We start from the raw sequence: 72,089 nt of genomic DNA on the forward strand, positions 1-72,089 counted from the left end.
GCCTCGACGCTGCTTCTCTAGGGTTTGGGGTGGCCTAGACAACGCTTCAAGGGTTTGGGGTGGCCTCGACACAACGCTTCAAGGGTTTGGGGTGGCCTCGACGACAACACTCTTTTAACTTGGTAAATTTGGGTGGCCTCGAGAGAGTTTTTCGGGTAGGGGCGCGGCAGGAGGGGCGGTCGATATAACATCGTCCTGGTATGAGAGGGCCGAGGGGGGGGGTGCTCCTGTGGTATAAGTTATCACGGTCGAGAGTGGGTATATATATCGACCGCCCCTCATGTCGAAGTTATCCGGGAGGGGGTTATATCGACAACGACGCGACATACATATACATGGGAAAATAATGTTATCGGGGAGTGGGTATATCGGTACCCCCCCCCTCGTGTTGAAGTTCGATCTGGAGGGGGTATATCGACAACAACATCCCCGATAAAAAATAAGAAGACAAAAGAAGAAATAAAAAGACGAGAAGAAGAAAGGAATAGAAGAGAAGCAATCGAAGAAAAAAAAGAAGAAAAAAAAGGAGAAGAAGAAAGGAATAGAGGAGAAAGATGAAAAAAATAGAAAATTTCTATTTTTTTCATCTTTCTCCTCTATTCCTTTCTTCTTCTCCTCTTCTTTTTCTTCTTTTTTCCTCTTCTTATTTATTACTCCTCTTCTTCCTCTCCTCTTCTTCTCCTTTCTTCCTCTTCTTATTTTCCTTTTTCTCCTCTCATTCTTTTTCTTCTTCTTCGTTATCTTCCTAGCTATATATAATACTTTTCTAAAAATGTAACTTTTGCATATATAAAACTTTTTCTTCTTCTTCCTTCTTCCTTCTTCCTTCTCTTCCTTATTTTCCTAAATATATAAAACTTTTCTAAAAATGAAACTAACCTAAAATGTACTAAATCAGAGAACATATATAGATAAAACTAACCTAAAATGTACCCAAATGTACTAAAAATCTAACTTTTATATGCACAGAGAACATACATACATATATACATGTTTATAAAAATGCAAAAAACAAATCATCATTTATATGAACAAAGGAGAGGACAGGGTGGGCAGCGCCGGCCTGACCAAGGAGAGGCACGGCGTTGGCGTCGGTGTAGAGGGCGGCGACGGCGGCGTGGTCGGGGCAGGGGCGACGACGGCGTTGTCGGGGCAGGGGCGTGCCACTAACCGGGACCAAAGGTCACTTTTCAGCAGCCCAAAGGGCGGGAAGCGGCGGCCTTTCGTCCCGGTTGGTGGCACCAACCGGGACTAAAGGGTGAGCATTGGTACCGGTTGGTGCCACGAACCGGTACCAAAGGCCCCTGTGCTGCCCGCGTCGCGGCCAAAGTTTAGTCCCACCTCGCTAGTTGAGAGAGGCGTGCAGTGGTTTATAAACCCCACTGTCGCACCCCTCTCGAGCTCCTCTCCACAGCAGGCTTACGGACCTACTTGCTAATGCTTTGCCTGATGGGCCTTCTGGGCCTACTGCGGGCCTGAATCCTGGCCCATGGATGGGTTTCTAGTCGTATTCAGGCCGTGGTGGCCAAGTTGGTGGCAATTTTTTTTATTTTTTTCCAGTTTTTTTTCTTTTTTTGCATTGGTACCAGTTGCCTGCCACACCCGTGGTGCGGTTGAATGTTTAGTCCCACCTCGCCAAGCGAAGGGCTTCCAAGCCTGTTTATAAGCTCCGCCGCGGCTGCAACGTGGAGAGGAACATCTATTTTTTAATTTTTTTTCCATTATTTTTGTTTTCTTTTTTTGCTTTATTTTTGTTTTGTTTATTTTTTTAGTTAGCTTATTTTGTTTTGTTTCTCCTTACAACAAAATACTTATTTTTTTATTTTTTTGTTTCTAATTACTTATTTATTTTATTTTATGATAATTCTTTTTGCCATTAAAGTTTCTAACAAAAAAAGTTCTTTATGAAAATTCTTTTTTCTTTTAATGATTTTTAACAGAAAATACTTTGATACTTTTAGTTGCATTTACTCATTATTTTTTATTTTATTTTTGGTTTTGTTTATTTTGTTTTGTTTCTACTTGAATTCAAAGTGCTAGTTAGCTTATTTGTTTTGTTTCTACTTACAACAAAATACATATTTATTTTATTTTGTTTATAATTACTTATTAATTTTATTTTATGATAATTCTTTTTGCTATTAAAGTTTCTCTCATATATGGTGAACACTCCCTCAGCTGATTTTTCGATCGTCGATGATGGCCGCTATTCCTTTTTTCCCTAATGTATAACAAATATCTAGCACAAGGAGAAGAAGGAAGAGCGACCCCCATAACAACAGCCGACATTCTTCTTCTCTCATATGCATGAGCTAGAGTGGCAAGAGCATGGCATGCATGCTTACACCTCAATGCCCAAAAACACAGGAGAGGGGTGGGAGGGGGGAGGGTTTATATAGGCAATCCTTTAGACCCGGTTCATCTCTAAAACCAGGACAAATAACATATGCGACATGCCACGTGTTTGCGCGGCACGCCACGTGGTTTCGCTGGATCTTTAGTCCCGGTTTTTGTCCAGAACCGGGACTAATAACACATGCGGCACGCCACGTGTTTGCCCGTCACGCCACGTGGTTTCGCAGGATCATTAGTCCCAGAAACTCGTGTTTTACAAAGGGATTTCATTTTTTTGAACTTATTTGAACTCCATAGTTTTTCTGTGTTCAAAATGCACCATTCAAAGCCACATCATCAATTTACAACCCTTTCTGACTTCATTTGTTATTTTTCATGCATTTGATGATTATTTTGAGCTATAAGACCATGAAATTGAAAAGCATTTGAAATGAACTCTCAAAAGGTTCCAAGTTGGCATGGTATCATCATTTCACCCACATAGCATGTGCAAGAAAGTTGAGAGGGTTACGGCAAAAACTGGATGCACTTCGTGTACAAAACGGACAATCTCTTTCGAAGTACCAAGGTTTCATACGGAAACTCGTCTGTTACAAAAGGATTTCATTTTTTCAATTTATTTGAACTCCATAGTTTTCTGTGTTCAAAATGGACCATTCAAAGCCACATCATCAATTTACAACCCTTTCTAACTTCATTTGTTATTTTTCATGCATTTACTGATTATTTTGAGCTATAAGACCATGAAATTGAAAAACATTTGAAATGAACTCGGAAAAGGTTCTAAGTTGGCATGGTATCATCATTTCACCCACATAGCATGTGCGAGAAAGTTGAGAGGGTTACGGCAAAAACTGGATGCACTTCATGTACAAAACGGACAATCTCTTTCGAAGTATGAGGGTTTCATACGGAAACTCGTCTGTTACAAAGGGATTTCATTTTTTTAACTTATTTGAACTCCATAGTTTTTCTGTGTTCAAAATGCACCATTCAAAGCCACATCATCAATTTACAACCCTTTCTGACTTCATTTGTTATTTTTCATGCATTTATTGATTATTTTGAGCTATAAGACCGTGAAATTGAAAAGCATTTGAAATGAACTCTGAAAAGGTTCCAAGTTGGCATGGTATCATCATTTCACCCACATAGCATGTGCGAGAAAGTTGAGAGGGTTACGGCAAAAACTGGATGCACTTCGTGTACAAAACGGACAATATCTTTCGAAGTATCAAGGTTTCATACGAAAACTCGTCTGTTACAAAGGGATTTCATTTTTATGAACTTATTTGAACTCCATAGTTTTTCTGTGTTCAAAATGCACCATTCAAAGCCACATCATCAATTTACAACCCTTTCTGACTTCATTTGTTATTTTTCATGCATTTACTGATTATTTTGAGCTATAAGACCATGAAATTGAAAAGCATTTGAAATGAACTCTGTAAAGGTTCCAAGTTGGCATGGTATCATCATTTCACCCACATAGCATGTGCGAGAAAGTTGAGAGGGTTACGGCAAAAACTGGATGCACTTCGTGTACAAAACGGACAATCTCTTTCGAAGTATTAGGGTTCCATACGGAAACTCGTCTGTTACAAACGGATTTCATTTTTTAAACTTATTTGAACTCCATAGTTTTTCTGTTTTCAAAATGCACCATTCAAAGCCACATCATCAATTTACAACCCTTTCTAACTTCATTTGTTATTTTTCATGCATTTACTGATTACTTTGAGCTATAAGACCATGAAATTGAAAAGCATTTGAAATGACCTCTGAAAAGGTTCTAAGTTGGCATGGTATCATCATTTCACCCACATAGCATGTGTGAGAAACTTGAGAGGGATACGACAAAAACTGGATGCACTTCGTGTACAAAACGGACAATCTCTTTCGAAGTATCAGGGTTTCATACGGAAACTCGTCTGTTACAAAGGGATTTCATTTTTTTGAACTTATTTGAACTCCATTGTTTTTCTGTGTTCAAAATGCACCATTCAAAGCCACATCATCAATTTACAACCCTTTCTGACTTCATTTGTTATTTTTCATGCATTTGATGATTATTTTGAGCTATAAGACCATGAAATTGGAAAGCATTTGAAATGAACTCTCAAAAGGTTCCAAGTTGGCATGGAATCATCATTTCACCCACATAGCATGTGCGAGAAAGTTGAGAGGGTTACGGCAAAAACTGGATGCACTTCGTGTACAAAACGGACAATCTCTTTCGAAGTATTTGGGTTCCATACGGAAACTCGTCTGTTACAAACGGATTTCATTTTTTAAACTTATTTGAACTCCATAGTTTTTCTGTTTTCAAAATGCACCATTCAAAGCCACATCATCAATTTACAACCCTTTCTAACTTCATTTGTTATTTTTCATGCATTTACTGATTACTTTGAGCTATAAGACCATGAAATTGAAAAGCATTTGAAATGACCTCTGAAAAGGTTCTAAGTTGGCATGGTATCATCATTTCACCCACATAGCATGTGTGAGAAACTTGAGAGGGATACGACAAAAACTGGATGCACTTCGTGTACAAAACGGACAATCTCTTTCGAAGTATCAGGGTTTCATACGGAAACTCGTCTGTTACAAAGGGATTTCATTTTTTTGAACTTATTTGAACTCCATTGTTTTTCTGTGTTCAAAATGCACCATTCAAAGCCACATCATCAATTTACAACCCTTTCTGACTTCATTTGTTATTTTTCATGCATTTACTTATTATTTTGAGCTATAAGACCATGAAATTGAAAAGCATTTGAAATGAACTCTGAAAAGGTTCCAAGTTGGTATGGTATCATCATTTCACCCACATAGCATGTGCGAGAAAGTTGAGAGGGTTAGGGCAAAAACTGGATGCACTTCGTGTACAAAACGGACAATCTCTTTCGAAGTATCAGGGTTTCATACGGAAACTCGTTTGTTACAAAGGGATTTCATTTTTTGAACTTATTTGAATTCCATAGTTTTTTTGTGTTCAAAATGCACCATTCAAAGCCACATCATCAATTTACAACCCTTTTCGACTCGGGCATTAGTCCCGGTTCGTAATGTACTCCAAAGTGCGTCGGTCACCGTACATCCATTGGCGGTTCATCTCTATTATGAAATTAAGTATATATCAAAAAAACCATTGCAGAACAAACTGAATAGAGAAATGACCAAATTAATACAAGTTCATCATTACATTAAAACCAAAGCACAATAGTGATCAAATTTTATGATAATTCTTTTTGCCATTAAAGTTTCTAGCAAAAAAAGTTCTTTATGAAAATTCTTTTTTCTTTTAATGATTTTTAACAGAAAATACTTTGATACATTTAGTTGCATTTACTGATTATTTTTTATTTTATTTTTGGTTTTGTTTATTTTGTTTTGTTTCTACTTAAATTCGAAGTGCTAGTTAGCTTATTTTGTTTTGTTTCTACTTACAACAAAATACATATTTATTTTATTTTGTTTATAATTACTTATTAATTTTATTTTATGATAATTCTTTTTGCTATTAAAGTTTCTCTCATATATGGTGAACACTCCCTCAGCTGATTTTTCGACCGTCGATGATGGCCGCTATTCCTTCTTTCCCTAATGCATAACAAATATCTAGCACAAGGAGAAGAAGGAAGAGCGACCCCCATAACAACAGCCGGCATTCTTCTTCTCTCATATGCATGAGCTAGAGTGGCAAGAGCATGGCATGCATGCTCACACCTCAATGCCCAAACACACAGGAGAGGGGTGGGAGGGGGGAGGGTTTATATAAGCAATCCTTTAGTCCCGGTTCGTCTCTAAAACCGGGACAAATAACATATGCGGCATGCCACGTGTTTGCGCGGCACGCCACGTGGTTTCGCTGGATCTTTAGTCCCGGTTTTTGTCCAGAACCGGGACTAATAACACATGCGGCACGCCACGTGTTTGCGCGTCACGCCACGTGGTTTCGCTGGATCATTAGTCCCGGAAACTCGTGTGTTACAAAGGGATTTCATTTTTTTGAACTTATTTGAACTCCATAGTTTTTCTGTGTTCAAAATGCACCATTCAAAGCCACATCATCAATTTACAACCCTTTCTGACTTCATTTGTTATTTTTCATGCATTTGATGATTATTTTGAGCTATAAGACCATGAAATTGGAAAGCATTTGAAATGAACTCTCAAAAGGTTCCAAGTTGGCATGGTATCATCATTTCACCCACATAGCATGTGCGAGAAAGTTGAGAGGGTTACGGCAAAAACTGGATGCACTTCGTGTACAAAACGGACAATCTCTTTCGAAGTACCAAGGTTTCATACGGAAACTCGTCTGTTACAAAGGGATTTCATTTTTTAAACTTATTTGAACTCCATAGTTTTTCTGTTTTCAAAATGCACCATTCAAAGCCACATCATCAATTTACAACCCTTTCTAACTTCACTTGTTATTTTTCATGCATTTACTGATTATTTTGAGTTATAAGACCATGAAATTGAAAAGCATTTGAAATGACCTCGGAAAAGGTTCTAAGTTGGCATGGTATCATCATTTCGCCCACATAGCATGTGCGAGAAAGTTGAGAGGGTTACGGCAAAAACTGGATGCACTTCATGTACAAAACGGACAATCTCTTTAGAAGTATGAGGGTTTGATACGGAAACTCGTCTGTTACAAAGGGATTTCATTTTTTTTAACTTATTTGAACTCCATAGTTTTTCTGTGTTCAAAATGCACCATTCAAAGCCACATCATCAATTTACAACCCTTTCTAACTTCTTTTGTTATTTTTCATGCATTTACTGATTACTTTGAGCTATAAGACCATGAAATTGAAAAGCATTTGAAATAACCTCTGAAAAGGTTCTAAGTTGGCATGGTATCATCATTTCACCCACATAGCATGTGTGACAAACTTGAGAGGGATACGACAAAAACTGGATGCACTTCGTGTACAAAACGGACAATCTCTTTCGAAGTATCAGGGTTTCATACGGAAACTCGGTTGTTACAAAATGATTTAATTTTTTGAACTTATTTGAACTCCATAGTTTTTCTGTGTTCAAAATGCACCATTCAAAGCCACATCATCAATTTACAACCCTTTCTGACTTCATTTGTTATTTTTCATGCATTTACTGATTATTTTGAGCTATAAGACCATGAAATTGAAAAGCATTTGAAATGAACTCTGAAAAGGTTCCAAGTTGGTATGGTATCATCATTTCACCCACATAGCATGTGCGAGAAAGTTGAGAGGGTTAGGGCAAAAACTGGATGCACTTCGTGTACAAAACGGACAATCTCTTTCGAAGTATCGAGGTTTCATACGGAAACTCGTCTGTTACAAAGGGATTTCATTTTTTTGAACTTATTTGAACTGTATAGTTTTTCTGTGTTCAAAATGCACCATTCAAAGCCACATCATCAATTTACAACGCTTTCTGACTTCATTTGTTATTTTTCATGCATTTACTGATTATTATGAGCTATAAGACCATGAAATTGAAAAGCATTTGAAATGAACTCTGAAAAGGTTCCAAGTTGGCATGGTATCATCATTTCACCCACATAGCATGCGCGAGAAAGTTGAGAGGGTTACGGCAAAAACTGGATGCACTTTGTGTACAAAACGGACAATCTCTTTCGAAGTATCAGGGTTTCATACGGAAACTCGTTTGTTACAAAGGGATTTCATTTTTTGAACTTATTTGAATTCCATAGTTTTTCTGTGTTCAAAATGCACCATTCAAAGCCACATCATCAATTTACAACCCTTTTCGACTCGGGCATTAGTCCCGGTTCGTAATGTACTCCAAAGTGCGTCGGTCACCGTACATCCATTGGCGGTTCATCTCTATTATGAAATTAAGTATATATCAAAAAACCATTGCAGAACAAAATGAATAGAGAAATGACCAAATTAATACAAGTTCATCATTACATTAAAACCAAAGCACAATAGTGATCAAATGTTATTATTGAAAAATAAATACATAAAGTTCTCTCATAAAAGAACATACAACTATGTAAACATTTAAATGCAACAACAAACGCGATCAAAATCGCAAGTAAGGTAACAATTGACCCAGCAGCATAATGATACCAAGCCTCTTTATCAATGGCATATTTTCTAATATTCCTAATCTTCAAGCGCATTTAATCCATCTTCAATCGCATTGCATCCATCTTCAACCGCATCGCATCGATATTCATCTTGTTTTCAATTTTTCCTTCAAGTATTTGTTTTCTTTTTCAACCAAAGTTAACTTCTCGAGAAGCATTCCTAGGTGGGTTGGAATTTCCGGTTCACATACCTCCTAGATTAAAAATATATGTCACGTTGGTCATCATAATTGTCTCAAACAATAAATGAACCAAATATTTATGAAAAGCTAATATATACCACATCTGAATCATAGGCAGGACGAGGGCCGACGGGGGCGGATACCAAAACCATCGCACTATATAGTAACAAGGAATAATAAAAGTAAGAAAATTAGACAAGTATCTATCTGAAGTCAGAATTGTTTTCTTACAGAAAGAAGATAAGAACAAGAGGCTCACCACGGTGGTGAGGGCGATGAAATCGGCGCGGGCGATCGACGGCGGTGAAGACGGGGCGTGACGGACTGCTAAATCTAGACAAGTCTCGTTGAAAATGGAGCTCGGAGGTCGAGTTTCGAGAGGAGAAAGCTTAACTAGTGTGGCTCGGGCATTTCATCGAACACCTCATGTGCATAGGAGGTGAACTAGAGCATCCAAATGCCCTTCCCTGGCCGGCTCGACAAAAACAGAGCACAGTGGAGTGCTCTGCCGCGACGGTGGGTATATATGTAGGCAAGTTATTTGTCCCGGTTCGTGGCATGAACCGGGACTATAGGTTGTGGGCCAGCAGCGAGGACTATAGGTTGTGGCATGAATAGGGGTATAGGTCCCGGTTCGTGGCTCGAACTGGGACAAATGGTTCCACACGAACCGGGACCAATGCCCACGAGGCCCCGGCCGGCCCCCTGGGCTCACGAACCGGGTCTAATACCCCCATTGGTAACGGTTCTTGAAGAACCGGGACTAATGGGCTGGCCAGGGCCGAACGGTAGCCCTGTTATACCTAATAATAATAAAGGAAGATGCGTTTCTTCATTTTTTGTCCATCTACCACCTTGAGATTTTTTATTGTTATCCGAGGTGGACTATATCCCATATTTTGGTCCACCCAGGCTGTGTATATAAAGTATTGGCAAATACACGCCTTTCGATCCGGGCGCCCTGTGGGCAAGCCTAGAATCGTTGTGGTAATGTACCCATTTTAACTGTATCAATAAAACTGCCAAAAATAGAAGTAGGTTTAGGAAACGTTTTCCCTCAAGTTAGGGTTTTAGGCTCTTCCGGAGGCCATCTGTCTCCATAGTCGAGGTTTATCTCACCTAGACCATGGAAGACCAGATGATTGATGCCAACAGGAAGAGACATGAAAAGGAAGATGGGGGGTGGGGGTATGGGTGTAATACCATGGTGACTGCTACTCATGATGAAGTTGTTTGATTTATTCGAAAAGGAAGGGTGAAACAGTATAGTCGAAGATAGTACCTCAACATAGGCACAACAAAATTTTGCACCCAACAAAGTCAAGGGGGTCGTCACTCCTGTTCTTGCCAGTTTCAGGATGAAAACTGACAGTGATAGGCAAATCAGCAAAAAGTTGAAACAAAATTAAGAGAGCAAATAAAGTAATTGTAGGATTATTGGTATTGATGAAGAATGGATCCTGAGGGCATCTCGAAAGCATAAGAATGGTGAGTAAAAATATTATTGTTGGGCAACTCATACAATCGAGCATGGTTATGATTATCATCCATGGGATAATCATTACATGTGCTTTACGTCTATGACGGGTAGACCATTAATCCAACAACATCTACTACTATTACTCCATCCAAGACTGTTATCCAACATGCATCTTAAAGTATTAAGTTTAACAAAGTAATGCTTTAAGCAAGATGTCTTAGTGTATACAACATAATATAAATTAATATGACCAAACCGTGTCATTTTATCGCTAGTAGCAACAATACAATACATAATGTAGACAAAATAATATCAATCAATATGGACAAAGTAGACAGATAGACTAGGGAGAAATACTAATCTCAAGAGACTCATATATATTTAATTAATACTTTGATGATAAACTGACAGCTCATCAAATCATAACAAACACATTGCAGAATATTACATTGGATGGATCTTAGGGAAGATCATTGTATTCAAGAGTGATAGATACATGGATAGATAGATAGATAGATAGAGAAAGATGGAGGGAGGGAGGTAGGGAGATGGAGAGGGAGAGAGAGAAAAGAAAGAGGGTGAGAGCCATATCACTACTACTATGGACTCATACGTCATGAAGGAACTACTCACACATCATCATGGAGATATCAAGGTTGATGAAGATGGCCTTTTCGATGATTTCCTCTCCGGCGGAGTACCGAAACATGGCTATTGATATGATTGCTTCAGAACAGAGGATTTCGGCGGTGATAAAATTGTGTGTTTACTTCGAGGGTTTCTGAATATACGGAAATTTATAGGTCAGGATCAAGGCAAACAGAGCTACAAGGGGTCCACAAGTCAGGGTGGCGTGTCCCCTGGCTTGTGGGGCCCTATTGGGTCTTCTCATCCTCTCCTGAAGCTTCTAGGATCTCTTTTAATCCATTAAAAATCATCCAAAAGTTACATCGTGTTTGTACTTCTGTAGGTATGGTGTTTTTGTAAAACTAAAAACATGAACTGGCACTGGACACTAAATTAATAGGTTAACACTAAAAAATAATATAATTTACATATAAAGCCTATAAAAGTGATAATATAATAGCATGAAATAATGAAAAATTATAGATACAGTAAAGACGTATCAATGATCAATACCAACCAGTCGGTTCAGCTTTCGATAGAGCCTAATGAGAATCAGACGAGCTTCAATTTTTGTTGGAGTCGATATGTGTGTCCGGAAAACCCTCTACATAGACATAGCCCACCTTATCACCGCATACTTCAATTTTTTTTCTTTGTGTCAAACATAGCCCCGATTTGGACTTGGTTCAGATTATATTGCCATGGAGTCTCATGGCCATCGTTGACAGTAATGCCATCGGGCATGTCCTTATCCAATCCAGAAGGAATCGGTACATCCACTTCATCCTCGGAATTTTCAGAATCCAGATCCTCCGCAAACCCATCCTTGTTCTCTTCCTCCATCACCCTCTGCATTTCATCGCCTTCCTCATCCCCATCAGCAACACCAGAGCCAGCTAATAGTATCGACTGAATACTCTGCCCAGTCTCATTGTGTGGCACATAATTCGACTCTTTCTCGGCTTGGCTAGCATCCACGCCCGGTGGCTGTGACCCGGATACATGACTACCTTGTCCTGGTTCATACCTAACGTTGACTTGTATGAAATTCTCCTCCTTCGCCATTGGTTGCACTAGGACATATGGGTGGATTCTTCGGTCTCTAAAACGACTTAACAAGGACAACCAATGCTGGCTCCTATCTATCGGCATCAACCCTCACTTGACATTTTTACAGGATTTGGTCCATAATGCATGAATACTGACAAAACAGACTTCAGGATCCAGCCCAAAACTAGTAGTCAACCAGTGCTTCAACTACCTAATGTCCAGTCTGTCTGTGTCTGAAAGTGTCAGCATGCCTTTCTTAAACACGCTAAGATGTACCCCCAACTCATTATACAGAACATTACTAGGGCCGTAATAAATAGTCTAACTTACAGATTCACACACTTTCACCTGTCAGACATTGCGAGCTTGTCATTATTCACAACGAACAAATTTATACAAACATAAACCTACGTACACTTAATAAACCAACACTAAAAAGAACCTACAGTAAAAAATTGTATACCTTCCAAGCGTGTGTCCCCTTCTTCTTCCTCTCCACCTTCTTCTTCCTGTGCACCACACCACCTCCTCACCTCACCATCCACAACTCCACCATCCACAACTACCACATCACATAAAATGAGACCGTAGGCCGGTGAAGATGGGTATGATCTATTGATTCCATGGATTGAATAGGAAAATGGGCGGAGGATGGAGGAGATCGGAGGGGGGCAAAATGAGGGGAAACGAGAGAGAAAAGAGAAACCAGGAAATGAGGAGGAAGGCGGAGGAAGAAGGGGTCAGCAAGGGCTATCCAAGGGCTCTTCGGCCTCCTGGAGGCCGACGGCCCCTCTTCGGCCACCCCCACGCCGACAGGTGGCACTTCGGCCACCTGCAGGCCGACATGCCCCATCGGCCACCCAAAGGCCGACAAGTCCCCCATCGGCCACCCACAGACCGACGGGGTGCTACTTTTGACATTTTTAATAATGCATACATTCTTATTAAATTTGTTATAAATTTCAAATTAGTTTTGAAAAAAATCCTTATATTATGCAACGAAGGGAGTATATTCTTATTATTACACTAGTGGAAAACGGGCCTTTGGCCTGGACCCTTTAGTCCCGGCCTGCCTCTCGGCCGGGACTAAAGGCCCGACCACGTCGCCCCAAATCGCAATGCCGCCCACGAGGCTTTGGTCCCGGCCCATAAGGAGCCTTTAGTCCCGGTTTGTGTCTCAAACCGGGACTAAAGGGCTATGCGGTGTGCACCTCGCATGTGCGCCACCTTTAGTCCCGATTTATGTCTCAAACCGGGACTAAAGTCCTCTGCCTATATATAGCACAACCCCCCTCTCCCCTCTTCCTTGCATTTTTCTTGGATGGAAGAGTGTGGGTGTGTGCTAGCTCTCCATTTTTTATGCACTAGAGGTGTTTGTTGAAATGTGTGTAAGAGCGATGTCGCTTCAGTTCACCGAACACAACTACGATATGAGATGCCTGAGCCACGCTTAAACCTCTTCCTCTTTATTTCTACTTATTCTAAAAGGTTAGCAACTATATTTCCTCGTTTAGACCGTGCGGTACTAATTTTTAGGATCGTGATTGTATTTGATATACTGTCGTATAACGCAGATGAGATATCCATGGATGTACGGTGATCGACGCACAGCCGCTTACAGAGAAGGCGTGCATTCTTTTCGAGATGCAGCCGATGCGAACAAGCATGGTGGTGGCTTTATGTTTTGTCCATGTGTTGAATGTCGGAATGAGAAGGATTACACTTCCTCAAGAGTCATTCAGAGCCACCTGCTTCGGTCCAGTTTTATGTCGAGCTATAATGTTTGGACCAAGCACGTAGAAAGAGGGGTTATGATGGAAGACGACAATGAAGAAGAAGAGAAAGATGATGACAACTACCGATCTATGTTCCCTGAGTATGCTGATACCGCAATGGAAGACAATGAAAAAGAAGATCAGGATGAAGAACGGGAACCAGATGAGCCCGCTGATGATCTTGGCCGGGTCATTTCTGATGCACGGCGAGGTTGCGACACAGAAAAGGAGAGGTTGCAGTATGAGCAGATGTTACAGGACCACAACAAATTGTTGTACCCAACTTGTGAAGATGGCCAGAAGAAGCTGGGTAGCACACTGGAATTTCTGAAGTGGAAGGCAGAGACCGGTGTGACTGATTCTTCATTCGAAAAGTTGCTGGTACTGTTGAAGAAGATGCTTCCAAGAAAGAACGAATTGCCCGTCAGCACGTACGAAGCAAAGAAGCTTGTCTGCCCTCTAGGATTAGACGTGCAGAAGATACATGCATGCCCTAATGACTGGATCCTCTAGCGCGGTGAGAAGTACGAGAATATGGATAAATGCCCGGTATGCAGTGCATTGCGGTATAAGATCAGAAAAGATGAACCTGGTGATATTGAGGGCGAGCCACCCACGAAGAGGGTTCCTGCCAAGGTGATGTGGTATGCTCCTATAATACCACGGTTGAAACGTCTGTTCAGAAATAAAGATCATGCGAAGTTGTTGCGATGGCACATGGAAGATCGTATGAAAGACGATAAGTTGAGGCACACCGCTGATGGTCGGCAGTGGAGAAAAATCGAGAGAGAGTTCCCGAGATTTGCAGCAGAGGCAAGGAACTTATGGTTAGGTCTGAGTACACATGGCATGAATCCTTTTGGGGAGCAGAGTTGCAGTCACAGCACCTGGCCCGTTACTCTATGTATCTACAACCTTCCTCCTTGGTTGTGCATGAAGCGGAAGTTCATTATGATGACAGTGCTTATCCAAGGTCCAAAGCAACCCGGCAACGATATTGATGTGTACCTAAGGCCATTAGTTGATGAACTTTTACAGTTGTGGGCCGAACCAGGTGTACGTGTGTGGGACGAGCACAAACAAGAGGAATTTGACGACACCGTTGGAGATCAGCTGTACTGTTTGGCCAGGCTACCATCTTCGACTATATGTACTTTCCAACGGTATGAGATAAATGGGAATACATTTTACACGGTTGCCCAAGATAAAAAGAGCACCAACCAAAATAGTGGTGTCCGCTTTGATGCAACAGACGAGAATGGGCACTGTTTGGAAACATATTACGGGTACATAGAGGAGATATGGGAACTTGACTATGGACCTACTTTTATGATCCCTTTGTTTCGGTGCAAATGGGTGAAGCTGACAGGAGGCGGGGTAGTTGTAGACCAAAAGTACGACATGACAACAGTGGATCTCAACAATCTTGCGTACATGGATGAACCATTTGTCCTAGCCAATGATGTCGCTCAGGTTTTCTATGTGAAGGACATGTCTACATAAACGAGAAAAATAAATCAGCAAAAGAAGATATCGTCCGATGAGCCAAAACGCCACATAGTTCTTTCAGGGAAAAGAAACATCGTGGGAGTAGATGACAAGACAGACATGTCAGTAGATTATAATAAGTTTCATGAAATTCCGCCCTTCAAAGTGAAAACTCACCCAATCATCCTACTGAATGATGAAGATTCTCCATGGCTACGACCCAGAAGAAAACAGAAATAATAGATAGGAATATTGGTGCAATAATGTAATAATGTATTAAACCTTTTGTGTAATGCATGTATGGAATGTACTAAACCTTTTAGTTTTGAATTATTTATTCTATTTCAAACACTTTTCGTTTTCATAGTTTTTTCAAATTCTCAAATATGCAAAAAGAATTTTAATAAACCTTCGTAAGAGAAGAGTTCTCGTTCGAAACGCTGATACTTCGAGAGAGATTGTCCGTTTTGTACACGAAATGCATCCATTTTTTGTCGTAGCCCTCTCAACTTTTTAACACATGCTATGTGGGTGAAATGATGATAGCATGCCAACTTTCAACATTTTCAGAGTTCATTTGTAGTGCTTTTCAATTTCAGGGTCAACTAGCTCAAAAAAAGTAAATGCACGAAGAATACCAAATGAAGTCAGAAATTGTTGAAATTTTGTGATGTGCCTTTGAATGGTGCATTTTGAACACACAAAAAGTATGGAGTTCAAATAAGTTCAAAAAAATAAAATCCCTTTGTAAGAGATGAGTTCTCGTTTGAAACGCTGATACTTCGAGAGAGATTGTCTGTTTTGTACATGAAGTGCATCCAGTTTTTGTCGTAGCCTTCTCAACTTTTTAACACATGCTATGTGGGTGAAATTATGATAGCATGTCAACTTTCAACATTTTCAGAGTTCATTTGTAGTGCTTTTCAATTTCAGGGTCAACTAGATCAAAAAAAAAAGTAAATGCACGAAGAATACAAAATGAAGTCAGAAATTGTTGAAATTTTGTGATGTGCCTTTGAATGGTGCATTTTGAACACACAAAAAGTATGGAGTTCAAATAAGTTCAAAAAAATGAAATCCCTTTGTAAGAGATGAGTTCTCATTCGAAACCCTGATACTTCGGGAGAGATTGTCCGTTTTGTACACGAAGTGCATCCAGTTTTTGTCGTAGCCCTCTCAACTTTTTAACATATGCTATGTGGGTGAAATGATGATAGCATGCCAACTTTCAACATTTTCAGAGTTCATTTGTAGTGCTTTTCAATTTCAGGGTCAACTAGCTCAAAAAAATAGTTTTTAATTGAAAATAACAAAATAGTTAATAGTTTGGATAGTCAAAATAATTATTTTTGAAAATAGAAAATAGTTTTGAATTATTTATTCAATTTCAAACACTTTTCATTATCATAGTTTTGTCAAGTTCTCAAATATGCAAAAAGAATTTTAATAAACATAGTTTTTAATTGAAAATAACAAAATAGTTAATTTTGAAAATAGAAAAAATTGAAACTATATGAGAATTTATAGAGAAACTTAAACCTAAGTTCAAAGTGACCTCAAATATAGTTTCAATTTTTAAATTTATAGTCAGTTTAGGCCCGTAAGCCTGCTTTAGAGAGGAGCTCGATGGAGATGCTGCGACGGGGCTTATAAACAAGTGTTAGTCCCCCTCGCTGGGCGAGGTGGGACTAAACTTATCGTGCAGCCGAGGAGGGGCTTTAGTCCCGGGTCGTGGCTCCACCCAGGACTAAAGGGTGTCTTTAGTCCCGGTTCGAGCCCCTATCCGGGACTAAAGGCCCCTGCTTCCCGCCTTTTGGTCTGCCGAAAAAGGGCCTTTAGTCCCGGGTCGTGGCTCCATCCGGGACTAAAGGGTGTCTTTAGTCCCGGTTCGAGCCCCGAACCGGGACTAAAGATCCACCTATATAAGCGGGAGTTAGAAAATTTCCAACCCAAATCGCATTTCGTTCTCTCCTTCTTCCTCGTTCTCCTACCCGGCGCGGCACACCGACGAACTCGACGACGCTGTCAGGCGGCCCGCCGTCCTCCTTGCCGTCGCCTGCCGTCCTTCTCGTCGTCGCCGTCGTCCTCCTCGTCGTCGCCGTCCTCCTCGCCGCCGCCTTCCGTCCTCCTCGCCGTCGTCGACGCCTCCGGCCGGTAAGCCCCCCGCCCCCTCCTCCCCAACACTCCGGCCGTTAGAAGAAAAGAAGAAAAAGGAGAAGAAAAGTAGAAAAAGGAGAAGAAAAGAAGAAAAAGGAGAAGAAAGGAAGAAAAAGGAGAAGAAAGGAAGAAAAAGGAGAAGAAAGGAAGAAAAAGGAGAAGAAAGGAAGAAAAAGGAGAAGAAAGAAGAAAAAGGAGAAGAAAAGAATAAAAAGGAGAAGAAAAGAAGAAAAAGGGAAGAAAAGAAGAAAAAGGAGAAGAAAGGAAGAAAAAGGAGAAGAAAGGAAGAAAAGATTTTTTTTGTCATTTAATTCCTATTGTTATTAGGTTTGTGCTAGATTATTAGGGTTAGTAATATTTAGAATTAGGTTAGGGTTACCAGAAGAAGAAAGATGAACAAAAATAGGAAAATAAGATTAGGAAAAAGGAAAATAAGAAGAGGAGGAGAAGAAAAGAAGAAAAAGGAGAATAAGAAGAGGAGGAGAGGAGAAGAAGAGGAAAAATAGAAGAAGAGGAGAAGTAGAAGAAGAGAAGTTGAAGAAGAAGCGGAGAAGAAAATAAGAAAGAAGAAGAAGAAGAAGAAGAAGAAGAAGACATTTCTACGTATATAGATACTTAATTAGTGCTTCTTAGATTATTGCTTAATTTTGCTATTGTATATGCTTAAATGTTAATAGTTTAATTTTTCTATTTTTATGCTTAAGTGTTAATAGTTTATTTTTAGCAAGAAAACTAATAGAACTAGTTTATTTTTTTAGTTCATTTTACGATACCTATCCCGCATCCTTGTCGTCGGCTCGGCGGAGGACACCTACTTGATCAGAGGGGCCATGTCCGGGAGTGGGCTCCGGCCGGCTGGTATTGGGAGGTGCTACCTTCCGGGGGGCGTAGGTTGGTGAGGAGCCAGCCCATTGTTGACCCGATCCTTGTTTGGTGGTGGTCGCGTGGGCGAGTGACGGTGCAGAGGCTTCCGGACACCGCGGAGGTGGTACGTCACCGTGTCAGCGAGGAGGATGAGCACGTCCGTCGCTACATGGTTGCGCTGGAGGGTAGGTTCGAGCATACTTGGCAGGTTCTTCGGGGATCTCACTGGAGCTATGATCTTGTGATGGTTCCTTCTCTTTGGGTGTCCACCGCCCGCGACGATACCCGTCCGGCGCTACGGTTCTAGCTGTATCAGTGATGCTATATGTATGATAGTATTCGAGGAGTATTAGTGATAATATTCGACGATGTACGGACAAAAGATATGATGTAGTTTTGCTTATAATTGAATGCATGCTAATTTGAATGCTACTTTATTTTACGATTTGGTTTTGCTTATTGAATGCTCAAATTGGAAAAGTACTCCTACTTTGAATACTATGCAGAAATCTAGGAGTCCCGGGTGAAGCCACGACCTCGGACTAAAGTTGTTTTGGAACGGAGTTCCTGATAGAATAATTCTTTTTTGGTACAAAGTTCAACAAAGTCCTTTGACACTAGACAATGTGACATATAGAAGGGTAGATGAGATCAGGAAAAATAGGATCATTTTCTACACATCTAGAATGTCGCCATTTTGTTAAATCCTTAAAGGTTAAGAGAATCCGTTAGACATATTTTAGAGTTTAGGTTCTAGCCAAGACCCGGGACTAAAGGTCCTCCTATATAAAACGACACTTCGAAGTTTCCAACCCCTCTTATATAGTTTGTTAGTTTATTAGTTAATCAAATGTCCGTTTTTTGCAGAACTATGGATCCACATATCAGGAACCTCGAAGAGGAAGAACTTCTCGAAGATATAATCAAATACGGCCCCGACGTTGAACCAGCTGAATCTCCGTCGTCATATGTAAACCCCTCTGGATATGGAATGGAGGTTGACCGACACGAAGATGAAGCCGATGGGGAAGGAGATAGGTACAATGACGGAGAAGGTGATAGCTCCACTGATGGAGAAGCCGGTGGAGAAGCCGATGGAGAAATAATAAAGTCCGGCGAGGTATACATATGAAGTTCGACAATCACTTGTAATATGTGAAAAATATTGGAGATAGCTCTATATTGTATACATATACATTCATTTGACGAATGTTTCTCCCTCTTAGGCCTCCACATCAAGAAAAGCTACGAAACGAGGCCCGACTAGAAAGTTGGATGCACGGACGCATTACACCTTTGAGGTGATATTGCCTACGGGCGAACCCAAGCTTCCTAAGAATGCTGCTGACACCTTCAAGAAGCAATCCGGAGTTCTCGTTAGGGATCACGTCCCGATCAACGTTCGGGAGTGGAACAAGCGCAAAGGGGCAGCCGATAGTGACTATGTCGCCGAAAGGTACAAATATAATCTTTGGAATGATCTCATGTCACATTTCAACCTGCCAGAATGTGAGAATGAAGACGCCGCAGACAAACTGAGGGCCAAAGTCAAGCAGTGGACTCTAAAGAAGATGGTCGAACTGTTCCGTAGCTGGAATAAGAAGCTATGGAAAAACTATCTGAAGGCAAAGAAAGTGCCAGTATTCGAGGGGTATCTAGCCAAGCAGGCGAATCACTGGAAGGCATTTCAAGAGTACAAGGAGTCAGAAGATGCCCAGACATTATCAGAAAAGAACAAGAAAATGCCGACAAGAAGAAATATCACCACAAGCTGGGGCCAGGGGCTATGAGACTGCCATCCCAAAGTGGGAAAAGAAAGAGCAAGATCTGCTAGCTAAAGGCATCATACCTGAACCACTCCGTGATGAGTGGGAATTGAGAGCAAGAAATTGGTTCCTTGCGCATGGTGGTTCGTACGACGAAGAAACAGGGGACCTCATCTGCAGTGACGGTCTTAGGATACCCAGGGAGAATTGGAAAAAGATAGTGAAAGAAATTAAGGAGGGAAAAAGAAAGTTCACTGCAAATAGAGAGAAATATTTGCTCACACTGGTCCTCGGCAATGACGAACATGGAGGACGAACGCGAGGCTTCGGTCCTTCTTACCCGTGGTGGTTTGGGTTTGCCAGAGACCAAGACACTTACAGAAGCCGAGCGAGAGCAAAGAAGCGGCAGCAGGATGAGGAGAATGACAAGTTCAACCAGTTGCTTGCCAGGATTAACGAGCAACAGAAGCAGATTGATGAGCTTAGAGGAGTAGCGCGCCAGGAAGATCCTGCACTCGATATTACCGGCGCCCCATCTAAGCGGAAAAGCAGCGTGGCTGAATCTGAGGCCCCGCCCGACGATGCACGAAGAATGATAGAGGGCGGTCCCGGCTACCCCGTGGACGGAATCAAGGAGTCATCATGTGAACTCCATCAGAAATTCAAAAACATATCCATGAAGGTGGCCGTCGGACAAGCTTTACCTTCTGGCCCTGATGCACGCTGGCATGGCCATGAGATTCCAGCTGTCTTTGATAAAGTCGGGGTGGATGAAATCATGACGGGGTTTCATGATATGGAGCTCGACATAGCTGGACCCGAAGATGAGAGGACACTCGGAGAAGTACTGGGTGGAGTCATCCTATGGGACAAGAACTACATCAAGCTTCCAGGCTCGGCCCCAAGGACAACACTGCCTCCGAGTCGTTGCAGGTCACCTACACCTCCATCACCTCCAAGCCCTCCACATGACGTCGGCCAACACAACACGAGTCCATCTCGATCACCGCCGCCGGACTTGGGTCGTCCGTCTCCGCCGCCGCCCGCTCCGAATACTAAGCGGAAGCATGCCAGCAAGAACGCTCCGCTGATGATTTCTAAGCGACAGAGCCCCCCCAAAGCGCAAACTTTCGCCCCTCCCAAAGGTACCTCATGCTAATCTTCCTATCAGACCTTATGATCGTACCCCCGAGGAAAACGTTAGGATAGCAAAGGAACATCATGATGCGCAGATGAAAAAGAAGGAACCCGAGCCCCGCCCGGAATACACCGAGAAGCAAATAACATTTGCAAAATACTTCACGAACCTTCCATCACGGTATGACTTACACCATAAGTCTGATGACTATACACGCACATTGCAGAAGGAAGTGAAAAAGAGCAGATCACGTGCAAGTGCAAGTGAGAGCAAATCAAGTTCAACTACAAGCAAAAAAAGATCAGACGTTCCTCAGCTTGGACAACAGGCCAAACAGTCGATCCCACCCCTCAGGGTGTTACCCGAGAATGTCCCCCCTCTGGTGCAGGGGCAAGATTTGGAATCAGCAAAGAAGTGGGCGAATGAATGGGGTATCCCGGTTGAAGACATTCTGGCTTCCCAAGACGACAGGTTACCCAAGGCTGTGGTAGCCCCTAAGCCACAGTTTGTCATGGGAGCGCCTTTGGTCAGCAAAGATGATCTCCCAACAAATATGCGTTACTTGCATACATGGTACTTAAGTGAATCAAAGAATGGGAGAACGATGATCGTGGTGAGTGTCCCACGGGAGTACTACGGCCGCCCCGAAGAAATCCATATCGACTTTGATGAATTCTTCCAGATGTACAATGCCGACGCCCTCGAAAAATCGCTTATGAGTTGCTATTGTCTGTAAGTTTTTCAATTCGTTGTCTACATATAACTTGTTTAGTTATTTCAATTCATTGTCTATATATAACTTGTACTCTATTATGCAGAATGAAGATTCTGGATTATAAAAATAGGAACATCCTAAATATTGGGTTTATTGACCCAGATAAAATACATATAGCGACGCTAACTGATAAACCCAAGGAGACGGAGGAAAACCTTCTAAGGTTTCTAACAGATCAAAATTTCTGTGACTACATAATGTTTCCATACAACTTCAGGTGAGGGTCTTTACTCTGTTGTGTCCATTCACTTATAAGTGTAATTGATAAGTTACTGACACACACACACACACATATATATATATATATACATGTGCAGCTTCCATTGAATTCTGTTGGACATTCAAATTGATAAGGGAAGAGTTGATGTCTTCGACCCATTATCGAGACCCTTGAAACAGTTCCAAAGCCTACAGGACATGCTCCAAGGGTAATTTCAATCATTCTTGCGCTCTATCGGTCTCTTTCGATGATTTTCTGATATATCAATTAATGAAAAACTTAGCAAATCATTATCCTTGTCGGGCAGGGTTTGGAAGCGGTTCAAGTGCGTGACTCCCGGTATCGAGCCTGAGAAGCTGACCTTTAGAGCGGCTCATGTAAGTAGTAGTATGATATACTTCTATTTTCAATACATTTATGATGCTAGATTATTATTTTGATTATATATATTCTATTCTCGTAAAGTGCGACCAGCAGCCACGGGGACGCATCTATGCGGATACTATGTTTGCGAGACCATTCACACGTTTACCTCTGAGCACAAGGATCACAGATTCGACGTAAGCAATGAACATTCACACCTCTATTTTTACCCGTCATTCTTTGTTATCATGATTGATATTCATATTCATCTCCTCTTCTTATATAGTACACGGCCATGAGGGAGAAGTCCCTACCAGAGCAACGCGCGATTGCTGTTGCAGAGGAGCTTGCGACCTTTCTGAGGACGGAAGCTATAGATGACAAAGGACGATTTAGTGTAGCTAGAGGCCATTACTGATGTTGGTCCATGTAATCAAACAGACGGGCTCTAGTCCCGATAATTCAGATCTCCATATAATTGTATATATATGCTCGCTTGTAAGATAAGTTAATCTTATATATATATATATGCATAATTATTTCTATTTAGAATTATATGAAAACTAATTCCCGAACACCAAACGAGGCATCACGTTAATCTCCCGAACACCTAAACCCTAAAACCCTAAAATCCAAAAATAAACAAAATCTGAAACTCTTTAGTCCCGGTCCGTGTAAAGACCCGGGACTAAAGGGCCTGCCTCTGAGGGCGCTCCGAGGCGCCCACGTGGAACATCTTTGGTTCCGGCTTAGAACAGGGTCGGAACTAAAGGTTAGGCCTTTAGTCCCGCCCTTTTGGTCCCGGTTGTTGAACCGGAACTAAAGCCTCTTACGGGCCGGGACTATAGGCCATGTCCCACTAGTGTTAGGAGCTCGTAGCAAATGCAACAATTAACTCTACATACGATTGACGTACCTATACGGAACCATTAACTAATACTGACAGTTAATACACTGTAGCAATGTCCCTTGACAGTGGTCGTGATGCATGCATTTTTCTATTGTTTTATCTTATCCACGAGCTAAGCTGCCATGTACTGTCAAGATACTATATACAAGACTGTTTTACCTAAAATAAACTTCTGTCCGGATTTATAAATAAAGCAACCAATATTGATCATTCTATACAAACTTATGTCACCACAACACACGCACACATCTAAGGCAGGATACATAGACGCTGAGCGCAACAACACTACCCCTAGTACTACAAGAGCAACCGAAGTTTTGAACCGTGAACACGCCACCGTGAAGAGATGAAGCTGCCTATGGCGAACCATGTGCTTCAAGGCAGTGCCTTCACAAAGGTTACGACATCCGAATGTCGCCATCACCCGACCCGAGGATCAGAGTGTCCCTTGTAGCAACACGACGGGTAATGAAAGCCGCGACGATGCCTTCAAGAAGGGAACGAGCTACGGCGCCGCCGGTCCGTTCAAAGATGGATCAGGTTTTCACCCCGGCCAACACTCACCACCACCGGACGCCAGACCCGGCTACCACGCCGCCCACACGGCCATGGCCACCAGGCAGCACCAAGCTATGACTCTGCCCAAGAGCACCGTGCTACCACCACCAGAACCGCCGCTACGACATCCAAGACCTTGCCCCCACCTCCAACGCAACCTGACGCACCGCACCAAAGAGACAGGCAAAAAGGTCCCACCTTTCGCACCCCTGGGAGAGCCCAGCGCTGAGACCCGATAGGCCAGCCACCGCTGGCCTCCATCGACCCATCCTGCAGCATCGAGCGCGAGACGAGGTCGGTCCTGCTGCACCGTGCACGAGACAAGGTCAGTCCTGCTACACCGTGTGCGAGACAAGCTCGGTCCTGGTGCACGTGCGTGAGACGAGCTCGATCCTGCTACACGGGGCGCTAGGCGAGCGATGAATCGCTGCTGGGAGAGAGCCAGCCTTTGATGGAAGTAGCGCCCTGGGGGCGCAGAAATGGGACGAAGGTCAAAACGGTCTACACGCAGACGAGCCGACGTCAGAGAAGTCGGCCGCCACTGTAGGCAGATCCGTCGAGTCATCGCTAAGCCTCCACGACATCGGGAGGGACCATGACGGACCTCCCCGCGCCGCCGCCCACGACCGGAGCAATGGCCACTCCCGACCACTGCCCTTCCCACGTGCCTGACGAGCTCCAAGCGCCAGAGCCGCTGGGCACACCCCACCTATGCCAGGAGCCGCCGACCGACCCCAACGCTAGATCCAGCCGGATCCAACAAATACCGGCCGTGCGCCACCTCCAAGATGGGAGCACCGCAGCCGCCCCGTCGCGCTCGAGGCCCAGGACGCCGGCCACCCGGCCGCCCCGCCAGCCAGTCGCCGCGCCACTGCGCCTCACGGCCGCACAACGCCGCCACCCGAGGAGTCTGCCCCGTGCCGGAGTCCCACAAGAAGAGGGGAAAGAAGGTCCCCGCCGCCGATGAGCCCACCGGGCTTTGCTCAAGAGCGCGCGCCTGACGGCGGCGGGGAGGAAAGGAGGGAGGCGGGGCCGAAGGGAGAGGCGGCTAGTGTTTCGCATCGGTGCGCGCGGGCGTGTCGCGGGAAGGGAGGGAGGAGGATCTCCACAAGACTGTTTTCGAAGATCACGTTTTATTATTATTTTTCAGAACTATATGTGCATCTCCAATTACCGACCCACAATCTTTCCGTAACCGTTTAGATCATGTTGTCCGGGCCGTGAAAGTCATCGGTCCGCGGCGGTGTTCGGACGCGTTTTTTCTCATAAACCAAAGACAAATGTGGGGAAGGTTTGCGGGAGTATGGACCAATCCCAAACTTGATTCTGACCGTCTTGACCCATCAAAACACCCCAACACCACCTACCCACATTTATGTTGATGTAGATCGTGCTGCTCCCCATTGAAGGCGGGTCAGGGCGCACACAACCTCTCACTGCCTCCGTTATTGAAGCGGCCCGTCGGCCGACGCCGCCGCCCGCTGCACGCTCGGTTGAACATGCCTTCTCGACATGTTCAAATGTATTAATTAAAATCGCATGGAAGCCTAGAAACCTACTCCGTCACATGTGCGCTCATGACCGGGCCGATATTAAACGCAACGCCGCTGAGCTCCTCCCGTCCGTCCTCTATTTAAATGAGGCCACCGTCGTTCCATGTCCCAAAAACAAGCACGAACCTGCGCTTTACGGAAGCGGATGCAACCCTTTCACTCGGCTGAAGCATCCTCTTTGCCACTCCGGCGATCAACGTAACCGGAGATAGAAAAAGAGGGAGGAATATACCTCGGTGCTCCTGGTAGTCTATTGAGCATACTATGAGACATGAGGAAGACAAAGGGATCCGTCACGGCGGGTCATAGACTAGTTTAATGTATCTGTGTCATAGGATTGGAGCTTTGTATCGTACATGCACATAGTTTTAACTTTTTAGTTAAAACATGTTTAAAATATAAACGTTTTTGTCTAATTTGTATGAAATTCGTCATGTTCATATGAAATCCGGCGGTGTATGCATGGATTTCGTTCGGTTGATTCGAATTTTTGTTAAAATATATGCGCCTAACATTGGATGTCGTCCTTTCGCATCCGTGTGTGTAGACTGGTCCCGTCTACGGGAGGAAATTTGAGGGCTCCGTTTGAAGATGTCCTAAAATCACGTTTGGTTTGGTCCGTGCATCTGCATGAGAACCATTGCTCTAGGTCCAACAAATTCCATTCAGAGCCCAAACCAAAGGCGTGAGCTAGTTTTTTTGTTGGACGCGTCTAGCGGGCGGCCCACCCGTTTAGGAAAGTTTCTGTCCCCTTCATCCCGATTAGGAAACCCATAGCGCGTTGTTACTTTGTCGTTCCCGTGGCATTATTTCTTACCTGGCGAGCGAGCTTGCTGGTTCTACGTGCATGCATGTGCATCTACTCCTAGCACCGTATACTCATCATTCTTTGGTGAACATGTGTGAACAGAAACGTGCACCGTGCACGTGCATGCATGCATGCATGCTTTGCTCTGCTCATATTAGAAAAAGTGAATACGTGTGAACACAAAATCACCCATAGGGTGAATGCACTTAATTAATCAGTTATAGTCTTGGTAATGCTTCTGTTTATTAGGATTGAACAACTGGATACATGGTTTTAGAAAACTGTATGGTTTGGCCAACTAGATACATGGTTTTAGACAACTGTACGGTTGAATTGGGGCAAAGTGGATACATGATTTTAGACAACATTATGGTTGATTGTAGGCAATAATGACAACTAAAAAAAAGGAATAAGAATATACACATGTTTATTTTTGAAGGGGGTGACAAATAAACTTAATCCAGTAAAAACACTTAGTGGTTTTAGTTATGTCCCCATGACCAGCTCCACACCGCTCCCCCCATTATGATCATTTGCCTACAGTGGCGAAGCCAGGAATAATTCTAAGGTGTGGCAGAATGTATGAATGAAAAAACCATGTACAACTCACCTATCGAAGTGTTCAATAAAATACTAGATATATATTAATTGGTGTTCAACAAATACAACCAAAATTAAAACATAAGTATTGTCTTTCTAAATACCTCATTTGATGAAGATTACATGGATGATTGATTGCCAATGTATCATCTATATTACCTAGACGAGCATAAATATGACCTAAAAACATAAAAACCATAGATAAATCATAAATTAGTAACTAGTAGGATATAATGAGATAAACCACATTATTGTGAACATAGTTAGAAAGAATACATACCCATAATGAAGATTTATTTTCCTTAAATAGAACGTGGCAATGGCATTCTTCTACCTTTATGTTGAAATTCCTTCTTAATTTCAGCAAGATCAATTCCTTTAAATATCTCTCTCTCGATGTAGCACACCATTAAGTCATCAAGCCAACCATTGGACATCTTGCTGCGCAAATCGGTCTTGATGATCTTCATTGCTGAGAAGGCCCTTTCAACCGATGTCGTTACCACCGGTAGAAGCAACCCTAACTCAATAAGGCGATAAACCATAGGGAACATAATATTTTTTCAAGTTCAAACTTTTTTTGGCTAGGGTTGCAAGATCATGGCAAACTCTAAAGTCATCATGTCTTTTCATATGGTTGATGAACAGCTCGAGTTCAATTTTTATACGCTTACGATCATCATTGGAGAAATCTGCATCATAGATGTCTATTAGCTTAGCAACTTGAACACTACTCACACAATTTGTGTTGTATATATCAAGGTGCTGCTACTTGAACACTACTCAGACAATTTGTACTGTATACAGAAAAACATGAGCGAGAAAGATTGTATTTCAAGTCTAGCGTCATCAGCGAGAAAGACTGTATTCCAAGTCTTCTCTAGCACCTTCAGTATTTCAGTTTGCTGCAACTGCGTGCTAGTCAGTACTGGTTGGGAGTCTACCTGAAAGTAGTTAATCTGCATACTTGGAACTCGCCGAGTCGTGGGCTCGTCGCCGCCGGCCGCCGCCTCGCGGATCGCAGACTCGCGGAGTCCCTTCGCCGCCTTGCCGGTCGCCAGCTTCGCGCCCACAGCCTTCGGTGGCTGATTTGCCGGATGCCCAGCTGCTCGTGCAGGCTATGTCCCTTCCGTGCGGCGTGCCCTAGCTAGCAGAACGTGTGATCTGATCAATCGTGTCCTGTACTCGTCTGTGGGGCTGTGGGCTTCAGCGATTCAGCCAGGGATGGGCTTCTGCTGTAATTAGCACGTCCACAGCCCAATAGCATGATTCAGTATTACTATTATAGTATATATATACGAGTATTTGTACAGCTGGTTAGGTATGACGATGGCCAAACCACGCCATATAGGTAGCTTCGCCCCTGTTTGCCTAGTATTTACGATCATACCAAGGGATCCAACTCCGAGGAGATGAAATTCTTGATGCATCTCCATGACACAATCTTAATTGAAAGCTATCTAAAACTTTGACATATTAGCCAAATTATGGTCTTGGTAAAGTTTCTGTTTACGAGGATTGGGCAACTGGATACATGGTTTTAGACAACTGTATGGTTGATTGTGGGCAACTGGATACATGATTTTAGACAACTTTACGCTTGATTGTGGGCAACTGAATACATGGTTTTAGACAACTGTATGGTTGATTGTGGGCAACTGGATACATGATTTTAGACAACTTTATGCTTGATTGTGGGCAACTGGATACACGGTTTTAGGAAACATTATGGTTGATTGTGGGCAGCTGGATACATGATTTTAGACAACTTTACGCTTGATTGTGGGCAACTAGATACACGGTTTTAGGCAACATTATGGTTGATTGTAGGCAACTATGACACCTAAAAAGGGATAAGGACATACACATGTTCATTTGTGGAGGGGGTGACAAATAAACTTAATCGAGTAAAAACACGTTGTGGTTTTAGTTATGTCCCAATGACCAGCTCCACACCGCTCCCCCCTCTATGACCATTCGCCTAGTATCTATGATTATACCAAGGGATCCAACCCAGAGGATATGGAATTCTTGATGCATCTCTATGACATAATCTTTATTGAAAGGTATCTAATTTGTTTACATATTAGTCAAATTATGGTCTTGGTGATGTTTCTGTTCATGAGGATTGGGCAAGTGGATCCATGGTTCTAGGCAATTGTATAGCTGATTGTGAGCAACCATGACACCTGAAAAGGGGATGAACATACACATGAACTATGGCAACTGGATACACGGTTTTAGGCAACATTATGGTCGTCCCATTCCGCTCGTCCTCCCGGTGCCGGATCTCGCGGAGGCAATGCCGCAGACGCAGGAAGAGGGGCGGTACAGAGAGGCACTGTCTGTCTGCCACCCCCACCCCCTCCAATCCAACAGTGGCGCGGCCTCCGGCACGCCACTGTCACCTCTCCCATCTCCTCTGCGACCAATGCAACCCCCCTCCCCTCACCGCCGTCACACAACTCGCAGCCCCACGCCTCCCGTCCGCCGAGTTTATCGAATCCAACGATACACAGAGCCAGGTGGTACCTGCAAGGGCGGCGAGGAGCAATGAATCCCGGCGGAGAAGCATCGAACAACCGCCGATTTGAGAAGTCCGCCGCGAATCCCCTCTGATCCGTCGCGGTCACAGGAGATACTAGCGAAAGTAGGGGAGAAATTGTAGTGCAGGATGCTCGTGAGTGATTTGGGGGCTCGGATTTCAAAACCGCCGCCTATTATGCAGTTATGTGACTTACATGTGGGTCCCAGCCGCGTCCCGACCAGGTGCCACCTGGCCCACGGGGGAGGGATCGCGGCGACGATCGCACGGAGAGAGAGCGGCCGCCCGTTCTCTCCAATTAGTGGGCGGCCACTTTTTAGATTTTAGGTTTTTTGTTTTACGATGAAAGATGTAAGCGAGTCGATGATGACGCGGTGGATGTACTACCTGCTGAAGATCAACCAAGACCGTACCGCAGACACCAGTGTATGGTGCCAACGTCATTGAAGGACCTGCTCAGTCGAAACCATGTGAGAAAAAAATGCTCATTACACTCTCCAAGAGCGGAAGACAGGGCCAACGCTCGGGCTATCCACCTCATCACCTTTTTACTGTATCACTAAAGAAAAACAAACCAAGCATGGTAGAAAAGAGATCGAGATGGGGAATGACCTAACCAGGTTTTCCCATGACTCCCTTCCCTCTTGCCGCCGCCTCCTCCCTCCTCTTTCGTGATTCTCCTGTAGCCACCACCCCATCCTTCATCGCGTTGGTGGGGGCTGTCGGAGACGGCAGTCAACGAGCCTCCGAACAGGAAACTGGCAGGGAGCATGCCAACATAGGGGAAGGGGGGAGGGAGAGATGGCGGCACTTGGCTTGGACAAGCTACGACCCCCCTTCGATGACTTCCGTCGGAGACGTCCTGTTCTTCATCCCCTCACTCCGATGCCAAAACCAGCAGCGACAAGAAGGTCAAGCTAGGTGCTCATGGGTGCATTAACAGATGGCTACCCCAGGGTGCTTATGGGTGGCGTAAAGAGATGGCTACCATAGGTGCTCCTCTCTCTCTCTCACACACACGTTTTAGTTTCCTATTATGTGATTCTTGTCTTTCTTTCTTTATTTTTCATTTTTATCTTGATCCCATCCAGGTAGAATGCTGCTCTGTTTTTCTGTCGCTAAGAAAATTTATAGCTGGTCACTATCTTATACGTACGTGTTGTACCCTATATTGCAGCTTGCAACATTCGATGAGGAACCAAGGCAGTTCTTCAGTATGGCAGATAACTCTCCACACATGATTCTTTCACAAGTCACTGATAGCAATTTGAGACACATGCCTCAGTTTGGAATAGGTCTGCATCAGGAAGGTCTAAATGATGGAGATAGATCCTTGGTCGAGGAACTCTTTTAGAAAAACAAGGTTCAGCTATGCTCTTCTTTGATAACATGTTCTTTGCTGTACTCCAATATGGTTATTACAGTCTATTTTATCTGAATTTGGCCACATAGTTGAGTAAAATGTAAACATAGTTTATTGTTTTGGCAGGGAGGAGATGGTTCCAATCTCAGCTTGCCTACCGGAGAAAGCTGCAATCCAATAATTTTAAGCTGATTGAAGGTATGCAAGGTGCAAAAAGGGAGTAGGTCCGCGGATTTGTATGTTTTATGCTATTACTGTTTGAGATCTAATGAGAAATTACATCCTAGAGTTTATGGGGACTTTGATGATGTGCTTTCTTTTGTTTCAGACCTATGTATTACTTGGATGGGTAGGATTTTTCGGTGCTATACAATCTAATTAGGGATTCAGTTCACCAAATATGGAGGCACTTCTACACAGGGAACCCAAGAACCTCTTCTAATTTTTTTAGGAAAGTGGATTAGTGATTTTAGGGCATCACATGATTTATTCAGTCTACTTCTCTATTTTTCTTACAAGCATAAGATATGTATTTTTTTAGTTTGATCTATTTTTTAAATTTATTCTCATCCAGTAATCCAATTTGATCTGTGCATCTTACAATCGCAAACTATACTCTGTTTTGATGGAATTTTTTTGATCGTGTTGTTCCGGTCGTGCAGTGTATATGCATCAAGAAGGCGACACCTGAGCAATATTTTTTTAAATAAACATGTGAAATAAAAAAATGATGCTCAAGTTAACCTCTTTCTAGGATTTAATCATATTATTTCTTGTTGCTAAGCTTTATTATCGTTCTTTTATTAGACTGATGTAAAGTTTGCACAGTTTGCATCTCTTGTATGGATCGAGCTGCGACTTGCTTACTAAGAGTTGTTATGTAATTATAAGATCTGATCCAATAACACCGATAAACTTCCTAGAAAATGCGTGTGTTCACTTAACTTCCTAGAAGATCCTCTACCCGTTGATCGATTATGACGTTAGGGTGGTGCCCGACACCTGCTGCGGCGCGCTCATCAGCAAAGGAGGGACGCTCATCAAGTATACACTGTTTTTTCCTCCCCTTCTTTCCTTTTCTCATGGCCAATCTTACCTTGATGTTCTTGCAATCGCTGCATAAACTAGGTCTAGGGCCATTGCTGAGATGTGAATCATGGGCTTCATTCATACAAAGTCATAATTAAACTTCATTCACTCACAGTCACAGGGATAATCATAATTAATATGTAAACATCTGTAGGTACCTTGACAATCATCAAATTTATAGTTGGACTAACCACTACTCCTGAAACTAACATGTAGACATCTGTAGGTGTTTCATTCTGGATTAAAGTTTCTCTTGGTGGGTAGTACTCTGCTTCCGTTGTGGTAACCTATGTAGACGATAACGTATTACCTTCCAGCCTTTGATGATATTCAGTTTGCACTATTTTACAGTTGCTCTACAATAAGTAACTATTTTTATTCATGCCAATTGGAGCCTGCAAGTAAGGAAACACCATTGAAAAGATAGATTTTCCTAGGACAACGGCGAATAAATGGCAAGCTATGATTAAACGAATTGCCTTGGACATACTATCCAATGTTTCCTTTTGTTTCAGTCTTTGAGACCTTCTGTCTTATACCTCAAGCAGATATGAGCTAGCATTTCATCCCTTATGTGTTCAGTTAATTGATTCCTTACAGCGAACCGAGAGGCAGCATGGATGGTATCTCTTTGTAGAGTTCAAGATAGGAAGATTAGGAGGAATAAAATATTTTACTCTTGAAATAAAGATATTACTTCTATGCATACTGATTTCATATATTTGCACATTAGAGATTCCCCAAAAGAAGTAGAGACAATACGCTGATATGCATTATCTTAGCTATAATTCCACGTAGTTGAAGTGAGTGTTCACTTTTGCCTAATCTATTTGTTATATGAAGATAAGTTTCTACACATTCTTATGAACTACTGTAATTTTTAAGTACAGAAAGAAAGAGAGCCATATATACTCACGTGAATAGAAATTATGGATCTGTTTAAACTCTCCTCTCTCCATCTGATCACTGCACTTGTCTGATCATTGCTCACCATCTTTTCGATGTGTCGGGCTTCGTGTGGGTTATTGAGCATTTACAACCCTATGTTTCCGTGCGAGTAGAAGTCTGTGCATACTCTGCCTTGTCGATCCCGTCAATTTGGGGGTTCACATTCCACAAAAATAGTTTAAATATAGCACCATTTTGTACCATGTATATTCTTGGGTGCTTAGATTTAGTAGTAGAACTGGAGATTCCTACATAACACAAATGATGTGTGGATTTTCCTCTTGAAATCACTTCTGTGTAATAATGTCTATGGAATGTATATTACCAGTAATAATTTTTACTGATCCTGTAACTGCTACTACATTACATTGCTCAGTAAGACTGTCACCTCTCTGTTAATATAGACCTATTAGCTAGCTCTGCCTCTTCAGCTTTATGATTGAATGCTCTTCTGCTGCAGTTCTATTGCATGTATTCTTTTTTTAAATGACGCTCATTTGGACTGCATACGCACATTAACAATTGCCCCAGGAAGATTAATACGCACAAACACATATGTGGCTCTATGTAACCATAGAGCCTATTCACCTGGTATATTTATTGTGTTCTTCTGATTTCATAAGATTGAAAGAACTCAACATTGAGTTAATTAATCATGTTATTGGGTACTGAAAATGTTTCTTGTATTAGTTTTTCAATATGCTTGCTTGTTGCATTTTAGAAATGAAGTGTTTGTCTCGAGAAGTAATTTTCTGCTCTGCGTACACTTTAGATGACTCTCCTAGAAGCACGGCGGGGGTAGCCAGAAGAGGAGCGGACAGGGACACGGCCGTGCAGAAGAGCGGTGGTTGGTTTGGTTCATCTTCGACGCCATGGAGGTCATGGTCAAGGTAAGCGTGTATGCGCTGGAGCCACAACTAGCGACTTTGTGTGTGTAGAAGAGTGTCATTAGATTCTGCTCACCATCATCGTGAAGGATGAAACATTGTCATCAACGAAGCAGTAGGTGGATGCCAAATTATTTTCTGCTCTTTGTTTTCTTGCATACCAAGAGGGAGATGCAGTGATACACATGTCAAACTATTTTATGTGCATTGGTCAAAATTACAACATCCAGATAGTGTTGTCAAGCACAACTTAGGATTGTTGTCAAACAGATTCTCCAAATATCATGCGAGTAAGCTTATTTCAGTCCCATGTAACTTTAGTGTACGCTTATTTTGGCTATGTACAAAGCACAAGTTCTGACTTCTGTGTGTTCTGTATAATACAAGGCTAAGACTAACAATGCATTTGTTATATTTTTTAACCAGTATCACTCTCTAGACTGCCTCTCTTTCACTAAAATACACATGTACACGTTAACAAATACATTAGCTAGATTAGTGCGCCCAATCCTGTCCCAAGAGACGCGCCTGGGCGCGTCCCTGCCACTAGTCCGAGACAATGCCGCAATCAGGGACACCCATCACAACTCACCAAGCAAACGAACAAAAATATATACCGCCTCTGCAAGAACTAACTATGGCATTTCAAACTAATTAATGAAACACAAAAGCAATTTCATCTTTCTAGTGACCACCTGATTAAAATAATATTCCAACTATGCCCCGCGCAAAAGGGATATATCGCTCTCAACGTTGCTAGATGGACCAGCCAAGCATGCCACACGTTTCCCATGATCGCAGCTTTTTTATACCTATTTATTTTAACAAGGCTGGCTTTATTACACAGATTTATTTTAGTTTAAAACATGCTCGTTAATTTGAAAAAAAATCATATTGAAAAATAATCATGAAAACAAGAAAATGTTCACAAATTCATAAAATGTCCATGAATTCGAAGTTGTTTCCTAAATGGATATATTTTGCTAATTCCGAAAAATGTTTGCAAAAACGAAATAAGTTCATGAATTGAAAAAATATCCAGGAATATGAAAAAACTTCCGAAACAAAATATGTTTGTTGATTCTGAAAATTGTTCTCAAACAAAAACTTCATGAATTCAGAAAATATTCACCCTGAATTCAAGTTTTTTTCATGGACTAAAAAATGTGCAGAATTTGATAAAATACTACAAAAATTGGAAACAATGTTCAAAAAATGAAAATCATTCATGCATTCAAATTAATAGTTGAGATTGTGATGAAATTCTGAAATGCAGAACAACTAAACAAGTAATTTTGAATTCTCAAATATTTCTGGATATGTGAAATATTTAAAATTTCTTTTTTCAGAGACTCAAAGAAAAATTGAAATTTTCGAACATTTTTTAATTACTGAAAAATGGTAAAAGGCCCACCAAAGAGAAAAAAGACAAAGAACAAAATAACAGACTGAAAGCCGACACGGGAAAAAAGTAGAGAGAAAAAATAACGGAAGGTTGCAGAACCTTCCTCAAACAGGATGAAAGCTATGTTAAACTGTGCTTCAATCCCACCATGGAACCGCTAATAGGTCAGGTGTGCTCGTAGTGGACGATCAGTACGAGGAGTCCAATTTCTTTTTGGGACCGACTATTTCTCGCTTTACGTTTTTTTAGATATAAAGCTAAGATTTGTTGATGATAATCCATATTGTGTGGCATATAAGTCGGATCATGAGAATTAGCCAATCAAATGTGGCGTCCTAAATTGAGATTAAGAGAGTGCTTAGCTAGGCTATGAGCCTCATCATTGATGGTGTGGCTTTCAAAAATAAAATTGCGAGTAAAACTAGATGCTCGAAATTTTATTTCCGTGATCACCGAACCATAGTCCCTTGGCTGCTTTTGAGTATTTCGCTGACCACTTGCTTGCAATCAGAGGAGATGACAAGGTTACCTAAAAAGAGATCTTCGGCCAGTGCTAGGCCTTCTGTGCACGCGATTGCTTCCAACATGCCTGGATCCGTGACTCCGCTATCACCAAAGCAGATATGTCTAAGTAATTCCGAGCATCATCCCGACAAACAGCTGCAGCCGAGCCCCTGCGATCTCGGAGCATAGCGTCGTCAACGTGGATCTTGGCATATCCCCTGAAAGAGCCAAGAGTCTTGCATGTGATACTCGTGTCGACGGAGGGGCTGAATGTGAAATTGCCGAAGGGTATATCAACTCCAGCTCCGTGATGACACTAGTAGAAAACAGGGCTACCGTTCGGCCCTGGCCAGCCCATTAGTCCCGGTTCTTCAAGAACCGGGACCAATGGGGGGTATTACACACGGTTCGTGAGCCCAGGGGGGCGGCCGGGGCATCGTGGGCATTGGTCCCGGTTCGTTTGGAACCATTTGTCCCGATTCGAGCCACGAACCGGGACCAATGGTCCTCGCTGCTGGCCCACAACCATTGGTCCCGGTTCGTGGCTTGAACCAGGACAGAAGGGTTGGCTTTAGTCCCGGTTCATGCCACGAACCGGGACAAATAACTTGCCTACATATACCCACCGCCGCGGCAGAGCACTCCACAGTGCTCTATTTTTGTCAAGCCGACGAGGGGAGGGCATTTGGGTGCTCTAGTTCACCTCCTATGCACATGAGGTGTTCGATGAAATGCTCGAGCCACACTAGTTAAGATTTCTCCTCTCGAAACTCGACCTCCGAGCTCCATTTTCAACGAGATTTGTCTAGATTTAGCGGTCCGTCACGCCCCGTCCCCGTCCCGTCTTCATCGCCGTCGATCACCCGCGCCGATCTCGTCGCCGGCACCACCGTGGTGAGCCTCTTGTTCTTATCTTCTTTCTGAAAGAAAAAAAAATCTGACTTCAGATAGATACTTGTCTAGTTTTCTTACTTTTATTATTCCTTGTTATTATATAGTGCGATGGTTTTGGTATCCGCCCCCGTCGGCCCTCGTCCTGTCTATGATTCAGATGTGGTATATATTATCTTTTCATAACTATTTGGTTCATTTATTGTTTATGACAATTATGCCAACCAATGTGACATAGATTTTATTTATCTAGGAGGTTGTTGAACTGGAAATTCCAACCGACCCTATTGTCGAGAGGTTAAATTTAGTTGAAGAAGAAAACAATTACTTGAAGGAAAAAAATAAGAAAAATTGAGAAGGAGAAGATGATATTGGAGTTGCATGTTGCGGATGTCGTCGATGATCACAAGATCAAGATGGATGCAAAGCGGTTGGAGATTAAAAAGATTAGAAAATATGCCATTCATACCAAGGCTTGGTATCATTATGCAGTTGGATCAGTTGTTACCTTGGTTGCGGTTATGATCGCATTTGTTTTTGCATTGAAATTTTTACATAATTACAATGTATGGTTTAATTAGATGCTCTAGAGAGCTATATGTTGTTCAATGAGAACTATGTATGTACTTTGATTTTAATGCTCTGGAGAACTATGTATGTACTTTGGTTTCAGAGCTCATTTCGAATGCTTTTCAACTTCATGGTCGTGAATGGTTCATTTTGAACACAGCAAAACAAGGGAGTTCAAATAAGTTCAAAAAAATTGAAATCTCTTTGTAACAGACGAGTTTTCGTATGAAACCCTGATACTTCGAAAGAGATTGTCCGTTTTGTACACGAAGTGCATCCAGTTTTTGCCGTAAGCCTCTCTACTTTCTTGCACATGCTATGTGGGTGAAATGATGATACCATGCCAACTTGGAACCTTTTCAGAGTTCATTTCAAATGCTTTTCGATTTCATGGTCTCATAGCTTAAAATAATCAGTAAATGCATGAAAAAAAACAAATGAAGTCAGAAAGGGTTGTAAATTGATGATGTGGCTTTGAATGGTGCATTTTGAACACAGAAAAACAAGGGGGGGTTCAAGTAAGTTCAACAAAATTGAAATCCCTTTGTAAGAGACGAGTTTCCGTATGAAACCCTAATACTTCGAAGGAGATTGTCTGTTTTGTACACGAAGTGCATCCAGTTTTTGCCGTAAGCCTCTCTACTTTCTTGCACATGCTATGTGGGTGAAATGATGATACCATGCCAACTTGGAACCTTTTCACAGTTCATTTCAAATGATTTTCAATTGCATGGTCTTATAGCTCAAAATAATCAGTAAATGCATGAAAAATAACAAATGAAGCCAGAAAGGGTTGCAAATTGATGATGTGGCTTTGAATGGTGCATTTTGAACACAGAAAAACAAGGGGGTTCAAATAAGTTCAAAAAAATTGAAATCCCTTTGTAACAGACGAGTTTCCGTATGAAACCCTGATACTTCGAAGGAGATTGTCTGTTTTGTACACGAAGTGCATCCAGTTTTCGCCGTAAGCCTCTCTACTTTCTTGCACATGCTATGTGGGTGAAATGATGATACCATGCCAACTTGGAACCTTTTCAGAGTTCATTTCAAATGCTTTTCCATTTCATGGTCTTATAGCTCAAAATAATCAGTAAATGCATGAAAAATAACAAATGAAGTAAGAAAGGGTTGTAAATTGATGATGTGGCTTTGAATGGTGCATTTTGAACATAGAAAACAAGGGGGTTCAAATAATTTCAACAAAAATGAAATCCCTTTGCAAGAGACGAGTTTCCGTATGAAACCGTGATACTTCGAAGGAGATTGTCTGTTTTGTACACGAAGTGCATCCAGTTTTTGCCGTAAGCCTCTCTACTTTCTTGCACATGCTATGTGGGTGAAATGATGATACCATGCCAACTTGGAACCTTTTCACAGTTCATTTCAAATGATTTTCAATTGCATGGTCTTATAGCTCAAAATAATCAGTAAATGCATGAAAAATAACAAATGAAGCCAGAAAGGGTTGCAAATTGATGATGTGGCTTTGAATGGTGCATTTTGAACACAGAAAAACAAGGGGGTTCAAATAAGTTCAAAAAAATTGAAATCGCTTTGTAACAGACGAGTTTCCGTATGAAACCCTGATACTTCGAAGGAGATTGTCTGTTTTGTACACGAAGTGCATCCAGTTTTTGCCGTAAGCCTCTCTACTTTCTTGCACATGCTATGTGGGTGAAATGATGATACCATGCCAACTTGGCACCTTTTCAGAGTTCATTTCAAATGCTTTTCCATTTCATGGTCTTATAGCTCAAAATAATCAGTAAATGCATGAAAAATAACAAATGAAGTAAGAAAGGGTTGTAAATTGATGATGTGGCTTTGAATGGTGCATTTTGAACATAGAAAACAAGGGGGTTCAAATAATTTCAACAAAAATGAAATCCCTTTGCATTTTGAATGGTGCATTTTGAACACAGAAAAACAAGGGGGGGTTCAAATAAGTTCAAAAAAATTGAAATCCCTTTGTAACAGACGAGTTTCCGTATGAAACCCTAATACTTCGAAGGAGATTGTCTGTTTTGTACACGAAGTGCATCCAGTTTTCGCCGTAAGCCTCTCTACTTTCTTGCACATGCTATGTGGGTGAAATGATGATACCATGCCAACTTGGAACCTTTTCAGAGTTCATTTCAAATGCTTTTCCATTTCATGGTCTTATAGCTCAAAATAATCAGTAAATGCATGAAAAATAACAAATGAAGTAAGAAAGGGTTGTAAATTGATGATGTGGCTTTGAATGGTGCATTTTGAACATAGAAAACAAGGGGGTTCAAATAATTTCAACAAAAATGAAATCCCTTTGCAAGAGACGAGTTTCCGTATGAAACCGTGATACTTCGAAGGAGATTGTCTGTTTTGTACACGAAGTGCATCCAGTTTTTGCCGTAAGCCTCTCTACTTTCTTGCACATGCTATGTGGGTGAAATGATGATACCATGCCAACTTGGAACCTTTTCACAGTTCATTTCAAATGATTTTCAATTGCATGGTCTTATAGCTCAAAATAATCAGTAAATGCATGAAAAATAACAAATGAAGCCAGAAAGGGTTGCAAATTGATGATGTGGCTTTGAATGGTGCATTTTGAACACAGAAAAACAAGGGGGTTCAAATAAGTTCAAAAAAATTGAAATCGCTTTGTAACAGACGAGTTTCCGTATGAAACCCTGATACTTCGAAGGAGATTGTCTGTTTTGTACACGAAGTGCATCCAGTTTTTGCCGTAAGCCTCTCTACTTTCTTGCACATGCTATGTGGGTGAAATGATGATACCATGCCAACTTGGCACCTTTTCAGAGTTCATTTCAAATGCTTTTCCATTTCATGGTCTTATAGCTCAAAATAATCAGTAAATGCATGAAAAATAACAAATGAAGTAAGAAAGGGTTGTAAATTGATGATGTGGCTTTGAATGGTGCATTTTGAACATAGAAAACAAGGGGGTTCAAATAATTTCAACAAAAATGAAATCCCTTTGCATTTTGAATGGTGCATTTTGAACACAGAAAAACAAGGGGGGGTTCAAATAAGTTCAACAAAATTGAAATCCCTTTGTAAGAGACGAGTTTCCGTATGAAACCCTAATACTTCGAAGGAGATTGTCTGTTTTGTACACGAAGTGCATCCAGTTTTTGCCGTAAGCCTCTCTACTTTCTTGCATATGCTATGTGGGTGAAATGATGATACCATGCCAACTTGGAACCTTTTCAGAGTTCATTTCAAATGCTTTTCAATTTCATGGTCTTATAGCTCAAAATAATCAGTAAATGCATGAAAAATAACAAATGAAGTCAGAAAGGGTTGTAAATTGATGATGTGGCTTTGAATGGTGCATTTTGAACACAGAAAAACTATGGAGTTCAAATAAGTTCAAAAAATTAAATCATTTTGTAACAACCGAGTTTCCGTATGAAACCCTGATACTTCGAAAGAGATTGTCCGTTTTGTACACGAAGTGCATCCAGTTTAAGTCAGAAACAAAATAAAATAAAATAAATAAGTAATTTTAAACAAAATAATATAAACTTTAATAAAATAGATAAGTAGAAACAAAAAAAACTTTAATAACATAAATAAAATTTTTGAAAATGAAATTATCAAAGTATTTTCTGTTCAAAACATTATAAGCAACTTCTAGTATTATTGAAACTAAAATTATATAAAATTCATGCAACTAAAATTATCAAATTATTTTCTGTTCAAAATCATTAAAAGCAAAAAAGAATTTTCATAAAGAATTTTTTTGTTTGAAACTTTAATAGCAAAAAGTATTATCATAAAACAAAATTAATAAGTAAATATAAACAAAATAAAATAAAATAAATAAGTATTTTGTTGTAAGTAGAAACAAAACAAAATAAATAAATCAAAAAAGAAAACCAAAAAAACTAGGTAAAAATAAAAAATTCGCCACCAACTCGGCCACCACGGCCTAAATACGACTAGAAACCCATCTTTGGGCCAGGATTCAGGCCCGCAGTAGGCCCAGAAGGCCCATCAGGCAAAGCAGTAGCAAGTAGGCCCGTAAGCCTGCAGTGGAGAGGAGCTCGAGAGGGGTGCGACAGTGGGGCTTATAAACCACTGCGGGCCCCTCTCAACTAGCGAGGTGGGACTAAACTTTGGCCGCGACGTGGGCAGTACAGGGGCCTTTGGTCCCGGTTGGTGGCACCAACCGGGACTAAAGGGGGTGCATTGGTACCGGTTCGTGGCACCAACCGGTACCAATGCCCAACCTTTAGTCCCGGTTGGTGCCACCAACCGGGACCAAAGGTCAGTTTTCAGCAGCCCAAAGGGCGGGAAGCGGCGGCCTTTGGTCCCGGTTGGTGGCACCAACCGGGACTAAAGGGTGGGCATTGGTGCCGGTTGGTGCCACGATCCGGTACCAATGCCTTGGGTATATAAGAAACACCTAGCAGTTTCTGCAAAAATCACTTCTTCTCCGCCCCGACGCCCCCACGCTGCTCCTCGTCGCCGTCGCCGCTGAGCCCTGCCTCGACGCCGTCGCCCGCGCCCTCGCCCGACGCCGTCGCCGCTCGCCGCCCTGCCCCGATGCCATCGCCATCGCGCCGCTCGCCGCCCTGCCCCGACACGCGTCGCCCCGGCCCTGCCCCGGCCCTGCTTTGACGCCGTCGCCGTCGCCGCTCGCCGCCCTGCCCCAACCCCGCGCCCTTGCCCCTCCTCACCTTGGTCCGGCGGCGCCCTCCCCTGTTTTTTTAATATATGTGATAATTGTTTTTGTTCATATATAAGATGATTTTTTTATAGAATATGATGTTTTTTTAGATTATATGTATATGATTTTTTTATAGAATATGATGTTTTAGCTTTTTATAAAAATGTATATATGTTTTTATGTTCTTTGTGTATATATGTTCATATATGCAAAAGTTAGATTTAGTACATTTTAGGTTAGTTTAATTTTTAGAAAAAATTAAAGGAAGAAGAAGAAAAAGAATGAGAGGAGAAAAAGGAAAATAAGAAGAGGAAGAAAGGAGAAGAAGAGGAGAGGAAGAAGAGGAGAAATAAATAAGAAGAGGAAAAAAGAAGAAAAAGAAGAGGAGAAGAAGAAAGGAATAGAAGAGAAGTTACTTCTCTTCTATTCCTTTCTTCTTCTCCTTTTTTCTTCTTCTTTTTTTTCTTCGATTGCTTCTCTTCTATTCCTTTCTTCTTCTCCTATTTTTGTTTCTTCTTTTGTCTTGTTATTTTTTACCGGGTATGTCGTTGTCGATATACCCCCTCCCGATCGAACTTCAACACGAGAGGGGGTACCGATATACCCCCTCCCCGATAACATTATTTTCTCATGTATATGTATGTCACGTCGTTGTCGATATAACCCCCTCCCGAATAACTTCGACATGAGGGGCGGTCGATATATATACCCACTCTCGACCGTGATAACTTATACCACGGGAGCACCCCCCTCGGCCCTTTCGCTCGACCAAAACTCTCGAGGACACCCAAACCCTACAGAAAAAACTATGTTGGTCTCCTACCCCCTCCCGCCGCGCCCCTACCCGACAAACTCTCTCGAGGCCAAATTTACCAAGTTAAAAGAGCGTTGTCGTCGAGGCCACCCCAAACCCTTGAAGCGTTGTGTCGAGGCCACCCCAACCCCTTGAAGCGTTGTGTCGAGGCCACCCCAAACCCTTGAAGTGTTGTCTAGGCCACCCCAAACCCTAGAGAAGCAGCGTCGAGGCCACTAACATGATTCCTTATTGTGATTAGCTAGCTAGTTCTACGTTTGCCACTAATATATATCCATCTGTACCATGTTTGAATAATAATTGACATGTTGTAAATATTTGCAGAAACTATGGATCACTCCCGAGACGAAGCAACAGAATCGATGTTGGGGGAGATAATCGCACAAGGAAGTGATGTCGTTGCATCGTTTCTCTACGACACCGATGGTCAGGAAGGACCGGGTGAAGAAGAGGGCTATGTTAATGATGGCTCCGGTGACCCATTAATGCCGGTACAAGAAGAAGGCTATGTTCATGATGGCTCCGGTGACCCAATGGAGGTACAAGAAGAAGACATTGATGACGGCTCCGGTGACCGAACCGAGTCCGGCCAGGTATATATATATTAGTTAAGCCCGTGCTGACTAGTTAATTGATGCATTCGTTGTTTTCATATGTACACATATTAATTAACTCTCGTCTTTCTTCTTTTTTCTCTAGACCTCCGGATCGAGCTCAACTTCGTTAAAGAAACGAGGCCCGAAGAAAAAGTTGCGCTCGGATGAAAGGTTTGAGATCTCAGCAATTGCGCGCGATGGCAAGCCGATTGAACCCATCCGGACAAGGGATGCATTTCGTGCTCAGTGCGGGGTTCTTGTTAGGGACAAGATCCCGATCAGTATCCAGCAATGGTTAAAGCCAAAGAAGTAAGACCCTGAGGTGCCGACATCTTATGTCTCCGATATGCAGAAAGAAGATCTTTGGACAACGCTTAAGGCAAATTTCACCCTACCGCCAGAGGAGGATCCACAGAAGCCAGTTAAAGAGGAATTGATCAAGTCTCATGCTCTTAAGAAGATGGCAGAACTATTCAGGAGGTGGAAGAATGAGCTGAAATGTTTGTCGACAAAGAAGAGACACCATAATTAACCGGTCGGTTTGAGAAGGTTAGAGATCAATGGCCCGCATTTGTGGCCCACAAGACATCGGAAAAGAGTAAGAAGATGTCGGCGACAAACAAGAAAAATGCTGCGAAGAATAAGCATCACCATCGCACGGGGTCAGGTGGTTACCTCAAAGCCCGACCTTTGTGGGACAAGGCTGAGAATGAGCTGATTGCTAAAGGGGTCGAACCAGAGACATTGAGATGGCCAGACCGTTGCCGGACTTGGTTCTTCGGGGTTGGCGGAACCTTGGACCCTGTATCAGGGAAGTGCGTTTGGACGGAAGAGCAACTGCGAATACCCGTCAGGAAGCTTCAGCACTATATCGCCGCAACACAGAAGGGACGTTCGTTCGAGACAGAGAGAAGGACGAGCTCACAATGGCCCTCGGGAATCCTGAGCACCCTGGACGGACACGAGGTACGCCAGGCTCCCTTTCGTGGAATGTTGGGTTTCCGGACGCAGGGGGTTACAAAACCCAGGAGAGGAGGAAGAAAGTGGAGCATAGCCAACTGCAGGCGCTGCACGAAAGGGTACAAGGGCTAGAGGAACGAGAAGCAGATCACAGCAAACGACCTGCCGAAGCTTCCCCTGAAGCTACCACACCATCTCAGCGGAGAAGCAGCATGGCTTCCATCGAGCAGACTCAGCAGCTGGAGCCTGTCTTCACGGGCTACCCCGTGGATGCTATCACAGAGTCTCAACATTGCCAACTTATGACGCGATGGATGACATTGAAAGTCAAGGCAGCTGTTGGCTCTGTTATACCTAATGAACCTGGCTCAACCTACCACGGCCAGCCGATTCCAGAAGGATATGCTAGGGTGATGGTGGATCAAATAACAGACGAATTTGAGGACCTTGAGCTTGACCACCCTACGGGTGAAGGGGAGATTTGGCTGGGTTCTTCTCTGAAGACTCCATGCCTATGGCGGAAGGAGCTCATCAACCTTCCGAACTGGACACCTCCGCCTCCTCCTCCTCCTCCGTCGAGTCAGGGAACTCCGCCTCCTCCGGCGAGTGATCACGGCACTCAGCCTCCTTCTCCGGCGCGTGGCGGCACTCCGCCTCCTTCTCCGCCTGCGCCGGCGCGCCCGAGCAGCCAGCTGCCTCCTCCTTCTCCGCCTCGTCAATAAGGGCGGAAGAGACCCGCCGTCGCTCCGGCTCCTCCGGCGCGTCGCCCTTCTCCTCCGCCTCGTAAGAAAGGAAAGACAGCCGCAGCCGCTCCGTCTGCTCCGGCGTCTATGTAATGCCCCAAGTGTAAAACCTACCCTTTTTGGACCTACTTCATGTGGGACCACCTTGTCATTGATATGAGAGTGTCCTATGCTTGGATGATTTCATGTGTCCTTTTATTTCTTCCCTTGTTTGCATGCATATCATATCATTTCATGTGTTAGGTGTTGGTGCATGTGGTCATATGATTCCATGTGGTGCTTTTAATCTTGTGGTCATGTGTCTTGTGATTTCATGCTTGTGTGGCTTGAGTGGAGTGGTGCATGTGATAGTAAGGTCTTAGGTTTCAAACCATCTCCACCCCTCCTCTCTAATTCTCCTATGTCAATATTCCCTTCTCCTTTTTCCTCTTTAAAAAAAATGCCCATGGTTTAACAGGTTATGTGTGGGGTATGGAGAGGTGTGTTTGCTATTTTTAAAACATGTTTTGAGGGGCATAAAATTACAAAACAGACCAAGTAAATTCTGTTTTGTAAAATATTTACGTGCTCCTAAACCCTTGTTTCTATTTTTATTAATTGGGTTTAGATTTTACATGTCCAATGCAAGTGTCAATTTTATTTTAGCACTTCTAGGTTATCTTGGGCTTTTCTTTTTCTCTTTGTTATTTCCAAGAGCAGGAAATAGCTTAGGATGTTTTTCTGCCTTATGTGGCGCCTAAGGTGGGTTTTCTCCCCATGGCGGCCCATTCCTCTCTTTCTCTCGCTGCAACTCCTCCCAGGCCCATACCCCTTCGCGCAGCAAGCAGTCCAGGAGGCGATCTTGCAGCTCCGAGCTCGCCCCCCCCCGAGACGTTATAAGGAGCCCTCAGCCTCCCCACCACTCTAGGGTTCCTCCTCTCCCTCGTCCTCTCCCTCCAGCGCCGCCAGTGAGACTCTCGTCGTCCCCAACGCCATGACCAGCACTGGGTCGAGCTCGTCGCCGGCGTAGCGGCCACCTCATCGCCTCCCCGTAGCTGTGCAAGCAAGAGGACCCAGGAGGGGTTCCATTTTCGCGCGGAGCCGGAGCCGGGGCTTCTTCCTCGACGTCCCCGACAAGCACCTTCTTCCTCGGCCAGCGGCTTTTACCTGCAGCAGTAGGCGCACTTCTTCTTCTTCCACGTCGGGCGCCTCTCCTCTCGACGCAAGGTGAGAAAGACCGTGCCTCTCCCCCTCCTCGTTTCCTCTTCGGAAGTGGCGCCGAGCCTCCTGCTCGAGGCTTGCCGGAGTTGCACCGGCAGGCTGTACGTGTAGTTGTTTCTCTGCTAGTTGGCGCAGGCAGAGTAGACTTCCGCCGTTCGTGTCGATGTAGACGAGGTAGCCCCACGGCTGTGCGTAGATAGTAGCAGGGGATCCATCTCCTCGGGTTGCTTCGGTTCCTCCGGTAGCTGCTGCAGCAATAGGACGCCGACGAACTCCCTGTCGTCGTGCAGTTCCGTCGAGCAAAGTTGTAGCTTCTTCAGCTTGTGTGCATGGTGTTCTCTGCAGGAGAGGCTTGTAGTTGGTAGTGGTAGTAGGGTTCTTCCTCCCCCTCGTAGCGCCATCCCACTTCGGCAGGTCGCCCTCGAGCGGCGCAGCGGCAGCAGTTGCTCGCCACGGCGTCTTCTCTGTCGCCGGCGCGCAGTTGTGGAGCAGAGACAGCGATGGTCTTGGTATTTCTCGCTTCAGGTCCTTCCTCTGTCAGATGTAGTTGCAGTAGCGCAGTGGTAGTGACTCCTGTTGGTCAACGAGAGGTGCAGGGTTCGAGTCCCCGGTGGTGCACCGCCCCTATTTTTTTTGGTTTTATTTCATGTTCGTAAGTAGTACCAGCAGCAGAGAGGTTATCTCGCCATGTACCCCTCCTCTGTCGAGTGCATGGTGATCAGTGGAGTGGTATTGGTGCTCTGGGTTAAAAAAGGGAGTACTGGGATCGAATCCTAGGAAGTTCCTTTTTTTTTCTTTTTTTTTGTTTTCTCTTTGCTGCTATATTGATTCATCTTTGCTTTGTAGTTCCTGTTATACCCATAGGTGGTCATGGCATCTTGTTTCTATTTTATTTTCTTGCTGTTATTTCTATGTTAGGTGATGTAGTGTGTGGCTTGTGAGAATTGCATGTGTGTGTGAGGCCATTTACATATGGAGAAGCTTGACATATGGTGTGTGCATGGTGGTGCTACCTAGTAGTTTATCCTAGGTGAAGCTAGCAAGTGAAGTAGCAAACTTGTGTAGCTTCTTCTTTGTTGTAAGTGCTATCATGTGTTGATGCACTAGGTTGTGTGTTTACATATGGAGTTGACCTTGTTTTAGTTGGTAGCTAAGATCATGTGGAGTATGTGAGTGTGTGTGGAACTTCCCCACCCTTGCAAAAACTATGCACCTTCACATGTCTATATGTGAGAGGGCATGGTGTTTGTGTGTGGGGATAGTTTGGTAGATATGTTGGTATTGTTGATGTCCATGACACAAACATGGGGTTCAAACCCCCATGTCACTTTGTCATTGTACACATAAAAACTCACCTATGTATTGTCATCTTAGAAGCATACCTTATGGAGTTGCATTTACAATTTTGTTGGAAGTTTGGTCCTTGATTCCATGGTATAGATGGAGCCCAAGGGCATGGATCTTTGTGTGTTAATAGTAGGGGTTTGTGCTCAACACCATAGTGGTGTCAATCACCTCTTGGTAACATGCGTGTGCAAACTATGCCTAGACAAAGTGGGCATGTGGCTGGAAAATTCCAGATTTTTGAACTCTGAAAATTTCACTAAGTCTGGGATGCTGGAAACATTTTCTTCCCCTGTAGATAAGGAAGTGCTGGTCATTCTGTTGAGAACTGGACTTAGTTCAGTGCTAGTGTTTTGAACCTGGGATGTTTGTGAAGCTTCCTGTCAATTTTCAATTTATTTAGAGTCCAGTAGATTGTGTTTTGATTACTGTCAAAAAGCTTCAGAACAGAAACAGAGTCTCAGGTGCAGGAATTTTCACCAAGTCCCTGAGAACTGATGGTTTTGGGAAAGTTTGTGGCCTTGTATCTTCTAGAGTTTAATTCCTTTTGCTGTGATTATTGCTGGAGCTTGTAGTGTTCTTGGTTGGCAACAGGCACATATATTATTTGTCATATTTGAAGACCTGTAGCTATGTTTCATGTGGCTCACAAACAGCTAAGATGCAGAAACTGGCAGATTGCATAGTTTTGCCATTTTGTTCAAAGTTTGTGCTTAATTGTTGTTGTGGTGTTCTACCTTGCTCCTTTTCATTCATGTTGGGTTAATATATGTCTTTGCAACCTGGGAACACCTGATCTGTGCCAATTGAGTGTGTGGGGTTGAATCTTTCACGTAGGGCTTCATATCGTGTTTCGTCGATTCCCGTTGATCCGTAGCTCCGTTGGCAAAGTTCTTTATATGGTTTTGCACCGTTTTTACGAGATGCATCTGTTCATATCATTCCCATGCATGTCCAAATAGTTTAGTGCAAAATTCTGTCCAGGAACTTGTTGTAGTTTATCTTGCTTGTGCTAGTGTTAGAAATAGTGGTGCATGCTCAACTTTCATCTCATGCATCATGTGATTGTTGCATCTTGTGGTGCTGCTGTTCATTGGCTTTTATTCTTGTGTTGGGTAGCACCGGGAGCGGAGACCGAATACGTGGAGTCAGGAGAGTACGTGCAGGACGATCCAGAACCATTCCAAGCTGAGGATATCACAGGCAAGATGACATGACCTTGATCCCATATCTAGACTTGTTATGTTAGTTTCGATTCCACGTCATATTTCTCGCTGCCTACCACTTAAAATATATTGCCTCTTCATATGCCATGAGCCTAAACACCTTACTCTTTCCTAGCAAACTTGCATGGCTAGGTAGGCTTGCTCAGCTACCAATGTTAGCGTTTTAGTTGCAGGTGATTTAAACTCATGTGATGACATGAGATTGATATCATTATATTAATTTCTGTTATTTAATTAATGTATCTATATACTTGGTAAATGACGGGAGGCCTAGCCTTTTGCCGGGTGTCTTGTTCCGTTATTGCCGCCTCAGTTACCGGTTACCGGTGTTTGATTCCATAATGATCGCTCCTAACACGTTCGGGGTTGTTATGGGGACCCCCTTGATAAATCGCGTTGTGTTAAGGCTTGTCCGGCAGGACCCAACTTTGGTACTATTTGCTAATCACCTAATAATAAGCTGCATAGGGAATACCTACCCCGAGGAATTTAATCAACAACCCGGGCCAGTGCTCCTCATGAGTGTTGGTCCAAACTGGGCAGACTATGGGGCCACCACAGGGCAACCTGAGGTTTGGTATACCTGTAGTGTGACTCATCCGGCGTGTCCTGAGACTGAGATACGCGGCTCTTATCAGGGTCGTCGACACGTCGGGAGGTCCTGCTAGTCTTGTCTTGCCTTAGCGGTATATCTTGCGTATAGAAATCACAGTGAAGCTTTGGTTTCACCCAGAGTTGAGGTTTTCCTCTAAGGAATCCGACGAGATCACGAGATTCGTGATAGAGGATGCCTTTGTGGCCTGTGTTCGTTTGTGATGGACAAGTTGGAGCACCCCTGCAGGGTTTAATCTTTCGGAAAGCCGTGCCCGCGGTTATGTGGCAACTTGGAATATTTTGTTAACATCCGGTATTAGAGAACTTAAACATAAATTAATAAAAAATGCCAACTGTGTGCGTAACCGTGACTGTCCCTTTGAAGATCTCTCTTCGATCGGGAACATGGTGGGGTTATGACTGCCGTAGGTAGGTGTTCAGGATCACTTTCTGATCAAGTATTCCCGATCTTTAGCGTAGACCACTTTCACTTCCTTCTCGCGTAAGTTAGCCACTTATTCAATCATAGGTTGCAGCTGCTTGAAACACTTCACCCCTTCCTTACCCAATAACATGACTAGTTCTGGCACCAAGGTCTTACATTGCTGAGTCCCCGTGGCTCACGGATTCCTCCGAAACTTCCAGCAGGTACAGGTACCCCAGAGTCAGATGATCCCGACGGCACCCAGCTGGCGTGGCAGTATGACGAGGAGACAGATCGCCTTTACGTGAACTATCCCGAGGACTGAGCCGTGGTCGTGATCGTGGGCCTGCAGCGGGTAGCATAGCATTTTCCTTGTTTTGTAGTCCGTACCGGAACTACCTTGTTTGTATCTGCGTTGTACTCTGTATTATTAATAAGAAGACAGTTGAATCCCAGATTGTCTACTGTAATCGTTATTATGTGTTATGTTTACTTGCTTGTGAAACACTTAGATGCGCTTCTTTCCTATTCGGGGGCCTCGACCCCCAGATCGGAATGGACCGCATCTTGGTCGTTACAAGTTGGTAATCAGAGCCTTACGACCATAGGAGCCTTTGTGTGATCGTATTTGGCCGAGTCGAGTCTAGTCAATGTTTTGAGTCTTAGTTATATCGGAGAGTAGGTTTCATTTTTCTCCTCTTCTTTGCTCTGGTGAGGCTTCCGTCTTAGGAAATCTTTAACTCTACTCCTTTTCTCGCACAAATTTTTTTTAGGATCACGCGGGTGTTTGCGAAATCTATATGATTTTGATGTGACGGAATCGTGTCCTGGTGCCTCCTATCTGCTCTAAGTATCAGGGGAGTCGAGCTCCAGGGATTATCGCGCACATCGCCATCATTCAGATTTCTGAGTACCTAAGAACGGAGGGTGTTCGTTATTGCTTCAATACGGGTAGTGGTGAGATAACCCCGACGTCCCCAGTACTGGTGTAGATTGTTCGGGGGTACTACCACACTTTGTATCATGGTGATCACGAGGATCTGTTGTAGTCGAAGGTCCGAGATGTTGGTTGTGTGTTGAAGGATGTGATACAGGTGACGGCTTAGTTTAAGAGTTGCGTGAAATACTCCTTGTATCCGGGTGCCTGATTGCATGACCAGTTATTTCGGGAATTCATAGGTAGGATATTTGGTAGTATCTTATAGGACTATCTTCCTACAGACGTTTGATTGAGGTTTGGGAAATCTCGATCATATGTTTGTTCCGAGCAGTTCTAGCTCACACTTGTTTGTTGTGGCCCTTATCGGAATTTTGTCGTCTGTTACTTTGAGAATGCACTCTTGCTATGTTGTTTGAGTGCAATGCTAAGTTCTATTCAGATATTCTGTCTTTTGATTCAGCTTATCTTCAATTATTCTGTGGACTAATTTGTTGTCCGTCTTCAGGATGGCTCCACCAACTCGTCAGACCCCAGCGCGTGAGGATATGCCGCCTCCACCTCCTCCTCCGCCACCGCCGCCGCCTCCTCCTGCAGAGGCCTGGCAGGCGATGATGGCAGCTACCAATGCAAATACTCAGATGCTATTGCAGTTGATCCAGGAGAGAGCCAATCTTCAGCAAGGCAATTTCCAGCAGGGTGGCAATCACTTCGCCAGTCTGAGTCAGTTCCTGTCAAACCAGCCTAGAACGTTCACTTCTTGCGACCAGCCGTTTGATGCGGAAGTTGGATCCGTGATATGAACAAGCATTTCGAGTGTAGCAATGTGCGTCCAGAGGACTATGTCAAGTTTGCAACATTCCAGTTGAAGGGGCAGGCTTCTATTTGGTGGCAGCAGCTTAAGGACTCCAGAGGTGGCAGGGTGATGTCTTGGGACGAGTTTTGTCGTGACTTCAGGTCCCACTACATCCCTTCCAGTTTTATTGAGGAGATGCGCGAGAAGTTCAGGCGCTTGAAGCAGGGCAGCAATTCTGTGTACAAGTACAATGTTGAGTTCCACGAGCTGGCCCGTTACGCATTGCAGGATGTTCCGGATCAGAAGAGCAAGATATACCAGTTCAGGGGTGGCTTGAAGGAGGATTTGCAGTTAGCACTCGCTTTGCACGACCCTGAGGAGTTTGACAAATTCCATAACTTAGCTCTCAGAGCAGAGGCAGCCTTGCTCAGGGTGGAGAACTCCAAGAAACGTTTCAGAGATTCCAGCTCTTCCTCGACTCAGGTGGTTCAGAAGCAACAAGTGTTTTGGGTTTCTCCTCCTCCTCCTCGGCACTCTCAGCAGCCGAAGCACTCAGGTGGACGTGGTTCTTCCCCCCACCCAACCCTGGATTCCAGCAGAGATATCAGCATCAGAAGCAAGGGCCTCCTCAGATTCAGTTCCGGCAGCCAGCAGAGGTCACTTGTCACAAATGTGGGCAGAAGGGTCACTATGCCAACAAATGCACTTCTCAGCTCCGTCTGCCGCCTCCTCCTCCAGGCAAACCTCCTAGCAACGCTCTTGTGAAGTTCAACCACAGATCAGCTCGAGTCAACATGGTGAATGCAGCTGAGGCAGAAAATTCATCGGATGTGATCATGGGTAATCTCCTAGTTAATGATTTTCCTGCTAAAGTCTTGTTTGATACTGGTGCATCGCATTCCTTTTTGTCTTATCCGTTTGCGGCAAAGCACGATATCCATCTTCAAGAGTTGGCCAGGTCTTTCGATATTGTTTCTCCGGGCATGCTTATGAGTTCTCGTTGGTTTGCTCCGGATGTTTCTATCAAGATGGACAATTATGCTTTCCTGGTCTCTCCGTATGTCTTGGGAAAGTCCGACATTGATTTGATCCTTGGTATGGACTGGTTAGCCATGAATAAGGCATCAATTGATTGTGAAGCTAAAGAGGTGAAACTGACCCACTCTTCGGAGGATGTGATTATATTCGCGGCGCGCGATGACACAGTCCGCTTGTTCTCCTTGAATGAAAAGGGTGAGATCAATCCCATTGAGCAAGTTCCAGTAGTCTGCGAATATCAGGACGTGTTTCCTGAAGAGTTGCCAGGGATGCCTCCGCACCGTGAAGTGGAGTTCGTCATTGAGCTTGAGCCAGGCACAGAGCCAGTGTGCAAGCGGCCGTACAAGCTGGGTCCAGAGGAGTTGAAGGAACTCAAGAGACAACTCGATGAGCAGGAGCGTTTGGGTTTGATCAGACCAAGCTCGTCTCCGTGGGGATGTGGTGTTCTGTTTGTCAAGAAGAAGGATGGCACGGAACGACTGTGTGTCGATTACCACCCATTGAACAAGAAGACAATCAAGAACAAATATCCACTTCCGAACATAAATGAGTTGTTCGAGCAGCTGAAAGGTGCTAAAGTATTCTCCAAGCTGGATCTCAGAATGGGCTATCATCAGATTCGCATTCATGAGGAAGACATTCCAAAGACGACATTCAGGACCAGTTTTGGCTCATATGAGTATACGGTCATGTCTTTTGGTCTGGCTAATGCTCCTCCGACTTTTTGCCGATTGATGAACTATATTTTCTCGCCATTCAAGAATGAGTTTGTCTTGCTCTATCTCGATGACATTCTGGTCTTTTCTGAGGATGAGGAAGAACATGAGAAACATCTCAGGTTGGTGCTTGATAAACTGAGAGAATACAAGTTGTATGCCAAGTTTTCCAAGTGTGAGTTCTGGCTGAAAGAAGTGGTGTATCTTGGGCATATTATCTCTGCCGAGGGCATTAAGGTTGACCCGTCCAAGGTTCAAGCCATTGTTGAATGGGAACCTCCGCAGAATGTCAAGCAGCTTCGAAGCTTTCTCGGTCTTGCCGGATATTGCAGAAGATTCGTTGAGAACTTCTCCAAAATCGCCAAGCCGCTCTCTAGTCTTCTTCAGAAGGGTGTCAAGTATGTGTGGTCTCCAGAGTGTCAACTGGCTTTCGACACACTCAAAGAGAAGCTTACCTCCACTCCGGTATTGGCTCCTTCGGATGATTCCAAGCCGTACCAGGTCTTTTGCGATGCTTCTCTCCAGGGTTTCGATGCAGTCTTGATGCAAGATAGGAAGGTGGTTGCTTATACCTCCAGGCAGCTGATGCCTGTGGAGAAGAACTATCCTGTGCAGGATCTCGAGCTAGCAGCTGTTGTGCACGCCTTGATGACTTGGAGACATCTCTTGTTGGAACGCAAGGTTGAAGTTTTCACCGATCACAAGAGCCTCAAGTATATATTCACTCAGCCTAACTTGAATCTTCGGCAAACACGTTGGGTGGAAATGCTCCAGGATTTTAATCCGAGTGTTGAGTACACGCCAGGCAAGGCAAACGTTGTGGCAGATGCATTGAGCAGGAAAGCATATTGCAACAGTCTGATTCTGCAACCTCTCCAGCCGGGTCTTTCTGAGTCTTTCAGGAAACTCAATCTTCAGCTGGTTCCTCAGGGTTTTCTTGCGAACCTTCAGATCTCTCCTACCTTGGAAGATCAGGTCAGAGCAGCTCAGTTACTTGATACTATGGTGAAGAAGGTCAAGATTGGTGTGGGAAAGAGCCTTCCCAAGTATAAGTGTTTCTCTGTTGATGCCAGGGACACTTTGTTTTTCGAGGACCGCCTTGTCGTCCCGAAAGGTGATCTCAGGAAGGTGATCATGGAAGAAGCTCATAATTCTCTGCTTTCTATTCATCCGGGAAGCTCCAAGATGTACCATGACTTGAAGCAGTCGTTCTGGTGGACCCGTATGAAGCGTGAAATTGCTCAATTCGTTAATGAGTGTGATGTATGTCGAAGGGTGAAAGCAGAACATCAAAGACCAGCGGGCCTCTTGCAGCCTTTGCCGATTCCCGAGTGGAAGTTCGATCACATTGAGATGGACTTCGTCACAGGGTTTCCGAAGTCCAAGAAGGGTAATGACGCTATCTTTGTCGTCATCGACAAATTGAGTAAAGTGGCGCATTTCCTTCCCGTCAAGGAGTCCATTTCAGCAGCTCAGCTGGCAGAGTTGTACACCTCGAGGATTATCTCGTTGCACGGTGTACCTATGATGATTTCATCAGATCGCGGGAGTATCTTCACTTCCAAATTCTGGGACTCTTTTCAGTCTGCTATGGGCACGAAGATCCGCTTCAGCACAGCGTTCCATCCTCAGACTAGTGGTCAAGTGGAGAGGGTGAATCAAGTTCTTGAGGACATGCTGAGAGCCTGTGTTATCTCGTTTGGCATGAAGTGGGAGGATTGTCTGCCTATTGCGGAGTTCTCGTATAACAACAGTTATCAAGCTAGCTCTGGCAAGGCTCCCTTTGAAATTCTCTATGGCAGGAAGTGCCGTACTCCGCTCAACTGATCCCAGACAGGCGAGCGTCAGATCCTTGGCAATGATATGATAGAAGAAGCTGAGGAGATGTGTCGGATCATTCGCGACAACCTCAGAGCAGCTCAGTCCCGTCAGAAGAGCTATTATGATAGCAAGCACCGTGACATGTCGTATGAGCTTGATGATTTTGTCTATCTCAAGGTGTCGCCTATGAAGGGTATGCAGCGTTTTGGCATAAAAGGCAAGCTTGCGCCTCGTTTCGTTGGTCTGTTCAGAGTGGTTGGCAAGAGGGGCGACCTCGCGTACCAGCTCGAGCTTCCGTCAACCTTTGCAAATGTCCATGATGTGTTCCATGTTTCTCAGCTTCGGAGGTGTTTCAAGAACCCCGAGCGCACTGTGCATATTCAAGATATCGATCTTCAGCCTGACCTCTCTTATCGCGAGCATCCAGTTGCGGTTCTCGAGGCGACTGAGCGCAAGACCCGTAACAAGTCTGTCAAGTTTCTCAAAGTGCAGTGGTCACACCATTCCGATAAAGAGGCTACGTGGGAACGCGAGGATCACCTCCGTTCCGAATTTCCCGATTTCTTTCAGTCCTAGATCTCGAGGGCGAGATCTTCTTTGTAGTGTGGGAGAGTTTGTAATGCCCCAAGTGTAAAACCTACCCTTTTTGGACCTACTTCATGTGGGACCACCTTGTCATTGATATGAGAGTGTCCTATGCTTGGATGATTTCATGTGTCCTTTTATTTCTTCCCGTGTTTGCATGCATATCATATCATTTCATGTGTTAGGTGTTGGTGCATGTGGTCATATGATTCCATGTGGTGCTTTTAATCTTGTGGTCATGTGTCTTGTGATTTCATGCTTGTGTGGCTTGAGTGGAGTGGTGCATGTGATAGTAAGGTCTTAGGTTTCAAACCATCTCCACCCCTCCTCTCTAATTCTCCTATGTCAATATTCCCTTCTCCTTTTTCCTCTTTTAAAAAAAATGCCCATGGTTTAACAGGTTATGTGTGGGGTATGAAGAGGTGTGTTTGCTATTTTTAAAACAAGTTTTGAGGGGCATAAAATTACAAAACAGACCAAGTAAATTCTGTTTTGTAAAATATTTACGTGCTCCTAAACCCTTGTTTCTATTTTTATTAATTGGGTTTAGATTTTACATGTCCAATGCAAGTGTCAATTTTATTTTAGCACTTGTAGGTTATCTTGGGCTTTTATTTTTCTCTTTGTTATTTCCGAGAGCAGGAAATAGCTTAGGATGTTTTTCTGCCTTATGTGGCGCCTAAGGTGGGCTTTCTCCCCCTGGCGGCCCATTCCTCTCTTTCTCTCGCTGCAACTCCTCCCAGGCCCATACCCCTTCGCGCAGCAAGCAGCCCAGGAGGCGATCGTCTCCTTCCTCCCGACGTCACGGCTGTACGAACGCTCCTCAGCCTCCCGATCAGCGTGACCTCGATCTTGCGGCTCCGAGCTCGCCCCCCCCCCCCCCCCCCGAGACGTTATAAGGATCCCTCAGCCTCCCCACCACTCTAGGGTTCCTCCTCTCCCTCGTCCTCTCCCTCCAGCGCCGCCAGTGAGACTCTCGTCGTCCCCAACGCCATGACCAGCACCGGGTCGAGCTCGTCGCCGGCGTAGCGGCCACCTCGTCGCCTCCCCGTAGCTGCGCAAGCAAGAGGACCGAGGAGGGGTTCCATTTTCGCGCGGAGCCGGAGCCGGGGCTTCTTCCTCGACGTCCCCGACGAGCACCTTCTTCCTCGCCCAGCGGCTTTTACCTGCAGCAGTAGGCGCACTTCTTCTTCTTCCACGTCGGGCGCCTCTCCTCTCGACGCAAGGTGAGCGAGACCGTGCCTCTCCCCCTCCTAGTTTCCTCTTCGGAAGTGGCGCCGAGCCTCCTGCTCGAGGCTTGCCGGAGTTGTACCGGCAGGCTGTACGTGTAGTTGTTTCTCTGCTAGTTGGCGCAGGCAGAGTAGACTTCCGCCGTTCGTGTCGATGTAGACGAGGTAGCCCCACGGCTGTGCGTAGATAGTAGCAGGGGATCCATCTCCTCGGGTTGCTTCGGTTCCTCCGGTAGCTGCTGCAGCAACAGGACACCGGCGAACTCCCTGTCGCCGTGCTGTTCCGTCGAGCAAAGTTGTAGCTTCTTCAGCTTGTGTGCATTGTGTTCTCTGCAGGAGAGGTTTGTAGTTGGTAGTGGTAGTAGGGTTCTTCCTCCCCCTCGTAGCGCCATCCCACTTTGGCAGGTCGCCCTCGAGCGGCGTAGCGGCAGCAGTTGCTCGCCACAGCGTCTTCTCTGTCGCCGGCGCGCAGTTGTGGAGCAGAGACAGCGATGGTCTTGGTATTTCTCGCTTCAGGTCCTTCCTCTGTCAGATGTAGTTGCAGTAGGGCAGTGGTAGTGACTCTTGTTGGTCAACGAGAGGTGCAGGGTTCGAGTCCCCGGTGGTGCACCGCCCCTATTTTTTTTTTGGTTTTATTTCCTGTTCGTAAGTAGTACCAGCAGCAGAGAGGTTATCTCGCCATGTACCCCTCCTCTGTCGAGTGCATGGTGATCAGTGGAGTGGTATTGGTGCTCTGGGTTACCAGAGGGAGTACTGGGATCGAATCCCAGGAAGTTCCTTTTTTTTCTCTTTGCTGCTATATTGATTCATCTTTGCTTTGTAGTTCCTGTTATACCCATAGGTGGTCATGGCAGCTTGTTTCTATTTTATTTTCTTGCTGTTATTTCTAGGTTAGGTGATGTAGTGTGTGGCTTGTGAGAATTGCATGTGGGTGTGAGGCCATTTACATATGGAGAAGCTTGACATATGGTGTGTGCATGCTGGTCCTACCTAGTAGTTTATCCTAGGTGAAGCTAGCAAGTGAAGTAGCAAACTTGTGTAGCTTCTTCTTTGTTGTAAGTGCTATCATGTGTTGATGCACTAGGTTGTGTGATTACATATGGATTTGACCTTGTTTTAGTTGGTAGCTAAGATCATGTGGAGTATGTGAGTGTGTGTGGAACTTCCCCACCCTTGCAAAAACTATGCACCTTCACATGTCTATATGTGAGAGGGCATGGTGTTTGTGTGTGGGGATAGTTTGGTGGATATGTTGGTATTGTTGATGCGCATGACACAAACATGGGGTTCAAACCCCCATGTCACTTTGTCATTGTGCACATAAAAACTCACCTATGTATTGTCATCTTAGAAGCATACCTTATGGAGTTGCATTTACAATTTTGTTGGAAGTTTGGTCCTTGATTCCATGGTATAGATGGAGCCCAAGGGCATGGATCTTTGTGTGTTAATAGTAGGGATTTGTGCTCAACACCATAGTGGTGTCAATCACCTCTTGGTAACATGCGTGTGCAAACTATGTCTAGACAAAGTGGGCATGTGGCTGGAAAATTCCAGATTTTTGAACTCTGAAAATTTCACTAAGTCTGGGATGCTGGAAACATTTTCTTCCCCTGTAGATAAGGAAGTGCTGGTCATTCTGTTGAGAACTGGACTTATTTCAGTGCTAGTGTTTTGATTGCTGTCAAAAAGCTTCAGAACAGAAACAGAAACTCAGGTGCAGGAATTTTCACTAAGTCCCTGAGAACTGATGGTTTTGGGAAAGTTTGTGGCCCTGTATCTTCTAGAGTTTAATTCCTTTTGCTGTGATTCTTGCTGGAGCTTGTAGTGTTCTTGGTTGGCAACAGGCACATATATTATTTGTCATATTTGAAGACCTGTAGCTATGTTTCATGTGGCTCACAAACAGCTAAGATGCAGAAACTGGCAGATTGCATAGTTTTGCCATTTTGTTCAAAGTTTGTGCTTAATTGTTGTTGTGGTGTTCTACCTTGCTCCTTTTCATTCATGTTGGGTTAATATATGTCTTGGCAACCTGGGAACACCAGATCTGTGCCAATTGAGTGTGTGGGGTTGAATCTTTCATGTAGGGCTTCATATCGTGTTTCGTCGATTCCCGTTGATCCGTAGCTCCGTTGGCAAAGTTCTTTATATGGTTTTGCACCGTTTTTACGAGATGCATCTGTTCATATCATTCCCATGCATGTCCAAATAGTTTAGTGCAAAATTCTGTCCAGGAACTTGTTGTAGTTTATCTTGCTTGTGCTAGTGTTAGAAATAGTGGTGCATGCTCAACTTTCATCTCATGCATCATGTGATTGTTGCATCTTGTGGTTCTGCTGTTCATTGGCTGTTATTCTTGTGTTGGGTAGCACCGGGAGCGGAGACCGAATACGTGGAGTCAGGAGAGTACGTGCAGGACGATCCAGAACCATTCCAAGCTGAGGATATCACAGGCAAGATGGCATGACCTTGATCCCATATCTAGACTTGTTATGTTAGTTTTGATTCCACGTCATATTTCTCGCTGCCTACCACTGAAAATATATTGCCTCTTCATATGCCATGAGCCTAAACACCTTACTCTTTCCTAGCAAACTTGCATGGCTAGGTAGGCTTGCTCATCTACCAATGTTAGCGTTGTTAGTTGCAGGTGATTTAAACTCATGTGATGACATGAGATTGATATCATTATATTAATTTCTGTTATTTAATTAATGTATCTATATACTTGGTAAATGATGGGAGGCCTAGCCTTTTGCCGGTTGTCTTCTTCCGTTATTGCCGCCTCAGTTACCGGTTACCGGTGTTTGATTCCATAATGATCGCTCCTAACACGTTCGGGGTTGTTATGGGGACCCCCTTGATAAATCGCGTTGTGTTAAGGCTTGTCCGGCAGGACCCAACTTTGGTACTATTTGCTAATCACCTAATAATAAGCTGCATAGGGAATAGCTAACCCGAGGAATTTAATCAACAACCCGGGCCAGTGCTCCTCATGAGTGTTGGTCCAAACTGGGCAGACTATGGGGCCACCACAGGGCAACCTGAGGTTTGGTATACCTGTAGTGTGACTCATCCGGCGTGTCCTGAGACTGAGATACGCGGCTCTTATCAGGGTCGTCGACACGTCGGGAGGTCCTGCTAGTCTTGTCTTGCCTTAGCGGTATATCTTGCGTATAGGAATCCCAGTGAAGCTTTGGTTTCACCCAGAGTTGAGGTTTTCCTCTAAGGAATCCGACGAGATCACGAGATTCGTGATAGAGGATGCCTTTGCGGCCTGTGTTCGTTTGTGATGGACTAGTTGGAGCACCCCTGCAGGGTTTAATCTTTCGGAAAGCCGTGCCCGCGGTTATGTGGCAACTTGGAATATTTTGTTAACATCCGGTATTAGAGAACTTAAACATAAATTAATAAAAAATGCCAACTGTGTGCGTAACCGTGAATGTCCCTTTGAAGATCTCTCTTCGATCGGGAACACGGTGGGGTTATGACTGCCGTAGGTAGGTGTTCAGGATCACTTTCTGATCAAGTATTCCCGATCGTTAGCGTAGACCACTTTCACTTCCTTCTCGCGTAAGTTAGCCACTTATTCAATCATAGGTTGCAGCTGCCCGAAACACTTCACCCCTTCCTTACCCAATAACATGACTAGTTCTGGCACCAAGGTCTTAGATTGCTGAGTCCCCGTGGCTCACGGATTCCTCCGAAACTTCCAGCAGGTACAGGTACCCCAGAGTCAGATGATCCCGACGGCACCCAGCTGGCATGGCAGTACGACGAGGAGACAGATCGCCTTTACGTGAACTATCCCGAGGACTGAGCCGTGGTCGTGATCGTGGGCCTGCAGCGGGTAGCATAGCATTTTCCTTGTTCCGTAGTCCGTACCGGAACTACCTTGTTTGTATCTGCACTGTACTCTGTATTATTAATAAGAAGACAGTTGAATCCCAGATTGTCTACTGTAATCGTTATTATGTGCTATGTTTACTTGCTTGTGAAACACTTAGATGCGCTTCTTTCCTATTCGGGGGCCTCGACCCCCAGATCGGAAAGGACCGCATCTTGGTCGTTACAGTCTAGCAGTACAGCTAGAGGCAGGCAATACAGATGCGGTCCTTCTCTGAAGACTCCAGAGAAGTTACCATACGAGAGGAGCCAGTAGGAAAACACAAAGATCGTGCAAGCCGAAGTGACCAACTTCTTTGAAGGGGTCAAAGCAAAGAAAAATCCACCTCCGGAGAAGAAGATAGATCCGGTAAAAGCGAAGCGTACTCTGGCTGCCCTGACGAAATGTAACGACCAAGATGCGGTCCTTTTCGATCTGGGGGTCGAGGCCCCCGAACAGGAAAGAAGCGCATCTAAGTGTTTCGCAAGCAAGTAAACATAGCATATAACAATACTTACAGTAGACAATCTGGGATTCAACTGTCTTCTTATTAAAATACAGAGTACAACGCAGGTACAAACAAGGTAGTTCCGGTACGGACTACAAAACAAGGAAAAGGCTATGCTACCCGCTGCAGGCCCACGATCACGACCACGGTTCAGTCCTCTGGGTAGTTAACGTAAAGGCGATCTGTCTCCTCGTCGTACTACCACGCCAGCTGGGTGCCGTCGGGATCCTCTGCCTCTGGGGTACCTGTACCTGCTGGAAGTTTCGGAGGAATCCGTGAGCCACGGGGACTCAGCAATCTAAGGCCTTGGTGCCAGATCTAGCCATGTTATTGGGCAAGGAAGGGGTGAAGTGTTTCAGGCTGCTGCATCCTAAGGCTGAATAAGTGGCTAGGTTACGCAAAGGAGAAGTGACAGTGTTCTATACTAACGATCGTGAATACTTGATCAGAACGTGATCCTGAACACCTACCTACGGCATTCATAACCCCACCGTGTTCCCTATCGAAGAGAGATCTTCGAAGGGACAGTCACGGTTACGCACACAGTTGGCATATTTTATTGGTTTATGTTTAAGTTTTCTAATACCGGATGTTAACAAAATATTCCAAGTTGCCACATAACCGCGGGCACGGCTTTCCGAAAGATTGAACCCTGCAGGGGTGCTCCAACTAGTCCATCACAAACGAACACAGACCGCAAAGGTATCCTCTATCACGAATCTCGTGATCTCGTTGGATTCCTTAGAGAAAACCTCAACTCTGGGTGAAACCAAAGCTTCACCGGAATTCCTATACGCAAGATAAACCGCTAAGGCAAGACAAGACTAGCAGGACCTCCCGACGTGTCGACGACCCTGATAAGAGCCGCGTATCTCAGTATCAGGACACGCCGGATGAGTCACACTACAGGTATACCAAACCTCAGGTTGCCCTGTGGTGGCCCCATAGTCTGCTCAGTTTGGACCAACACTCATGAGGACCACTGGCCCGAGTTGTTGATTAAGAAACCTCGGGGTAGCTATTCCCTATGCAGTTTATTATTAAGTGATTAGCAAATAGTACCAATGTTGGGTCCTGCCGGACACGCCTTAACACTACGCGATTTATCAAGGGGGTCCCCATAACAACCCGGAACGTGTTAGGAGCGATCATTATGGAATCAAACACCGGTAACCGGTAACTAAGGAGGCAATAACGGAACAAGACACCCGGCAAAAGGCTAGGCCTCCCGTCATTTACCACATATATAGGTACCTTAATTAAATAACAGGAATTAACATAATGATATCAAGCTCACGGCAACTCATGAGTTATAAACACCTGCAACTAGCAATGCTAACATTAGTAGCTGAGCAAGCCTACCTAGCCATGCAAGTTTGCTAGGAAAGAGTAAGGTGTTTAGGCTTATGGCATATGAAGATGTAATATATTTTCAGTGGTAGGCAGCGAGCTATAACATGGAATCGAAACTAACATAACAAGTCTACATATGGGATCAAGGTCATGTCATCTTGCCTGTGATATCCTCAGCTTGGAAAGGTTCTGGATCGTCCTGCACGTACTCTCCTGACTCCACGTAATCGGTCTCCGCTCCCGGTGCTACCCAACACAAGAATAACAGCCAATGAACAGCAGCACCACAAAATGCAACAATCACGTGATGCATGAGATGAAAGTTGAGCATGCACCACTATTTCTAACACTAGCACAAGCAAGAATAACTACTACAAGTTCCTAGACAGAACTTTGCACTAAACTATTTGGGCATGCATGGGAATGATATGAACAGATGCATCTCGTAAAAACGGTGCAAAACCATGTAAAGAACTTTGCAAACGGAGCTACGGATCAACGGGAATCAACGAAACACGATATGAAGCCCTACGTGAAAGATTCATCACCACACACACAATTGGCACAAATCTGGTGTTCCCAGGTTGCCAAGACATATATTAACCCAACATGAATGGAATGGAGCAATGTAGAACACCCCAACAACAATTGAACACAAACTTTGAACAAAAATGTCAAAACTACGCAATCTGCCAGTTTCTGCATCTTAGCTGTTTGTGAGCAACATGCAACATAGCTACAGGTCTTCAAATGTGACAAATAATATATGTGGCTGTTGCCAACCAAGTACACTACAATCTCCAGCAAGAATCACAGCAAAAGGAATTAAACTCTAGAAGATACAAGGCCACAAACTTTCCCAAAACCATCAGTTCTCAGGGACTTGGTGAAAATTCCTGCACCTGAGACTCTGTTTCTGTTCTGAAGCTTTTTGACAGTAATCAAAACACAATCTACTGGACTCCAAATGACTTTAAAATTTACAGGAAGCTTCACAAACATACCAGGTTCAAAACACTAGCACTGAACTAAGTCTAGTTCCCAACAGAATGACCAGAACAACCTTATCTACAGGGGAAGAAAATGTTTTCAGCATCCCAGACTTTGTGAAATTTTCAGAGTTCAAAAATCTGGAATTTTTCCAGCCACATGCCCACTTTGTCTAGGCATAGTTTGCACACACAAGTTCCCAAGAGGTGTTTGACACCACTATGGTATTGAGCACAAACCCCTACAACTAACACACCAAGATCCATGCCTTTGGGCTCCATCTATATCATGGAAACAAAGCCCAAACTTTCAACAAAATGTAAATGCAAAACTATAAGGTATTCTTCTAAGATGACAATACATGGGAGGGTTTCACGTGCACAATGACAAAGTGACATGGGGGTTTGAACCCCATGTTTGTGTCATACACATCAACAACACCAACACACATGAGCCAACCCCACACACACAATATGCCCTCTCTCATATTAAACATGAGGAGGTGCACCACTTGTAAAGGTGGGGAGGTCCACACCACCCACATATCTAGCATGTCACAAATCTAGTCCTACTAGAACTAGTTTGAGCATACAATAGCTACACTCCCTAAATGAATCCTACACCACCACACACTACTACTCATGAGCACATCAATGCTCTTCATGCCTTGCCATGGGTGAGGCTCCCACACACATATCTATACTAGAGCTACCACAAGCTAATGCACACACATCACAATCTACTAGCCCCACATGGTGCAAGAGCCCACTCCAAGCACAAGGGAAACACACTCACATGCACATCTCTCACAAGCACCACCACACACACTACATCACCTAGCACAACTATAACAGCAAGGGAAATAAAAAAATACATAATTCCATGGCCACCTTTGGTAGGCACAAGATCAGCAATAGTAAGAAGGGTGTTTAAAAAAAATGTAGCAGAAGAAAAAAAAAACAACAGGGAAAGAACACAATAGCAAGAGGGGTCACGATTTGAACCGTGAACCTCCTGATGATCTCTACTGCACCCACCCACTCTGCTATGCCCATGGGGCTCGACAGAGAAGGACCCAAACAAAGGTTAAACTCTGTTGTGCTGCCCTACTACAAATCAGAAAGGAAACAGGCAAGATAAAAAGGGGGGTGCAACGCATGGGATTCGAACCCTGCACCTGACGATAACACAAACACACATCTACCACTGTGCTGCTGTTACTGATGTTAACAGGAGAAGAGAAAAAGGCAAGGTAATCTACCCGCAACATAAGTCAAAACAAAATATCAAAAGGGCGCCGAGGGGGGGACTCGAACCCTGGACCTCTCATCAGGCGCATGCATATGACAGAGAGATACTACCATTAGGCTACGATTCGGAGTCTGGCTATAACAGGAAGGAATGACAGAACAACACTCCTCTCACGAGAAGCACTCCGCCGGCGGCCGGACCCGAGGACGCTGGCGGCGCCACTCCCGGCCACCACCGGCAGGGGAAACCATCGGCGGGGCCCGCGGGACTCTCAGGGGCTCCATTCCCGCCCTGAGCACGGGAAAAGGTCCCTCCTTTGGCTGCCCGGAACGCAGCGGTGTGCTCTGCCGCTGCAGCTGCGAAGTTGCACCGGCTAGCTGCTGCTGCACTACGCGTCGATCTGCTACCAACACTCTGCTGCACCACAACGCCTCGCCTCTCCTCTCAACAACGCACGCACAAACTCGGCACAGAACAGCCGCTACTGCTCCTCTAACCTGCTGTTGCTACGAACAGAGGAAGCATGCGCCCGACGGGACCGAGCCGGTCCGCGGCGGAGGAAGGACGGGGAGGATGCGGCCTCACCTTGGGAGAAGATGGGGCGCCGAACGGGGAGGAGGACGCCGAAGAAGCTCCTCCGACGTAGACCGAAGCCGAGAAGGGGACTCCCGGTTCTTCCCGTTGACGAGGACGAGCTCGACGGGGGGGGGGGGGGGGGGGGGGGCGCTCCACGGGGTCCTAACGCCGGGAATGGGACGCGAGGAGCCGCCCCGAGCCCCCGGACATGGCGGGTGGTGTCGGAGACAACGGATCGGCGGGTTGACGGAGGAGGCGCTGCACCCTCTCTCTCTCTGCTTCCTCTCAGAAACTTACCAGGGAAGAACGAGGCAGGAGGGAAACTGGCGGCGCTGGGGGGGAACGGAGAGGGAACCCTAAGGCGGAGGAGGAGGGTCCCGGGCTCCTTTTAACGTCTCGGGAGGCGAGCTCGAGCCGCTAGATCAAGGAGAGAGTGATCGAGAGGTGGAGCGGAGGTCGTACAGCATGACGTCGGGAGGAAGAAGAGAATGGCGCGCCAGCGGGCTCTGTCGCTAGGGGGGGAGTCCTACTGGGCCGCACGGGAGAAGACATAATGGGCCAGGGAAAGGAATAACACACAGGAGGCTTAACCAACAAGATTGATTGAAAAACAATTGCACCCAGGAAAGGGAAAAGAAATTATATTGCCCAAAATGACTTCTGGGTTTAAAAAAAATAATAGGAAAATCCTGCTAGACATAAGAGATACTGACCCAATAGGGAAAAATAGGAAATCAATATTTGGTGATGTTTGAAATAAATGCAAAACAGTAATTAACCTACTGTTTTGAGTTTATTTGCACCACTAAAATCAAAGAATCAACTCAGAAAAATTGCACCCCCTCATAAGCACATTTTTTTCTAACCACCAGACATTTTAGAATCATCTTTGGGAAGACGGAATTTTGACAAGAATAAAAATAGGAGGGAGAAGGAGTTTAAAAGGCAAGAGCTTAAAAAGACTAGCACACCCTCTTACATCACACACACCATTATCACATGCATCACAAGGTAGTGCAAAACCACCACTTAGTCCTAGCAAGATCACATGCACTCACAACACCACAACACTACTCCTATTAACTCAAATGCAACATGATCATGGCATGCAATCATAAGTATGGCAAGGAACGATATGTAATTCATGCATGCAAGGGAAGTAAGCACTAGGGAACACACATGAATTCATGGCACAAAATGATATCATCAAGATCTCTGACAAGGTGGCCCCACATGGAAGGTTACAAGAAGGGAAAGTTCTACACTTGGGGCATTACAAACTCTCCCACACTACAAAGAAGATCTCGACCCCGAGATCTAAGACTGAAAGAAATCGGGAAATTCGGAACGGAGGTGATCCTCGCGTTCCCACGTAGCCTCTTTATCGGAATGGTGTGACCACTGCACTTTGAGAAACTTGACAGACTTGTTACGGGTCTTGCGCTCAGTCGCCTCGAGAACCGCAACTCGATGCTCGCGATAAGAGAGGTCAGGCTGGAGATCGATATCCTGAAGATGCACGGTGCGCTCGGGGTTCTTGAAACACCTCCGAAGCTGAGAAACATGGAACACATCATGGACATTTGCAAAGGTTGACGGAAGCTCGAGCTGGTACGCGAGGTCACCCCTCTTGCCAACCACTCTGAACGGACCAACGAAACGAGGCGCAAGCTTGCCTTTGATGCCAAAACGCTGCATACCCTTCATAGGCGACACCTTGAGGTAGACAAAATCATCCAGCTCATACGACATGTCACGGTGCTTGCTATCGTAATAGCTCTTCTGACGGGACTGCGCTGCTCTGAGGTTGTCGCGAATGATCCGACACATCTCCTCAGCCTCTTCTATCATATCATTGCCAAGGATCTGACGCTCACCTGTCTGGGACCAGTTGAGCGGAGTACGGCACTTCCTGCCATAGAGAATCTCAAACGGAGCCTTGCCCGAGCTAGCTTGATAACTGTTGTTATACGAGAACTCCGCGAAAGGCAGACAATCCTCCCACTTCATGCCAAACGAGATAACGCAGGCTCTCAGCATGTCCTCAAGAACTTGATTCACTCTCTCCGCTTGACCACTAGTCTGAGGATGGAACGCTGTGCTGAAGCGGATCTTCGTGCCCATAGCAGACTGAAAAGAGTCCCAGAACTTGGAAGTGAAGATACTCCCACGATCTGATGAGATCATCATGGGTACACCGTGCAATGAGACAACCCTCGAGGTGTACAACTCTGCCAGCTGAGCTGCTGAAATGGACTCCTTGACTGGAAGGAAATGCGCCACCTTACTCAATTTGTCGATGACGACGAAGATAGCGTCATTGCCCTTCTTGGACTTCGGAAACCCTGTGACGAAGTCCATCTCAATGTGATCGAACTTCCACTCGGGAATCGGCAAAGGCTGCAAGAGGCCCGCTGGTCTTTGATGTTCTGCTTTCACCCTTCGACATACATCACACTCATTGACGAATTGAGCAATTTCACGCTTCATACGGGTCCACCAGAACGACTGCTTCAAGTCATGGTACATCTTAGAACTTCCCGGATGAATAGAAAGCAGAGAATTATGAGCTTCTGCCATGATCACCTTCCTGAGATCACCTTTCGGGACGACAAGGCGGTCCTCGAAAAACAAAGTGTCCCTGGCATCCACAGTGAAACACTTATACTTGGGAAGACTCTTTCCCACACCAATCTTGACCTTCTTCACCATAGTATCAAGTAGCTGAGCTGCTCTGACCTGATCTTCCAAGGTAGGAGAGATCTGAAGGTTCGCAAGAAAACCCTGAGGAACCAGCTGAAGATTGAGCTTCCTGAAAGACTCAGAAAGACCCGGCTGGAGAGGTTGCAGAATCAGACTGTTGCAATATGCTTTCCTGCTCAATGCATCTGCCACAACATTTGCCTTGCCTGGCGTGTACTCAACACTCGGATTAAAATCCTGGAGCATTTCCACCCAACGTGTTTGCCGAAGATTCAAGTTAGGCTGAGTGAAGATATACTTGAGGCTCTTGTGATCGGTGAAAACTTCAACCTTACGTTCCAACAAGAGATGTCTCCAAGTCATCAAGGCGTGCACAACAGCTGCTAGCTCTAGATCGTGCACAGGATAGTTCTTCTCCGCAGGCTTCAGCTGCCTGGAGGTATAAGCAACCACCTTCCTATCTTGCATCAAGACTGCACCAAAACCCTCAAGAGAAGCGTCGCAAAAGACCTGGTACGGCTTGGAATCATCCGGAGGAGCCAATACCGGAGTGGAGGTAAGCTTCTCTTTGAGTGTATCAAAAGCCAGTTGACACTCTGGAGACCACACATACTTGACACCCTTCTAAAGAAGACCAGAGAGCGGCTTGGCGATTTTGGAGAAGTTCTCAACGAATCTTCTGCAATATCCGGCAAGACCGAGAAAGCTTAGAAGTTGCTTCACATTCTGCGGAGGTTCCCATTCAACAATGGCCTGAACCTTGGACGGGTCAACTTTAATGCCCTCGGCAGAGATAATATGCCCAAGATACACCACTTCTTTCAGCCAGAACTCGCACTTGGAAAACTTGGCATACAGCTTGTATTCTCTCAGTTTATCAAGCACCAACCTGAGATGTTTCTCATGTTCTTCCTCATCCTCAGAAAAGACCAGAATGTCATCGAGATAGAGCAAGACAAACTCATTCTTGAATGGCGAGAAAATATAGTTCATCAATCGGCAAAAAGTCGGAGGAGCATTAGCCAGACCAAAAGACATGACCGTATACTCATAAGAGCCAAAACTGGTCCTGAAAGCCGTCTTTGGAATGTCTTCCTCACGAATGCGAATCTGATGATAGCCCATTCTGAGATCAAGCTTGGAGAATACTTTAGCACCTTTCAGCTGCTCGAACAACTCATTTATGTTCGGAAGCGGATATTTGTTCTTGATTGTCTTCTTATTCAATGGGCGGTAATCGACACACAGCCATTCCGTGCCATCCTTCTTCTTGACAAACGGAACACCACATCCCCACGGAGACGAGCTTGGTCTGATCAAACCCAAACGCTCCTGCTCATCGAGTTGTCTCTTGAGCTCCTTCAACTCTTCTGGACCCAGCTTGTACGGCCGCTTGCACACTGGCTCTCTGCCTGGCTCAAGCTCAATGACGAACTCCACTTCACGGTGCGGAGGCATCCCTGGCAGCTCTTCAGGAAACACGTCCTGATATTCGCAGACTACTGGAACTTGCTCAATGGGATTGATCTCACCCTTTTCATTCAAGGAGAACAAGCGGACTGTGTCATCGCGCGCCGCGAATATAATCACATCCTCCGAAGAGTGGGTCAGTTTCACTTCTTTAGCTTCACAATCAATTGATGCTTTGTTCATGGCCAACCAGTACATACCAAGGATCAAATCAATGTCGGACTTTCCCAAGACATACGGAGAGGCCAGAAAAGCATAATTGTCCATCTTGATAGAAACATCCGGAGCAAACCAACGAGAACTCATAAGCATGCCCGGAGAAACAATATCGAAAGACCTGGCCAACTCTTGAAGATGGAAATCGTACTTTGCCGCAAACGGATAAGACAAGAAAGAATGCGATGCACCAGAATCAAACAAGACTTTAGCAGGAAAATCATTGACTAAGAGATTACCCATGATCACATCCGACGAATTCTCTGCCTCAGCTGCATTAACCATGTTGACTCGAGCTGATCTGGGGTTGAACTTCACAAGAGCGTTGCTGGGAGGTTTGCCTGGAGGAGGAGGCGGCAGACGAAGCTGAGAAGTGCATTTGTTGGCATAGTGACCCTTCTGCCCACATTTGTGACAAGTGACATCTGCTGGCTGCCGGAACTGAATCTGAGGAGGCCCTTGCTTCTGCTGCTGATATCTCTGCTGGAATCCAGGGTTGGGTGGGCGGGAAGAACCACGTCCACCTGAGTGCTTCGGCTGCTGAGAGTGCCGAGGAGGAGGAGGAGGAGAAACTCAAAACCTCTGTTGCTTTTGAACCACCTGAGTCGAGGAAGAGCTGGAATCTCTGAAACGTTTCTTGGAGTTCTCCACCCTGAGCAAGGCTGCCTCTGCTCTGAGAGCTAAGTTATAGAATTTGTCAAACTCCTCAGGATCGTGCAAAGCGAGTGCTAACTGCAAATCCTCCTTCAAGCCACCCCTGAACTGGTATATCTTGCTCTTCTGATCCGGAACATCCTGCAATGCGTACCGGGCGAGCTCGTGGAACTCAACATTGTACTTGTACACAGAATTGCTGCCATGCTTCAAGCGCCTGAACTTCTCACGCATCTCCTCAACAAAACTGGAAGGAATGTAGTGGGACCTGAAGGCACGACAGAACTCGTCCCAAAACATCACCCTGCCACCTCTGGAGTCCTTAAGCTGCTGCCACCAAATAGAAGCCTGCCCCTTCAACTGGAATGTTGCAAACTTGACATAATCCTCTGGACGCACATTGCTACACTCGAAATGCTTGTTCATATCACGGATCCAATCTTCCGCGTCAAACGGCTGGTCACAACAAGTGAACGTCCTAGGCTGGTTTGACAGGAACTAACTCAGACTGGCGAAGTGATTGCCACCCTGCTGGAAATTGCCTTGCTGATGATTGGCTCTCTCCTGGATCAACTGCAATAGCATCTGAGTATTTGCATTGGTAGCTGCCATCATTGCCTGCCAGGCCTCTGCAGGAGGAGGCGGCGGCGGTGGCGGAGGAGGAGGTGGAGGCGGCGTATCCTCACGCGCTGGGGTCTGACGAGTTGGTGGAGCCATCCTGAAGACGGACAGCATATTAGTCCACAGAATATTTGAAGATAAGCTGAATCAAAAGACAGAATATCTGAATAGAACTTAGCATTGCACTCGAACAACATAGCAAGAGTGCATTCTCAAAGTAACAGACGACAAAATTCCGATAAGGGGCCACAGCAAACAAGTGTGAGCTAGAACTGCTCGGAACAAACATAAGATCGAGATTTCCCAAACCTCAATCAAGCGTCTGTAGGAAGATAGTCCTATAAGATACTACCAGATATCCCACCTATAAATTCCCGAAATAACTGGTCATGCAATCAGGCACACGGATACAAGGAGTATTTCACACAACTCCTAAACTAAGCCGTCACCTGTATCACATCCTTCAACACGCAACCAGCATCTCGGACCTTCGTTTACAACCGATCCTCGTGATCACAACGATACCAAGTGTGGTAGTACCCCCGAACAATCTACACCAGTACTGGGGACGTCGGGGTTATCTCACCACTACCCGTATTGAAGCAATAACTAACACCCACCGTTCTTAGGTACTCAGAAATCTGAATGATGGCGATGTGCGCGATAATCCCTGGAGCTCAACTCCCCTGATACTTAGAGCGGACAGGAGGCACCAGGACATGATTTCGTCACATCGAAATCATATAGATTTCGCAAACACCCGCGTGATCCTAAAAAAATTTTGAGCGAGAAAAGGAGTAGAGTTAAAGATTTCCTAAGACGGAAGCCTCACCAGAGCAAAGAAGAGGAGAAAAATGAAACCTACTCTCCGATATAACTAAGACTCAAAACATTTACTAGACTCGACTCGGCCAAATACGATCACACAAAGGCTCTTATGGTCGTAAGGCTCTGATTACCAACTTGTAACGACCAAGATGCGGTCCTTTCCGATCTGGGGGTCGAGGCCCCCGAACAGGAAAGAAGCGCATATAAGTGTTTCGCAAGCAAGTAAACATAGCATATAACAATACTTACAGTAGACAATCTGGGATTCAACTATCTTCTTATTAAAATGCAGAGTACAACGCAGGTACAAACAAGGTAGTTCCGGTACGGACTA

This window comes from Hordeum vulgare, chromosome 2H, assembly GCF_904849725.1.
Source record: "Hordeum vulgare subsp. vulgare chromosome 2H, MorexV3_pseudomolecules_assembly, whole genome shotgun sequence".
NCBI classification, from domain to species: Eukaryota; Viridiplantae; Streptophyta; class Magnoliopsida; order Poales; family Poaceae; genus Hordeum; species Hordeum vulgare.